The sequence below is a fragment of the Ahaetulla prasina genome, chromosome 1 (assembly GCF_028640845.1).
Source record: "Ahaetulla prasina isolate Xishuangbanna chromosome 1, ASM2864084v1, whole genome shotgun sequence".
Classification (NCBI taxonomy): domain Eukaryota; kingdom Metazoa; phylum Chordata; class Lepidosauria; order Squamata; family Colubridae; genus Ahaetulla; species Ahaetulla prasina.
In genome coordinates, this window is record NC_080539.1 from 84,578,480 (window position 1) to 84,650,366 (window position 71,887).

At 38.1% G+C, this 71,887-nt stretch overlaps 4 protein-coding genes across 5 annotated transcripts; 3 read left to right on the forward strand and 1 right to left on the reverse strand.

Annotated features, from left to right (window-relative positions):
• Positions 1 to 6,920: 6,920 nt before the first annotated feature.
• EGLN1 (egl-9 family hypoxia inducible factor 1) lies at positions 6,921 to 25,951 on the forward strand. Its single transcript, XM_058166579.1, has 5 exons — positions 6,921 to 8,337; positions 20,175 to 20,294; positions 21,007 to 21,143; positions 22,257 to 22,324; positions 23,575 to 25,951. Exons 1-5 carry the CDS (start codon positions 7,348 to 7,350, stop codon positions 23,637 to 23,639), a joined length of 1,380 nt encoding a protein of 459 aa, XP_058022562.1. The 5' UTR covers positions 6,921 to 7,347; the 3' UTR covers positions 23,640 to 25,951.
• A 1,701-nt stretch (positions 25,952 to 27,652) lies between these two features.
• On the reverse strand, positions 27,653 to 36,378 carry SPRTN (SprT-like N-terminal domain). 2 transcript variants are annotated; one of them, XM_058166555.1, is made up of 5 exons: positions 35,987 to 36,378; positions 34,651 to 34,750; positions 33,535 to 33,663; positions 31,719 to 31,977; positions 27,653 to 30,665 (listed from the first exon to the last, which is right to left on the reverse strand). In XM_058166555.1, exons 1-5 carry the CDS (start codon positions 36,223 to 36,225, stop codon positions 29,962 to 29,964), a joined length of 1,431 nt encoding a protein of 476 aa, XP_058022538.1. In that variant the 5' UTR covers positions 36,226 to 36,378; the 3' UTR covers positions 27,653 to 29,961. The 2 variants fall into 2 exon arrangements, with proteins under 2 accessions (XP_058022538.1, XP_058022548.1); XM_058166565.1 differs by having other exon boundaries at positions 36,013 to 36,246.
• Positions 36,379 to 36,398: 20 nt separating this feature from the next.
• Positions 36,399 to 44,563, forward strand: EXOC8 (exocyst complex component 8). Its single transcript, XM_058166543.1, has 2 exons — positions 36,399 to 38,129; positions 39,891 to 44,563. Exons 1-2 carry the CDS (start codon positions 36,399 to 36,401, stop codon positions 40,497 to 40,499), a joined length of 2,340 nt encoding a protein of 779 aa, XP_058022526.1. The 3' UTR covers positions 40,500 to 44,563.
• Positions 44,564 to 56,615: 12,052 nt separating this feature from the next.
• On the forward strand, positions 56,616 to 67,853 carry RHOU (ras homolog family member U). The gene is made up of 3 exons (XM_058166593.1): positions 56,616 to 57,234; positions 60,020 to 60,078; positions 65,824 to 67,853. Exons 1-3 carry the CDS (start codon positions 56,928 to 56,930, stop codon positions 66,277 to 66,279), a joined length of 822 nt encoding a protein of 273 aa, XP_058022576.1. The 5' UTR covers positions 56,616 to 56,927; the 3' UTR covers positions 66,280 to 67,853.
• Positions 67,854 to 71,887: the final 4,034 nt, after the last annotated feature.

Genomic DNA, 71,887 nt, shown 5'->3' on the forward strand with positions numbered 1-71,887 from the left:
CAGGATCCAATCTGGATCAGTCACCAGGACCAGAGGTTTTGTCTTACGATTGGATCCTGCATATTCAAACATATTAAAATGTACTTATGAATAAGTAATGCCCATATTTGTTAAAAGGAAAACAGCTTTTCCAGTTTTGTTTATAAAGGAATATATATGTAGAGTAAAATTTTGTACATTTTACACATATGCATATACACATATTATACATACATACATACATTTTACAACAAATTCTTATTAACATCAGTCCAAATCATCACTAGATGAGGGCCTCTTTGTTGAGGGTTTTGGATGGATGGATGAATTGATGGACAGACAGTCAGGCACATCTCTAGATAAAATATTAGGTTGGGCAAACTCTGAATAAAGGATAATGCCCATTATTTCCAAAGAATAGAATAGAATAGAATAGAATTTTTATTGGCCAAGTGTGATTGGACACACAAGGAATTTGTCTTGGTGCATATGCTCTCAGTGTACATAAAAGAAAAGATACGTTCAAAGTAGTATAGATAACTGATATAATGTATATGCTAATTACCTATTTGCATAATGATGTAAATATACATACAATGTTACATCAATTGTATTAAACAGACATATAATTCAAGTGAATATTCTTTCTCCCTGGTTAGTCTGTAAAATTGAGGTTTTACTCTTGTGCATAATTTGGTTTGTTTAGAAAATGCTAAGGGTATAAAATGAAAATGAGGTTATTGACAAAGATGATACATTTATTGATTTGATTTAAACTGTTTTTAATTTATGTGACAATTAGAGCTTATTACAGATTGGTGAAGGATAAGAACGATGTCTCTTCATTTTTGCCTGCTTAAAAGAAGTAGGCAGGCAGAAGGTAAAGCTGAAATCAAAAGAAACCCTCAGCAAAATGAAAGCAGCTGTATATTCTGGATTTTCTCTTTCATTGTGTCAAAAATATAAAATTCATTGATTTTCCTGAGAAACAAAAACAGAACATGGAGAAAGAACAAAGGACAGATGTATAGGGCCAGAAATAAAATCTTCCCAAAGAATATCTATAGCCTGATGCTCTGCTTCTCTTGCTTATTTTCCCTAGCTAGAACAAATATCTATCTATCTATCTATCTATCTCACATAGGATTACTCTCTCAGCTGCAACTGGAAAACCCTGTACCTGGTGTAAAATTAGACAAAAATTTAGTTCAGATAGAAATCATAAAGTATTTTTGCTATTTTTGGCTTAGCGAGATATGTGAACCCATCCATTAAAGCCAAGTGTGATGTGAATGTCAGATTATTCAAATAAGTATGTTTTTTAAAATTCCAGTTTAGCTTGATAAATTTCACATTGGTCTTTTCCCTCAAATCTAATGATCCAAACTTTTTTGAGCAAACTAGTCGATATTCTTTCACGTTTCAATAGCCCTATTCATGGTAAAATAAAGCACTCACTTCAGGTTGTGTTTCCCTGCTGTCATAGGTGAAGGGATTTCTGGGAAGAAACCAGTGAAGCAATCGATCGTCCACCAGATGGTGGGTCTTTCTGGGCCTCCTTTGACAATAGCTACATGATATGGTCTGAGCAGCTTAGTGTGTGACGATATAATTTCTGAACTACTCCTAAAAAATATAGCAGTATGATTCCCGATTGTGAAATTCTGCAAGAATTCATAATTGCATTTCTTTTATATCTAATTCTGTCATGGTCAGTAGCAAATAAAATGTGCTTATTTTGTAAAAAGAATTGTACAACGTTTTTATTTATATTTCACATTTCTACACCTTCCTCCACATACAGTGGATTTCTCCTAAAGCTCCTAATACTAATGCCACTACTGTAAAGTAGTGGAAAGTGCATAAAAATAATTTTTGTCATCTATTAGAAAATAAAACCTTATTTGCAGAAGTTAGAATATATTCTAATTGCAATTACAAGGCAGACAAATGTAGATGTTTTCTTTATGACTGCCATCTTCATGCAAAGTAAAGCGCAAGTCAAATATTCTATCTATTGTTCACGGCATAAGAACAAAGGAACTCTTGTCAAAAACAAAATGTAACAAACATCATGTGGGTTATAAAGCTGTGCTTTTATTATTGAATTATTTCATATCACAACATCCAGCTTTGTAGGAAGCACATATTGTTATGAGAGCAGTAAAGTCGTAGTGTATATATGACTGTTCTTTAGAATTAACACAATGCATAAAAAATGCTGTAAGAAGAAATGGATCGTCATAAGATAGGTTAATTATTAAACAAATTTATGCAAAAAATGCAAGAATTGGCATTTTACTGTGGTTTTCACAAGGTCCGCTCTCATGTTTCTACGCTGAGTCATGGTGATGTAACTATGTTAAGTAAACATCACAATGCAAAGTAAGGTCATGGTGAGATTGTGCCTTTCTTTAGAGACAGGGAGGGAAAGAACAGTGCTGAACAGATTTCTACTAAGCATTTGTAAATATAATATGCTATGATGCAGTTTCCAATAATTTGTTTTTAAAACCATTTTAGAATTTTGTTTGCCAATAATATCCAGTCATAAATATTCTGAAATTCACTACAGTACTCACTCAATATTTATACGTTTTCAAACTTATACAAGCTGAATATGTTTGAGATATACTGTTCCCTTACCAAATAAATGTGTGACTAAACTGTTCTGGTTATGGAAGGCACTGATTTTTTTTTTCAAGCAGCACATAAGTTATAAATTGGTAGTGCTAATGATGCATATCATTCCTGGACCACCAGAAAAATGACAACCACTGAAAGGAAATAGAGATATAGAGAACTATTTTCTATGTGCTGCCATCCAACAGTAGTCCAGATTTTTGTAGCCAAGATATGTAGATTAACCTAATACTGACAGATATTATAAACAAGGCTACTACAGTAATCAACCAGTTCTTCAGAAGACAACTTCCTAATTTTTCATAATTGGTTCTGCTGAAGTGTACTTGAACCAAAATCAATCCTTCTGGAGGCTATCAAATTGCCTGCCAAGGCTGTATAATTATTAAAAGACTCTCATTCTGAAATTACATGAGATAAATTAATAATTACACCCTACTGAATTTTGGATAGTTCCTTTGAAAGTGTTTTTTAAAAATGCTCAGTTTCTTTCAAAATACAATGTTTTCCCTGGAAAAAAGCCTCTATTTTGTTCTACTGGTGTGTAAGATTTCTTGTCTACCAGTATATTATTTGGTTTTCTAGAAGTTAATGGCTGCTGAGCAGTTTTTCCAGGATCTGTTCTAAGTTTTGCAGTAAAGAACTGTTGCTACTGTACTTGATAAACTTTCTGGAATTTGCAAGAATTATTTTCCTCAGCTGTCTTGTATCAGAATTTAGCCCTTAAGAGCAAGTTATTTTCTTGAGCAACAGGGCATACTGTGTACACCAAACCTCTCAAGTGTAGCAGCTACTTAAAAATCTCCCATACAATATATTTCAGTTTTTGATAGACAAGAGTTTAAAATAAGGACAAGGGCAATATAAGAATATATTGAAGTTTTGCAGCATTCTAATATTCAGCAGTGTTATAATTGTAGATGTGAGAACTGTGAGCCTGTTATGACTGGCTATAGAATAATTAATCCTAGGAAACAAGCTGTATCAATCCATGAAGTGATCTTTCTTTTATAGAAATACATTGAGGCCAGAATTTGCATTGTACTAACTTACAATTTGGTTTCTTTTATCTTCTTTTCTGATTCCAATTGCAGTATAATCAATAAATTACAATTAAATATTGGATTAATACAATGTGAAAATCCAAGCTCAGAATGAAGATATCACTAATTCTTGATAAAAATTCAAGACCATGTCACATTATAGTATCACAACAAAAACAATTCATTTGGCTACACTTTTCAGAAAGACGCCGTGAAGATATTATTTAGTTGAATATATGTATCCAAGATCATCAACTTTAGAAGGCTCAAAGTTGTTTACTGATAGCATCCAGACAGCAGTACAAGTAGGTACTATATATGTTACTCACCAATTATTTCTAAATTTTCCATCTATCTTAATGCATGTTTTAAATATTAATGTATTATTTTTCAGCAACGCATACTATATACATAGCTATCTTGAACAAGGAAGGGGCTATACAAATTTTTCTTCATCCTTATGTACCCATGACATAAACTGTTCAAAAGCTAGGCCACAGATAATTGGGAATATGTGATCATTAAGAGCTGACATAAACTTGACAGCCATAATCAATCAAAACCAATCAACCTGATACATGTGAATAGCAAGTTGGGGGTGGATAGACCAAATAAGCTTACTTTTCCTCTGGTATGAATAGAATTCCAAGTAGACAAAACAATGCAGCAGACTCTAGTCTTAAATAATAATGTCCATCTTTTTTAATGTAAACTTTCTAAATTTTTTACAATGTACTACATACATAACTTCTAAACTTAGGGTCACACATAGCTGGATACAGCTTGGTTGTTGGAACAAAGTGGTTTTTCAACCTTGGCAACTTTTAAGATGTGTGGAGTTCAACTCCCAGAATCCATCAATTTGCAGACCAAAATGATACATTTATAAAAAAATGATTATTAAAAATAATTGATCAAAAGTCCACACAACTTAAAAGTGAACAAGTTTGAAAAACCACTTCTTTATGGCTTCTTCTGGTGGAAGGAAACCAAGAAATGCTTCCTGTGTTTTCACATTAGCAGCTACAACGCTTCTCGGCATTGTAAATTTCCTGGTCGGGTTCAATCTTTGCGGGCGAGGGGCCAGTTGCGTTACAGCTTCGGAGAACCACAACTAGAAAATGAGTCGCGGGCACCCGAAAGGAGATTTCGCTCGCATATGCGAATCACAGTCCCCTTTCAGTCCGTTCAACTAAGCTACAACGGAGCTGGAGGGTTCAGCGGGTGGAGGAGCCGCCGCCTCGGATGTCCTCCGCCCCATAGCCACGCGGCCCCGACACTCGCGCAAGAGGGAAAGAAAGGAAAGCCCCTAAACGCGCGTGGCCACCCGGGTTCCGCCTCTCTACTGAATCTCCGGGGTGGTTCGGGAGCGTCCGCGCTCCACCCCTCGCGATAAACTTTCTGGAATTTGCAAGAATTATTTTCCTCAGCTGTCTTGTATCAGAATTTAGCCCTTAAGAGCAAGTTATTTTCTTGAGCAACAGGGCATACTGTGTACACCAAACCTCTCAAGTGTAGCAGCTACTTAAAAATCTCCCATACAATATATTTCAGTTTTTGATAGACAAGAGTTTAAAATAAGGACAAGGGCAATATAAGAATATATTGAAGTTTTGCAGCATTCTAATATTCAGCAGTGTTATAATTGTAGATGTGAGAACTGTGAGCCTGTTATGACTGGCTATAGAATAATTAATCCTAGGAAACAAGCTGTATCAATCCATGAAGTGATCTTTCTTTTATAGAAATACATTGAGGCCAGAATTTGCATTGTACTAACTTACAATTTGGTTTCTTTTATCTTCTTTTCTGATTCCAATTGCAGTATAATCAATAAATTACAATTAAATATTGGATTAATACAATGTGAAAATCCAAGCTCAGAATGAAAATATCACTAATTCTTGATAAAAATTCAAGACCATGTCACATTATAGTATCACAACAAAAACAATTCATTTGGCTACACTTTTCAGAAAGACGTGAAGATATTATTTAGTTGAATATATGTATCCAAGATCATCAACTTTAGAAGGCTCAAAGTTGTTTACTGATAGCATCCAGACAGCAGTACAAGTAGGTACTATATATGTTACTCACCAATTATTTCTAAATTTTCCATCTATCTTAATGCATGTTTTAAATATTAATGTATTATTTTTCAGCAACGCATACTATATACATAGCTATCTTGAACAAGGAAGGGGCTATACAAATTTTTCTTCATCCTTATGTACCCATGACATAAACTGTTCAAAAGCTAGGCCACAGATAATTGGGAATACGTGATCATTAAGAGCTGACATAAACTTGACAGCCATAATCAATCAAAACCAATCAACCTGATACATGTGAATAGCAAGTTGGGGGTGGATAGACCAAATAAGCTTACTTTTCCTCTGGTATGAATAGAATTCCAGGTAGACAAAACAATGCAGCAGACTCTACTCTTAAATAATAATGTCCATCTTTTTTAATGTAAACTTTCTAAATTTTTTACAATGTACTACATACATAACTTCTAAACTTAGGGTCACACATAGCTGGATACAGCTTGGTTGTTGGAACAAAGTGGTTTTTCAACCTTGGCAACTTTTAAGATGTGTGGAGTTCAACTCCCAGAATCCATCAATTTGCAGACCAAAATGATACATTTATAAAAAAATGATTATTAAAAATAATTGATCAAAAGTCCACACAACTTAAAAGTGAACAAGTTTGAAAAACCACTTCTTTATGGCTTCTTCTGGTGGAAGGAAACCAAGAAATGCTTCCTGTGTTTTCACATTAGCAGCTACAACGCTTCTCGGCATTGTAAATTTCCTGGTCGGGTTCAATCTTTGCGGGCGGGGGGCCAGTTGCGTTACAGCTTCGGAGAACCACAACTAGAAAATGAGTCGCGGGCACCCGAAAGGAGATTTCGCTCGCATATGCGAATCACAGTCCCCTTTCAGTCCGTTCAACTAAGCTACAACGGAGCTGGAGGGTTCAGCGGGTGGAGGAGCCGCCGCCTCGGATGTCCTCCGCCCCATAGCCACGCGGCCCCGACACTCGCGCAAGAGGGAAAGAAAGGAAAGCCCCTAAACGCGCGTGGCCACCCGGGTTCCGCCTCTCTACTGAATCTCCGGGGTGGTTCGGGAGCGCCGGCGCTCCACCCCCTCGCCCTTCACTTCTTCTGGAGTGCACTGACTGGAAGTGGCGTACGTGCAAAGCAGAGCCGGAGAGTGGCGGCTCAAGCCCCGCCCCGCCCCCAAAGGCCCGGCCAACGGTGAGAAGGGAGGAGGAGTCGTCAGGGCGAGTGGGGAGGATGGGGGGAGAAGACCGCGCGCCGGCAACGGACGCGCCTCTTGCTTCTCCCGCTGCCTGAAGAGGAGGTAGAGGAGGGGAGAGAAAGAAAAAAAAAAGAGCCGTGGAGTTGTAGAGAACGCCTCTCGCCCCATTTGCCAGAAGCTGCTATGAGGCGTCGGTAGGAGGGCGCCTCTGAAGCGGCAGGCGAGAAGGCGGCGGGGTTTGGTGGCGGTCCTCCGCCCATCAGGAGGAGAGAAGGAGGCGGACGAAGCAGCAGAGCCGCGGCGCAGCTCTGACGGGGCCAGGGGGGCGGCCATGATGAAGTGAGCCACTCGCCTCCTTCCCGAGGCCCCGGGAAAAAAACAGGGGCGGCCAAGGAGAGGGACGCGAGAACATGGCCAATGACAGCGGTGGGAGTGGCAGCGGCGGCGGCGGCGGGGGGGCCGGCCAAGGCGGGGGATGCGACGGCGGCAGCAGCACCAGCACCAGCACCAGCACCGCCAGCCAAGAGCGGGACCGGCAGTATTGCGAGCTGTGCGGGAAGATGGAGAACCTGCTCCGTTGCGGCCGCTGCCGCAGCTCTTTCTACTGTAGCAAAGAGCATCAGCGGCAGGACTGGAAGAAGCACAAGCTCATCTGTCGGGGAAGCGACGGCGGCGGCTCCCCGGCGGCAGAAGGGGGCGCTGCTGAGCCTCGAAAGCCAGGCGGCGGCGGCGGCAGCTGCTGCGACCAGCCCTTCCACCGGAGCTCTCGCCACGGCCGCCCGCATGTTGAAGGACGGGACGGCGAGGAGAGGGCGGCGGCGGCGGCTTCCCCAAAAGCAACGGCGCTCCCCGCCAAGCCGCAGCGGGACACCAACTCGGAGGAGAACGTGGTGGTAACGAACAACCACGTTGCCAAAGTGGCGCCAGGAGCCCGAACACAGGAAGAGGAGGATAAGGAAGCGGCGGTGGCGGCCGCGGCAGGTCCGGCCGTGGAGGCGGGGCACTTCTACCGGGATAAATCCAATTTGACTGGCGAAGCTTCCCTGCGCCCCAATGGGCAGATGAAATCGCTGGTGCCTCAGCGTCTGGCCTTGGAGTACATCGTGCCCTGCATGAACAAGCATGGCATCTGCGTGGTGGATGACTTTCTGGGCAAGGAGCTGGGTGGGCAGATCGAGCAGGAGGTTCGGGCTTTGCACCACACCGGACGCTTTACCGACGGGCAGCTGGTCAGCCAGAAGAGCGATTCCTCCAGGGACATTCGTGGCGATAAGATCACCTGGGTGGAAGGCAAAGAGCCTGGCTGCAAGACCATCGGAAAGCTTATGAACAGTATGGACGATCTTATACGCCACTGCAATGGCAAACTGGGTAACTACAAAATCAACGGCAGGACGAAAGTGAGTGGCACCCTCCTCTTTCTTGCCATCCTCTAGTGCAGGGCTCTCCAACCTTGGCAACTTTAAGCCTGGCGGACTTCAACTCCCAGCTTTGCTGGCTGGGGGATTCTGGGAGTTGAAGTCCGCCAGGCTTAAAGTTGCCAAGGTTGGAGAGCCCTGCTCCAGTGGTACTTAAGCAGCTGTCGGCAATGAGGCATTCTAGCTGTTGATTTAGGCCGCCTTCCTTTCTTTCTGTTCCCTAAGCACCTTTATTTTTAGGACGGTTTAATAGATTAATTGAAGGCCTCCAATTGTGGGTGAGTGGTAAGGGTCAGAGAAAGATTGTGAGAGAACTTCTGTAAGGGATCCCCGAGGGTTTCTTAATATGTGTATGCTTGGGGTTAATCTCAGCTGAATTTACATGCTTCTGATTGAATAATTACTTATTAAATAAGCACTTGGTTAAACCATCCAAAACATTAGGTTTTGCTCATAATTCAAGGATATTAATACTACTTTAAGGTTCCTAGAGGAGAAATGAAGACAAAACGTTGGAAAAAAGTGTTTCCCTATAACCAATTAATGCCACACACACACACACACATATATATATATATTTCATATAACCAATTGATGACACAGTAGTATTACAGAGTTATGTGTTAGAGTGATTGAAATAAGATTCATAAAGTGAGGTTCTGCTTTGTAGTTGAGCAAATATGTGGAAGAGAAACAGTAAAATAGAGTTTAGTTGTGTCAATATGTATGCTGTTTATCTTCTATCATTTTATCCATATACTTATAATAGTATATAGATGCTAAATGTTGAATTAGCTAGAACTAATCATGGTGTAATCCTGGGAAATTTGAATTTACTGCTTGACATCCTATTAAGTCTTGATTATTTTGTAATGCTAAATGCACATCAAATACATATAGCACAATACTTTTAATGCCAATATTGCACAGTTATGCTTACTGAGGTTTAGTGATTATTTCTTCTAGTAAGCTGAAAAGGCATTCTTGGATATTATGGTAGGCATAAAATTGGTTTTTAATTTTCTTTATTTAGGAACTAATACATTATTGAACTTAACATTGATAAATAGGACCAAAGTTACATAGTGTTACCAACATTACATAGTAGAACTGTATTATGATTAGAAAGTATTATAAATCTTTATTGTGGTTTTGTTTCTTTGCACATGATATAGAGGTAAACAAATGTTGGATGAGCCACAGTTCTTTTTAAACATAAATGTTTCATTAGGCTAGTTGAAGATGAAGAAATTGCCTGGGATTATATGCTGTTTTCTCAGTCTGTAACCAAGAGGATAAAGCAAATTTTGATGAGGATTAACACTTGAACATTTGTTGGAAAGAAATGAGTAGGAAAATATTAACAGGTGGAAGTGGAAGTATCCACTCATTTAAAAAAGTGTTGGGTTATGTTTATAATTATATTATAATTATATAAAAGTATAATTATATAATTATCAGTGATAGAATTAATAATATGCTTCTTAAGTCCAATATGTTAGAAAAGTTGTATCTTTGCTAACCATTAGTTAAAATATAATTGGGTAGCAGCATTGTTTAAAATGTTTCATGGTTAGGTCAATATAGTTTTAGAGAGAAGGCTTCTGTCCCCATTTTTCTATAAATCTTTGGGCTGGGAAAGCATAAGGAATCAGGTCTGTTTTTATTTTATTTATTTTTGCCCAATTAAGAGTATACTTTTGAAGCATGCAGTTAATATAGAGTCAGGAGAAGAGTTATCTACACTGCTTTGTGTCCCACATATATTAAAAATGTTCATTGTGGTTTATAAAATAGGACAAAATGATACATAATCTGAATTAAGAATTCTTTAAATCTGTTTCAATTAAACAAATCATACATTTGCTGGGGTTTGAACCTCATGGGAACAGTGCATTTGATAGTGCTAAGAAAATGATGGTGTGGAAGCCCCTTTATAGTTTTTATGGGTAATTGAAGAAAAAAAATCATTTAAGGCTTGCAGGGAATATTTTCATGAAATATGAGTGTGTGTATTGTGGCCATGTAGCAGTTTAGATTTGAAGACACAAACCCATATCTTCTCCCAGAATTATGCAGCAGTTTCAGAGGGCAAGCCTCCTAAACACAACCCCAAGAAGAGGTAACACTGCTTTTGGAGGTGCTACATTTGACCTCTGTGATCTGGACTATTTTGTGCCCTCAGATCAAAATGTATGTAATATACATAAAATAATTGTGGAAGAAAGCAGATTGAACTGTGAAGTCAAAGTAAAATGAAATATGGAAGAATTACAGATTATGTAACTATAGTACATGAGAAAAATAACAGGTTTTTTAGATTTTTCTACTCATGAACTGATTTGACACACGATATGATCAATATTTTATTCATAGGAAATAGTTACACTTCTTAGTGAATGCTGGTGAGCAGGGGTAGCTCAGATTACTACTCAAACTGTATTTGCTAAAATTTCCCTTCAGATGCTCTAGAACACTTATCTTTGTTTTCCTCATTCCATTTTTAGATTCTCGTAATATTATACATAAAATCCAATTTTCTTTACAGTATTTTTCTTATATTCAGCTGTCAAACCTGAGTGTTTTATTCCATAACATACTACCTCTACGTGTACAATGACTTCAATGTGTTAAACTAGCTATTTCTGCTTTCAAAACTCATTTTTTCCCCCTCTGATTACAGGTAGTCCTTGACATACAACCTTTTGTTAAGTGGCCGTTTGAAGTTACAACAACACTGAAATAAGTGACTTATGACCATTATTCATATTTACAGCCATTGTAGCATCCCCATAGACAGGTGAACAAAATTTGAATGCTTGGCAACTGGTTCACATTGATGATGGTTGCAGTATCCTGCTTTTATGACCTGACAAGCAAAATCAATGGGGAAGCCAGATTTACTTAACAATCATGTTACTTAACAACAGCAGTGATTCGCTTAACAACTGTAGTAAGAAAAATTGTAAAATGGGGGAAAACTCACTTAACAACTGTGTTGCTTAGCAACATAAATTTTGGGATCAATTGTCATACGTCGAGGACTACCTGTATTTCTTAAAGGAACTTGTTACTTTTCAATTTCATTTTTTTCAAATTTAATTCCGTACTGTAACTTTGTCAATTTAATATAACTTACAACTGTTTATGAAGGGACCATGATACATTTGTCTGCTGTGTAGAATTTAGCACAGTTTTAGAAAATTGCCTATTGATGTATTAATATTAACCATAAGTTGTCATCATATACCTTTGAGTAAGTCTCATAAGCTTAACTTTAATAAAACATTTGTTTTGAGGTGAACAACTATTTAAAAACTCCAGAATTGTTAAAAGGGTAATATAAAAATCTTTAATGTAATGTATTATTTAGAAACCTTTGCTTTATATAGTTTTCTTTGTAGAAAACAATTATTTGAAAAACCATATATATCACACTATCACACATATTTCATTCTTAGAATATTGTTGCCCTTAGATAGAAGTATACTCTAAATGAATTTTGCATATTTGAAATGAACAAATTATTTTGTATCATTAAAAATGAATGTGGCATAAAAGGGCAGGCTTACAAGTCACTTTTGAAAGTTGGCCATTCATCTAGTATCCCTTTCTACCTGTTCTAGTTTAATCCTATGAGACGACTCAAAACTTTAGATAGTTCGTTTTGAATAAATTTTGCAATTCTGATTTTAAAGTCATAAATGTGTTGGTCAATTTGGCATTAGATCCCAGTTTGTCCTATTAACTTACTTATTTTAAAGGTCAGTAAGCATTTACCTACCATAAAACTTTCTATAAAGTTGTTTTTATTCCATTTTGTTGCTTTTTATATATACCAGCAAAATTGATTGGAGTCATATAACTGTTTGAAATATATACAGGTACTCTTCCACTTATGAACATGATTGGGCCCAGAATTGTAGTGGTTGAGCAAAGTGATGATTAAGTGAATGCCATTTGACCATTTCAGTTTTCTGGCCAACGAGGTCAGTCATAGCTTCAGAAAGCAAGCTATTGGTGCTTTTTCCTGCTACACTTTGTGTTCTTCTCCCCCTACCTCTATCAGTCTAATTTACTTCTTTTAAAAAATATAGGCTCATAGAATTTCATATCAAATATTAGCTTGTAGCCATTACATTGATAAAAACAAAACTGATGTTATAAGGTCATTGATTTGCAAATAATAAGATGCTCATTTTTTATTATTAAAAGAATTATAAATATATTTTATCAGGGAAGAAATGCTGAAAATGATATCTGTAAAGACTTTCTGTTCACCATGGTTTAAAGCTATTAGTAGAATAGAGTTGGCACACTCTAGTTTAGTTAAACGGTATCATCTCTAGGATCCTGGAAGTGCCTCTTTTCTCTAGCAATGCTGCCCTCTGGAATGATGTTTCCCTTGATATTTGAGTGGCTCTGAAGACCTTGCTCTTTGCATAATGGCAAATGAGATTGCAGACCTTCTTTCCTCTTTTTCTTAATTCCCATCTGAGTTTGTTACTTATGCCATCTTTGTTCATTTTTGCTTTTTGGTGTTTTTTTATTTTTACATATTTTTTACAATTGCTAAACCATCCAGTATAACTGGGAGTCAGATGGCATATAAATTTAATAAATATTATGGTTGGTTGCACTGTAAACCAGCTATTTAGACTGGATTTGGCATTTTTATCCACCTATTGATTCATTCCCAACGACAGATGTTGCTTGATGATGTTAAAGGTATCAGTATCATAGGATATAAGCTTTTGCAAAGAAAATTACCTTTTGCAATTGGCTGATGGTCAGTTTGTCTATGCTGTTGGCGTTCAACTGTGCTCCAGTTGTTTTGGATTGCACTTAAGGTGCCTATTACTATCATTGTTTTCCTTTGCTATAATCACTGTACTTTTGTTTGCAAGTCTTTGCATGTTTTCTCCAGTTCTTTCTCTTCTATTCTGCTATTTCTGGGCACAACAAAATCCACTATCAAGATTTTTTTTGTCCTTATCAACAATTGTTTTGTCTGGAGTGTAATGTGGCAAGTAGTTGTCTGTTTGAATTCTGAAATCCCAGAGCACTTTAGCTTCTTCATTTTCTACTTACTTGTCTATTTTGTGGACTCACCAGTTCTTGCTTGCTGGCAAATGGTATTTCTTGCAGATCTTCCAAGGCACCATTGTTGCTACTTTGTCATGCTGTTTGTAGTCAGTCTCTGCAGTCTTCTTGCAGCAATTAACTAGGTGTTTGTTTCTTCAGCTTCTTTGCAGAAGCTTCATTTGTTCCTTGTTACAGTTTTGTCAGTTCTGACTTTGTATGCCTTTGTTCTTAAAGCTTGGTCTTGTACAGTCAAAGTTAGTCTGTCTCTTTCTTCAGCTTTCTTGCTTTTAGCCATTGCCAGGATTTGTTATCTGCTTTGCTTGCTTTTCTTAATATACTTGGCCATGTGATATTTTGCTTTGTCTCTTCTCTATTCTTCATTTGGTTTGTCTTACAGGCCAGTTTGGTCTCTTCGGTACTCAATAAGCCTTCATGGTATACTAGTTTGAGTTCATCTTCTTCACTGTTCTTATTAAAATGCTCCAGAAGATGAAGTCAAAAAAATACCTCAGCATTTCTAGGTCTATTTCAAAGTAGGATGAATACATTTTTGCATCTTAAAATTTATAAATTTATTTATTTAATTTTTCTGTTTTCTTTTTAAATTATGTATTCTTTTGTGCAAAATAATGTAAAGAACTGCACAGGTTGACTGAGCTTATTTAATAGAAAAATAATCATTTTCCAGGTTGTCTTTCTCTTGACTTAGGAATTGACACTTTTATAGGAAAAGCGTCCTTTTCTCACTTGCAGTGTTGATGTTGGTGACAAAATAAACACAATTAGCTTATTGGGATATATTGGGCTCAGTTTGTGGCATACCAATTTTTACTCTAGTCATTTTAGTTTTCCTCTCTCTTTTCTTTTTTTTCCCGTAGAAAATTGAGTTCGTCCAAGAAGAATTACTAATATTTTTAATGTTAAAAGTATTGTAACTTTGTGGGTTCCAATGTAGCTTCTGAAGTAGGCTGTGTTTGGGAATGTGATACCTATTGTATCACATTTGTGTTGTATTTGATGAAGCCCATCTGCTCACAAACGAACACAGCAGAGAAAAGAATTCCCATCAAGTCTGTCTCCCTAGATCTTCTGAGGGATTCTAGAGTAGATTGAGACATATACTGAGATAGTTTGAACAGGAAGAAAAGAAAAAATATGCTTAAGCTAGATGAATCATAATAAAGTCTATTCCTGTTTTGGTAACAAGCAGTCACCTTGATATTAAATATATTTTTATTTTCAGTCAAAACATTAAATATCAAAATAAATGGTGGAGAATAGTTGTTGCCATTTATTTGGCAATATGAGGGGGAAAAACTTGCAAACATTGAGAAATATTCAAGAGATGGAAAGAAAACAAAGTCATGTCATTATTCAAAAGAAATATTATCAGAAAATATTTACTTTTTAGGGGAAAACGTTTAGAAAAAGGAGGTCATGATTGAACCTGCGAATCCACACATTCCATGTGAAACATTTTCTAAACGGTTTCATTTTTTGAATTTCAAATGTTATCAACTGTCTCTACTATATTTGTTGACGATTAATCATTTTCCGTTACTCTCTGTCCTCCTACAATAGCTTATTTCTTTTACGTTGTATATTTTCTAATATAGGACACTTTATCAGTTAACAATTATACATACATTTAATAAGAAAATATTATGCTATAGTTTATAAACTATTTTTACATGGAGAATTCCTTCCCCATTTCCCTGAACTTTTCTATTTCTATTCAGTGGATCTTCACATCTCTAATTTTGTAAGATCTTTATTGATTTATCTCAAAACCCAGTTGACAAGCATACTACAAATGTAATCAGATCAGGCTATCGTGTACTATCTAATATGTAGGATAAAATTTATTGTGTTAAAAGCATTAATACAAGTTAATGGTGGCTTACAGTTTTGATGTTTGTGTCTTAAGCAGTTATTTTTAAAGATATAGTTTATATATGCTAGTTTATAAATCTAGTGATGATTTTGTGTGTAACCCTCTGAACGAAGTCTGACAGGTGATTGCAGTTAGTAAAAAGCATATTAAATAATCAAATATATTTGCTTCATTTCATATAATGATATAAATTAGATATCACTTAGATCAGAGTTTCTTAAAGTATAGTTTTAGATTTCCTAAGGTCCCCCAAGTCCCTCTTGGGGACCTCATAATCAAAATAATTGCCAAACTGTGTTGAAAATAATGCCATATTAAAAATCCCATCAAACAATCATGAGAAAAGATAGTGGCAGCAAATGCATCAATGTTAATTTTTAATAGAGTAAATATTGTTAAATATAGGGCAAAACATTTTCAATCAGGATACCTCAAATGAAGTAACTTTCAGAACGCATCCAAAATCCGGGATCCATGACTCCCATGGAATTGAAATTTGGCAAATTTTATAAACATTTAATACAAAATGTCATAAACATTTTCTATGGTCAATTCCTGATTGTGCCATTTCAATATGGGCTAATTTCAAGCCAAATAGATCTCTGCTTATGTCCCAGATTTTTAAAGAACTTTTATTTCCCACTCTGTTGAAGGCATTGACAAATCTGATAAGGAAATTCAATCACTGAAACAGTGACTCAAAGGGGGATGGGTTTCTAGTAATTTTTAATTAATTAAACTGAAAATGTTGTGTTTATAATACATTTGAAGGTATCTTAATCATAGTATATTATATAGTACCAGTTGAATGGGAACATAGAATCTGAAACTTATCTTAGAAACAAAGACTAATTTTAAATGCAAAAACAAAATATTGTTATGCAATATGTTTTCATATACCTGTGAAGAATGCTTTTAATATAGGATATTTATCGATCCAGTCATCTAACCATCCACTTATCAATCACATTTATATTACCACCCATCTCATATAATGACTCTGGGCAGACTACAAGTTAATCCGAATAGATTAAAAAAAAGCCAATGATGCAACAAAGATAAAATTTAAAAGATTTTTAAAAATAGTGGGAGGAGAACCCATATAGAGAATACATTCAGTTAGCCATCATGTAACCATCTGGCAGGCTGTGCTCTATTATGGGATCCAAGCCAGTTGACATAACCATGTTTTGAATATCATCTGAAGACCAATAAGACTGGAGCTAGCTTCACTTTGGGGGGAGAGGGAGGAAGGATGCGCCACAGGGCAAGCACCATGGCAGAAAAGTCTTTCCTCCTAGATCCCATTTGAAGATATTCCCTATCTGCCTATGGGACAGATAGATGTAACTGGAGAGAAGTGATCCCCCAAATTATCAAGTGCCATGATAATGATAAGTATCAATAAAATTATTACATCTTGTGATATCAAGACATTGTACCTGATACACCAGTTGAACACACTCATTTTTGTATTCCCAAGCAGACACAAAGTTAGATTAGTAGATTTGTTGTATACAATTAGAAAGTCAAGCATTTAAACAAAAGAAATTCTGTATCTTAACAGAATGCAGAATCTTGCCATATGTATTCCCAAGGCTTAAATCCTGAGTCCTTTCCTCTGACCCTTTCTAAGCAGTGACATTTTGCTGCTCATTTCCTGAGGCTAAAGATTTGTGAAGCAACTCTCTTGATAGTGAGAATCAAATCCTACTTCAGCTCTTAGCAAGTGCTATGGGAGGAAAATCTATAAGAAGCCATATACTTTTTTTCTCCTACCCAATTGTATGAAATGGAGTGACATTCATTTTCCCTACTCTCAAGACTCATCTGTAGATCTGCTGTTATAGAAATGGCCAGTTGATACTATTATGTTAAAGTAAAAAGTTGAGGTGCGATGTTATTTTTTATTTTTTTATTTTTTGTTCTACTGCACCAAAGTCAGTGCCTTCTCCTTTTTTCCTTCTTCTCTACACTTTTCTCTTCCCTTTTTCCTCCCCTATTTTTCCTATCATTTGTTTTTGTATTTTATATTATAAACTAATAAAATGACAAAGATGGGGAAAAAGAAAACTATTTTTTTTAAGGACTCATCTCTACTTTCAGGATTTGGCGTGTTTGTTTGATTTCCCGTCTTTATTGAAAGGGGTTTGCAAAGCCTAGTCAGACACACACAGACGTGTTCAGTAATATTCAAGAGCAAGACCCTGAAACAAAAAAACCCTGGGTTTATTTATTATCAAGCAACAAGGAACTACAGACATGTAAAAACATGATTGGTTACAAAGAAGCCTGAAGCAAAAATAGACACATCATGCTGCACCTGTCAAATGCGAAGCCAAAACTTTCCACTAGTTTTAATGAACAACTTCCTTTTGAAACCCTAACTGCTAATACAGAGTTGAAACTATGATGCATGCTTGCTTGATTGTTTACTAAATAATGACTACTATACTTAAAACTCTTACACTATGTTCAGGAACACTTAAATGCTTTCACAGTATGAATGTGCTAAAAGTTTCATACTTAGAACCATCAGCTTGGTGTGGTCTGTATCCAAACCAGTTATGCTTATTTTATGTTATGCAAAGCAATCCAGTATGTTGAATTTTATATATATGACCACACGCATGCACACACACACAGAGTACAGTTAAATTATATCACTTATCAAGTTGTACATGCTCTTTGATCTAATTTTAACCATGGTACTAATGACTTGCCTGAAATAGTTTAATGTAGGAGTAGTAAAAAAAAAAAACCTCTTAAGTTTTGTCTGTTAACTCATCTGTAGCTCTCATTCCTTTAATTTTTGATGTCTAGGGAAGTTCTCATCAAAGAATGAATGATTATATGGCTATAAAAGTTAAAACTATATATTATTATATTGCTTCTAGTAAAAAAAAATCCTTTAGTATTCATTGAGATCTCTAGGTAGTGTTTTTGGTAACTATTCTTTTCTTCTGGGATGTTTTTAGAGAGAAATCTAAAGGTACTTACAACAAAATAACTTATTACTGCAGATAAATGGAGAAAAAGATCATCTTTAAAAGAATACGGATATATTCCACCTGACCATACTGAGGGTAATTAGAGCTTGCTGTGGAGTATCCTAAAGGGATGGTTATGGCATAATATTTTTGTTTGATTGGTTTACTGTTTTGTTTTATAGTTGTTTCAGAGCTACTGGTTTTATTGTTGTTATGAGCCGCCCAGAGTTACTTAAGATGCTTCATACAACACACTATCCTGTTGGATAGTTTGTAATTCAATGTATTGTTGGGATTTATACCACTGTCCTAGCATTATATGAAATAGGCAGTCTTGTTTAGCTCTAGTATATTGTATTTGTTTTAATAGAGCATATTATCCAAATATAGCAGTTATGGTTTGTTAATCTATTTTAAGGTGGAGAAGGTTGTGTGGACCGAAACAGTGTGTAGAATTCCTTGCCATGTCCATTTTGAAACTTAGGTTTTAGTGTAGCATATAAAGTAACTTTCCAATTCTTTGTAGGAAAGTAATATCTGAATTCATCATGTGTCTGTTTTTAAGTGTTCTTTGAAAAATTTTTGTACTTTTTTGAAATGCCAGTGAAAAGTCAGTTTGTTTGTTTACAGGTAACTACATATAAATGTATTAATAACTTATCTTTAGACAGCAGAAAAAACACTAATCTTCTGTTTCTTACATTATTAATATAATAGAATTTATAAACAGCAGGCTAAAATTTAATAAAAAGACCTTTGTATTCTCCTCCAAATTATAATGTTCTTAATATAAATCAATGTGGATCATTCAAGTTGTATCAGTTTACTTACAGAATATATTTACAGGTAATCCTTGCATTACAACAGTTCATTTAGTAACTGTTCGAAGTCACAACAACCCTGAAAAAAGTGACTTATGAACATTTTTTACACTTATGTTTTATTGCAGCATCGCCATGGTCATATTAAAATTCAGATGCTTGGCAACTGACTCATTTATGATGGTTGCAGTGTCCCGCGATCATGTGATCCCCTTTTGTGTCCTTCCAACGAGCAAAGATGATAGGGAAGCCAAATTCACTTAACAAGTGTGTGACTAATTTAACAACTGCAGTGGTTCACTTAACAACTGTGGCAGGAAAAGTTGTAAAAGGCAGCAAAATTCAGTTAACAAATGTTCCACTTAGCAACAGAAACTCTGAGCTCAATTATGGTCCTAAGTCTATATTCCATTTGTTTAAAAAGGTAAGAAACCCTGGAGCAAGAGACAGCTGCAGAGGAAAAAAAATTGTGGAAGCATCTCTTGAATATAGATGTATTGCTGATTTGCTTGCTTGTTTATTCAGTTTATATAGCTTCCCATCTCAATGAATGACTCTGAGAAGTGAATAACAATTACAAAAATTAAAATACATGGCAGCCAAGAAAATCATTATCACAACCAAGAGATGGGACCCCTCATATCCCTGGGCCCAGAAAAAGATCTTGCAAAATAATTTTGGTTTCTTCCTGTTTTAATCTTGAAATATAAGATGGTAAACACTATTGAGCATTGACTTATGATGTTAACTTTTTTTTAATTTCTCCATATTACTGCTGGCACAATAATTATACCAGATTAAAGCTTACAAATTGTCAATATGTATAAGGCTATCATTACCCTAATGTGTTAGACAACCGTCTGAATGAAAACGCTTTTAAAAAATAGTTTCAGGGATGTTAACACATATATATTTATTAAATATTTTCACAAAATTAAATGTCAAAATGCTGAAATTTATAAATCCTTTTCTTGAGATAGAGAAGAAAAGGATTTATGCTCATGTTTTGTGCTTTCTTGTTAATTGCAGGCAATGGTAGCTTGTTACCCAGGCAATGGAACAGGATATGTGCGACATGTGGATAATCCAAATGGAGATGGAAGATGTGTTACGTGTATATATTACCTTAATAAAGACTGGGATGCCAAGGTACTTTCTATTTTTAGAGAAAGTTTTACAGTACGTATATTAAAAAATGGCATTCTTATTATATTAATTGTAATAAGTGGTTGAGTGTTATGCTAGGTTGTTTTAAATAAGTCTAAAAATAGTTAAGCTGGTTTTTCCGTAAGTTGTTAACCGGCTTCCTTGAATATCTGGCAAACACATTCTTAAGATTGCATTGAAGCCTAGGTTTCCAGGGCAAATATATTCTGTCTAGGATCTAAAATGTTATCTGGTTCTACTTTTGGAAAATATATTGGAAATTCTATTACGTAAACTGAGACCTTTAGCCTCAAGTAATTCTCCTACCCTCAGCTTATGTTTTTATCAACATCATGATTTGTGGTTGTTGGTAAAGTGATTCAGATGAAAATGTAATAAGCTTACTTATAATAAAGTACCAAATGTGTTACATCTTTAATTGTGATGCTCAGTGTATTTGTTGAAAAGGAAAAGGGGAAGGAGGAGGAAGAATTATCTTTAGGAAAGTTTGTGGAAAGACAGTCAGAACATAATTTGTATCATCTTAGTTTGATGGCTCTTTGTGTAATTTTCTGTTACTTTTGTTTCATCCTGAAGAATTTTGGAATATTAGGAAGCATTGCCATTATTGCAGTTATCTATCGTAGCAGATAATAATGTCTTACAATAAAGGATAACTACTAAAAATATAAATTCCTGTTGGATTTTTTTCAAGGTAAGTGGAGGTATTCTTCGAATATTCCCAGAAGGCAAAGCCCAGTTTGCTGATATTGAACCTAAATTTGATAGACTGCTGTTCTTCTGGTCTGATCGCCGTAATCCTCATGAAGTGCAACCTGCATTTGCTACAAGGTGAGATGAATGAATCATGCATACAGATTTTAAAGAAGCCTGGCAGGGTTTGAAATGTTAAAAACTTGCTGTTTTAGCTTTCAAAAACACATTAATTGCTTTCTAGAAAGTTACAGATGAATAAAACCCTCTTAAAATGCTTATTGCAATTTGGGGATCTACCCTGCTGCTACTATTTGTGGGCCATCAGAGTCAAAGTCTATCAGTTTAAGTACTGTATAATAAATAAAAAGTTAGTATTTTGAACTATTATTTTGCAATAATGAACCTTTAATGGATCTTGTTTTAGTGGAATTGGGTTTAGTGAAAAAAGTCTAGTGATTCTGTCTATTGAATGTAAGAAATAAAAAAATTAACTATGTTGTTCTTGGGCTGGGCCTGTATGTATCCTCTTTCAGAGATTGCAAAAAAGGTAAATAAATGTAATCTATTGTGGTGTTATTTATTTAAAGGCTAAAACAGCCTCCTATTATTTTAGCACTCTTCAGATATATAAATTTCAGTTCCCAGTATTCTCAGCAATAGCCATGTTAGCTGAGGAATACCGAGAGTTGAAATCCATATGTCAGGGAATGTACTTACAGAAATGATATTTAGATAATTTAGAGATAGTAACTTTTCATAGAAGATTAAGACATCACAATTTTAATTAATGCAAAAAGTAAACTCTTTCAATTATAAATTGAAAAATTAAGGAATCACATGTGACGTAAGTGAGGAACATCTCTCAAATGTTTTGTTTAGAATTAATAGAATGGTAAAATTATTTTATAAAGAACATTAATTAGCAAAGATACAGCATACTTTAATATTTTTTTATTTTCATATTGATTTAAAATGAATTTCCGTAAATTAGAGGTCTCAGTTCTAGAGAAATTAAGATAGTATTTTGAGCTTCACTTTAAAAAATACCTAATTCCCTGATAATTTATATAAATTATGAAAGATCATGATACTCGTGGGTACCACATAAGGGAGAAAACAGTTCTACAAAACTGACAAATTTTGTTGGAATTGTACTTTTCAAGTATAATAGAAATAATCTCAAGTAATCTTGACAGAAGCATTATTTAAATGTACCATTACTGCTTCACTTTTTTTATTCTTTTAAAGGTACGCAATAACAGTGTGGTATTTTGATGCAGATGAAAGAGCCCGGGCAAAAGTAAAATACTTAACAGGTAAGTAAGTTGCCATATTTTCTTGCTGTTTTTACAAATTTCTTATTGAATTTGGTCTAGTAGGACTATTTTAATTTATTTTTAAAGATTGTGTTTAATCAAAATTACATTAATCTAGAGTATAGAAATGGAGCTACTATCACTGTATTAAAATGTCAAGCAATATCCACTCTAGGGGTATAGTTTACTAAAACTGGCTACTTCGGCAAAAATAGAATTATATATCTCTATATTAGAAATTCCTTATTAGCTGACTTTTGCTGTGTAAGAATAAGAGGGAAGTGGAAAAAGTATATAGCCTTGGATAGGCACATTGCATAGTTTCTAAAAGATGAAGATCTATTTACTTGGTTCTCTGAAGTGTCCTGAAATTTTGCTTCTACTTGTGTGGAACTTCCCATGAAGAGCATCTGGAAACTTTGTTTGTTTGTTTAGTCAAATGAAAATTACAAATTTGAACAAAAAAAATTAAAAAATCAAAATGTGACAGGGACGGTAGACACATCAGGGAACCCCTTAAATATGGAGGTCCACAGAAGTTAAGTTAGAATTAAAACTATAAAACTGTTAACCTCAGCTGGTACAATATGCAGTGGCACATGCTATTATCTGTGTCTCTAGAACACATATTACAACACTGTTTCACAAGCTGCACCGGTTATGTCTGTTTTCAGTTTCAATTCAAAGGTGCTGTTTTTCTTACTTAAAAAGCCAGATTATTTGAGGGACCATTTCTCCCCAATTATATTTGCCTGTCCTATCAGTTCCAGCCGAAAAGGGCGGTCCTGTCAGGACTACATATGGTGGGACTCAGGAGGCAGATTTCTCCGCTGTGTCACACACTTCAACGACTAATTGTGGGCTCAATTATGGTTGTAGTGCCTATAAAGGCCCTTTTTTGTGAGATGGGTGGCCATATAAATTAGATGAATAAAAATGAAACTAAGATGCATTAATTATAAAAAAAATAATATAATAAAAATAGTTTTAATATTCAAAAGCCAAGTACAAAGATGTGCCTTGATGCTGTTTTTTTTTAATTCAGTCATTAGCTTTGTATAGTTCAGTATGTCCTGTTAGTTAATAATTATTTTAATAGTCAATATTTAACTTGGTTTCAAACAAGTATTAATTGTGAAGTTCTAAAAATATATATTTTGTTTTAAAGTTTAATAAAAGAAAAATTGTAACTTATTTCAAATCCGTGTACCAGTACTATCTTTCCATATAATATCCTCCCTCTTTTGCAGGTGAAAAAGGTGTCAGGGTTGAACTAAATAAACCTTCAGATTCAGATGGGAAAGAACATTTGTAAAGCCTTTGGTCTACAGTTCCCTCCTCTACATTCTGGCTCTTTTCACCTCACCTTCATCAAACCTTGGTGATATCTATTAACTTTTGAATGTGAATAATAAGAAAATCAGCACCAAATCAAGATTTTGAATCGGTAAACAATGGGTTTCAGTGTTGCATCAAATGGCTTTTTAACTGCTGAAGCATTGTACTCCATGATTGTGACTCCAGTCCTGTGACTGCTAATGTAAAGATAAGCATTGACAAGAAACAGTTTACACATGAAGTGCCCGACATTTGAGATTTTTCTATCATTCATCTTTTGACATTCAGTCATTCAGCTCAGTGCTGTTCATCTTCCTCTTTAAAAAAGTGATAAATGTTGAGTTTAAATAATTTTGTATAACTAGGTTTGGTGATCAAAATTGAACAAAAACATTCTCCAAAGTAGCATTTCTCTATTTTTGTAAATCTGCTATTTTCCCCATTATTCTATCATATAAAACTTAATTTAAATAAATGAAATGCCAGTAAATGATTGTCTTTTACCTAAAATCCAAAAAGGAGCACTTTAATCATCACCTGGGAACCCATTTTTTTCATATCTTATACTGATTTGATTGATTGTATTGCATTCTCTCTGAAACTTAAGCAACATGAAACAGATGCCTGTCTTTCTGTCAGTTACTTATGGCTTTACTTACTGAATCCGGAAAGTAACCATTTTTTAATCTGTAACATTTGGGTTTTCTAAGTGACTGGCTGGCCACAAAGTGAACTTGATACTATCTGTACTGTCATAGTGTTGAACGCTATGGGTGTACTCCACTGGGAACTTCATCTGTGAACCCTTTGATGGAAATGCAGTTCTTCAAAGAAAAGCTGGGCTCTCGTGCAACTTCTGCAGATGAATTACTAGGTGGATTCTGTCCACAAATATCATTCAATACTTAAACTGTAAGGGCTTTTCTAGGCTTTTAGATGAAGCAACACCCCTTCTATTACTTTGATGGGAGATCTGTCTTAACTCATTTCAAAGCGCTCTCACATTTGTGTAAGTTAAAATCAGAGATAAGTTTTCTCTCAAAGCATTACCATCCCTCATCCGTTACTGTTTGCCCCGTGATCCTCTTACATAATGTCAGGTGTATATTAAATACATTAAGACTGAAGTGCATCACTGCAGGCTTAATATGTGAAGGATTTCGAAGTATGGAGAAATTTTTACAATGGTCTAATGTTTGGGGGGGGGGAAGTGAGGAACGATAACATTCATTTACCAGCTATGTGAAATTTATTTTTAGTTTTCTGCTGAAATGTGATTCCCTGAAGGGGGAAGCTTTTAAATTCTCCCAGCCTTACCAATAGCATCACCAATCCCTTTTTGCCTCACTTAATCAAAATAAAGTAAGTGTACAGAAATGTTTCTCTGTATACAACTTAACATCTGTATAGTTTATATTCTTAAAAGTCCTTTTCTATGGAAAGCTCAGTAATTTTTATTAAAAAAAACTTACTATTCATGTAAAACATGAAAAACAACAAGGATTGTGCTTAATGACCATTGACAGAAGGGAGAAAATTCAACATTATAATAACATGCTGGGGAAAGTTACAAAAAAAATAGTTTGGGTTTTTTGTTCCCTTCTGTTCTCTTCTCCAAAAATTACTTACTAGCTGTCAAAACTTGTAATAGTTCGACTTTTCTCTTCATCCTGGTAAATCAGAAGAAAACACATCTTACTCTTAAGTGCCTCTGGAAGCCTGGCCAAGGAGTGTTAATTCTTTACTGACTGGTCTGCAGCGCAATGCACAGTTTAGGCCTAGTAAATCTAACTTTTAACTGCTTTTGTATTATGTTTAATGTGTTAAAATGCAAACCTAAGACTTTACTTTTTTGTCCCTTTATTCAAAGGTATCAATCAGCATCTCACATTTGCACTTGCTGGGGAGATATACAATCTCTTGGATATCTCTATTATTTACAAAAGTTACCAAACCGGGCCTCTGATGCCCATTTGAAAATAAGTTCACGTCAGTTAAATTTTCAGCCTGGGGCATCACCAAACAGAAACCTGTTTCAGACTATTTTTAAACTGTCTTATGGCCTGTATTTCTGTTTAGTCCTGGTTAAAGATAAAGCTTCATGATGCTATTTTTATTTCATGACATTAGCCAGCTGTAAAACAAGACTTTTATCTAGCAGGCAAAGAAATTCAGGATTCATTTGCAGATTTATTATAAAGTCATGTAACTTTTGAAAATCAGTGTTCCTTATTGAAAGAGCTCTCGAGTTGCTTGTAAAGCTAATCTGATTAAAAGATTATAAAAGTTCTTGAAACAATGTGTTTATTTTGTAATTATGTAACTCTTTTAAAGCCTATTCCACAGCAACTGATTTGTAATCTGATAAACTGTGTGTGCACGCGTGTGCCTGTTTTTAGCAGGCAGTGACACTGTAACTGTAGTCAAAAGTCTGTTAGCTTTATTTATAAACCCTGTTTTTAATTATCTAATCTAGCTGTGATTGTTTTTAAAAGTGAGGCTGCTGAGGGAAAATAAGCAGAGGAGGGAGAAAAGTGCTGTGGCCTGTTTAGTAAGTCAACACTACGATTATAAGCATTTTATCTCTACTACCTTAGTGCCTCCCTTGCTGTAAACACAGTTCTTGATTGAGAGATGTAGATAGGTATTCTGAGTATATCCACGCAAACTGAATTCAGGGATTCACAATCACTAGGTAAACAGGGCAGGATCTTCTGTCTGCCCTTGTGTCTTCTAATCCATAAAAAAGAAAATGCTATCTGGATACATTTCAAGGCTAGTCATCTCCTAGGGAAGGGACAATTACATATACTTGCAGAAGACGCTAAGAGGATTCACTTTTAACCATCTACATAAAGCACCCTGATTGCAGATGTACAAGATATTTTTTCAATTGATTACAAATCTTTAGTTGGTTCATGCAACTTTTAAATAAAAACGGTTCCCCATCAATTCAATAGTTCACATTTTTTGCACCGTTAGAACTTTGTTCTGAGAAATTTAATTTTCTGGCCATCTTTTTACTACAAATGTGTTTTTTTTAACTTAAAAAGTTTTAAATCAAAACAATAAGCAAATGTCTTTCAGCAACACATAAATGCAAGAGCCTTAGTTTATGTTTTGATGTATTATTATTTCTAATATTTAGGGAGACCCCTCTATAAAAGTACACAAGAATGTAACCAGACGTATAAAAACAACAGTAGAATACAATGCAAATTAGAAAAACTACAGTATAAAAATGTAAACTCCTAGCAGTCCTTTGGGCTATGATATAGATCCATTGCTTGGCCACAAATCGCTTCTTAAATGTAAATAAAGTGGCATTCTTGTTACGCAATGTAGTAGATCTCTGGAGATTCTTCATAAACTATGTCTACACAGTTGGTTACAATGAAAATGAATAAATTAGATCAGTTACTTGAGTAAGTCAGATTAAATCACTTAGGGGCTTGTTCTATGCTTGTTTTATATTTTTTTGTTAAATTAACAATATTGTAATTGAATTCAGATGGATACCATCTAGATTCAGTAATAATGTTCAAGCTGCATTACCCAAAAGGCATAGAATGTAATCTACAGCAGGGATGTTCAATTGTCGGCCCGCAGGCCGGATGCTTCATGTGCTGGCCCTGCCCCCATCCAGTTTAGCAAAGGGGGAAAAAGGCCCGTTATGTCACATGATACTGCCGTGACAATGCGAGCTTGACAACCCTGATCTACAGCATAATTACAATAGAACAATTATTTGCCTCACAGGTCAAGATTCAAACTCCATCCTTATATATTTGAGTCACACTAATACAAGCACATAAATTGTAGATTTTGCATCATGACACGTGACCAACCCTTTAGCCCCTTCATGGATGCCTGTGATTAGAACCATGGCTTACTTAAGATTCTTTTAAAAATTGCTTCATATTCTATTTACCTCAATATTCTAATGTGAAGTTTTAAGTCATCCTTTTCTTGCACCTGATGAATCTTTTTAACTTTTTTTTTTTTTTGCTCCTTGATCTGTTGCCATAATCCAATCAACTTTGGGGGCAAGCCTGTGTTTTTTGTATCTACATATACAATATGTCTGCTGTTAATATCATAAAGATTTGTTTCTTTGTACTTATGGTAGCTTTGATGTATTATCTGAATCCAGCCAAAATGTAGCTTATTTAACAGAGCGTAATCCATGATGTGTGAACACAATTGTCAACTTAATTTGTTTTTGCAGATTTTCTGGTTGTTTTCCATTTTTATTTTATTTTTTGAATGGAAATTTCTTTTACAGTCTATTTCACTACTCTGGTTTGATGCACTTTTCAAGTAACTGTATTTTAGTTGATCTTGTGGCTTTAAATTATTTCTATGCATCTTGGACAATTGGTTTTCGTGATTCTCCAATTTTTTTTTTAATTTCTTTTTGTCACAACAGTATACACAAACAATTGTCATAGATAAAACAACATATTTTGAACAAAATATATACATATATGTATAAAAAATATGCATCAACTATATCAATTTGATATGATGAAGGGAACAATAGGACAGGAACGGTAGGCACTTTTGTGCTCTTATGCACGCCCCTTAAATTTAAAATTTCCTGTTATCTAGTTCCTTCCTCTCATTCTATCATCTGATTCTCAAGATGAATATGATTGTGCTGAAGTTTCTTGCATCTTACATCTAAAGTTGATATTGATGGCATCAAGGTCACATTTCCCAAACAAAAATCTGCCAACATCATGTATAAATATGGGCCGTAGCATAACCACATTAGAAGTATTTTATATTGCATATTATTATATTGCATATTATTATTACTCTTATTATTTCAATGCATTCTCTGGGTGCCTTTATTTTTTATTTTTCCATCTCAAGATTGCTTTGTGCATTTTGAATCATTGTTTTGAGACTGGTTGTGTCATTATAGAGAAAGGTATACACATAAGCGAAGCAACAATTGCTTATCGATCACTTATCTATCATTCCAGGTTGTTGACAAAGATTGCCAAAACCCAACTGACCTATTAAAGACACAAGTTACATGTTAAATTTTATTTTAAAAGCAGATTATAAAATTCATGATTTATTTTTGGAAAAGAGTTCTGTTCAGATACAATTTCAGAAAAGCTATTTATTTTTAATTGTACAAATGGCTAACAGTGTTGTGTGCAAGAATATATTTCCATCTCAGAGGAAATAGGTTTCAAAAGCTATTAATAAATAGGCATACATCACTCTAATAGGCACTTTATAAATGAAATGGTAGTATAATATAGCCTTTCCTATGTGTTTTATGATTTAGAAAAACATCTACCTGATCAAAAATCAGTCTAACCCTTCTGAATTCAACAGAAAAAAGCTTTGGAACTCCAGCCAAAATCTATAAATTGGGTGACAAAAAGCGGACATCATAATTTTGAAGCAAATACTTGGTCAGCCATTTCTTCAGGTGCAAACAGAAAAGTAGCCAGTACTCTTTACTATATGACATCAGTTTTCAAGTTCAGGGGAAAACAATCCCACGTCTATGTCTTACACCAGAGTTCCTCAACCTTTCCAGGTTGATGGCTGAGTGAGGGGAGGGGGGAAAGGGGATAATTTTGTGAGAGGGGCAAGCACATGTACACGTGTATGCATAGTGCCCATGATGTTTGTGGCAACGCTCATGCGAATGGTTAAGATGGATTATATCTTTTTTGATCAGGTAGATGTTTTTCTAAATCAAACACATGCCCATGACAACACTTGGCAAGTGGGGCCAAGAGCAACCCACATCGACACTTGGCTCATGAATGAGGTCGTGCAGGTGCGCCAGCTAGCCCCTCACAGGGCCCAGTGGCAATTAGCCTGCAGCCTGGTAGTGGGCCATGGACCACAGGTTGGGTACCCGTTTTACACAATAAATGCACATATTCAAACTATATTCTTCCATTTAGCATTTAAATTTGTAACAAAACTAACCAAAAATGTAATGATAGCCAATTATTTTTCTAAAATAATGCATGTACTATAACTCTTCCAGTTTCTTACCTTACACATATGCTTTCGTTAAATATCAGATCAAATCATTATAGAACTGATGAGTCTCTTAGAAACACACTTTTCTCAAGACTGTGTTGCATTCAGTATTAACTGTTCTTAGCATATAGGTACTGAGAAAAAACTTTCAATCTCAGGAAAGTTTCATACACAATCAAATATACATTTTTCTGCATAAAACACAGAAAGTGCATCAATACATACAAACACGAAATCTTGAGCAAAGCAGCTTTATATTAAACTCACATTAAAAGATTTCAGAGGCAGAGGTCTAAGTGTTCGTTGATTTTGGTTTCCAAAACTTCAGATTGACAGACAGGGCAACATACATTTCTATTTTGGTCACTAGTGGCTGTTTCTGAGATTGCTGGTTTAGCTGTAGTATTCACAGAAGAACTAGTCTCCTTGAGTTCTCCTTTCTTTAAAAAATAGTTGACAAACATAACTGAATCTTCCATTCTGGCTCGTTTCATTGGGCCACCATTCTGGCTTTTGCTGTTTCTCTGAGATGGTGACTGGGATCTTGGAGTCATTGCAGCTGATATAGAAACTGTGTTTTCTGGAGTCCCTTTGTGAGGTATATCTCTTAGAGCCTTTGTAGAACTTGATTCTGACCTTTTTCCACCCAAAGAAGTATTTTTAACCGGTGAGCCGTTAACATTAGTATAAACCTTACGGTTAGCAACTGAAAATCTAGGAAATGTGATACTAGAAGCAGAACTATTTTCAGGACCACTTGGAGAAAACGGAGAGGAAACATTTTGCTCAAATTTGATTTCATTTTTAGGATTTGACCTAGATGAACCAGTAGTTGAATGATATTGTGACTGGAGCAGTTCTCTGCCCTTAATGCTTGGACTTACAGCTCCCTCTAATGATGATTCACTTCTTTTTCCTCCAAGGATATATCCTTTCCCACTAAAAGGTATTATGCTCTGTATGCTGCTTCCATGAGCTTTTCCTGAAATTACACCAGAAGTTCTTTTAGTTCAAATAAACATCAGCTACCCTAATTATATGCCTAATCAGGCTTTTGAGTGCATGCGCTAAAATAAGCCTCCCCCCGAAAATAAACCCTCCCCGAAAATATTTAAATGCAGAGCTGGAAATCAGGCAAGACAGCAAGAGGAGCCCCATCTTGCTCCATGCGGCCCAAAATAATAAGACCTCCCCGAAAATAAGGGGTTCAAAAAAATGTAAGACAGGGTCTTATTTTTCGGGGAAACACAGTATTATAAATGCTTTTTACTCAATATATTTACATGTACTGAGGAACGCCCATTGCAAAATGAACCTATTATATTTATTTTCAGGGAGGGAGGAAAAAAAACAGATCTTGAAATGTTTCCAGAATATTTTGATGTAGCAATCATCAAATTGCATTTGTAGAGTGAGAATTCTGCAAAACCAATATGGAATATGTGCACAACAGGCTAAATTTTAATTTATGTGGAATTCATTTTTTTCTATTTTTATTTTAGAGTACCAGTCTGATATACTGGTTAAGTTACAAGGCTAGACACCACAAATCCCACCTTAGGCATGAAGCCAGCTGGGTGACTTTAGGCCTAGTTCTCTCTTGGACCTAGGAAGAAAACAATCGCAAAGCATTTCTGAAAATAATGCCAAGAAAACTACAAGGACTTGTCCAGGGAGTTACCAGGAATCAAGATTGATTTTAAGGCTTACATGCACACAAAATTCACTATAAACCTATTTAAGGATTCTGGGATGGGAAACCTTTTTACTAGTGGAGTCGAGGAATTGAGAAAGTCTCTTATGGAAAACTTCATTCTGTTCCAATTGCTTTTAGGATCCAAATCACTAGTTCAAGTTAATCTCAAATCACCCTCATCTAGAAAATTGATATTCAGTGCTTTTTGCTTTTATACTGGACACAATTCTATATACTTGAAAATATGAATCAGCACTATTGAGTAGCTTTCTAATTAATCTTTTCATTTAGCCTTACAGAATTTAGTTACATAGCTGGTAAATAACAAAAGGTACATACGTGAACCATCATCTAGGATTTTTGCTTGATCATCTTTCTTCTTGCATTTCTTGGAGCTGTTGTCGGGCTCTCTGACCTTGGTATATGTTCCCCCACAGCTCTTTTGGTGCTCTGCCCACCAATAGTCATTGGCAGATGGTGCCCTATTCATTACACGTTTTACATAGCCATAATAAGGCTTCCTATTTCGACATGGCCCATTACAACGCCACCAGTGCTGACGATAGAAATCCACCTCATCATGAAATTCATGATAGATCTGAAATTAATCCAAAGAGAGGGAAAGTGTACAGTACAACTTTCATTTTCATGTTATATAAATGCATACACATTTATCAGGCTACTATATTCCCTTTCAGGGTAAGCAGTGATTGAATTCAGAGTGCAGAAAAGGAGTGAGAAGCAGCAAATCAAACAAATTAAAGGTATAAGAGGGTCTGAACACTCCATCCAATCTTCCACTTTCTCTATGTGTATTCACTCTTCCTTCATATATTTGTTTTCCAAACTGATTAACATGCATTTTTTTTACATAAGGAAACTATTTCAATATACCAGTACTTCTTTTGTACCACTGACGCAATGTCCAGTCCATATAAATTAATCATACATTCATTCTTGACCTTAATCTATTGTCCAGAAAACTAAGTTTCCCATTCTCACTACTTTTTATGTTTCTCCTGTAAACCCAAATCCTTACTTTCACATGGCTAACATGAGCAAAAGTACATTCTTAAATACAGCTATTTTTCACTTCTTCAACAAACATTCATTTCTTTTTACAGAATACATGTGTTTCTACAGACATTTGCATGTATTACATGTCTATCCATTTTCCCATTTTCAGTAAACATTTACGAAGGTACACATCCTTCTACTTGCTCTAGTTTTTCAGCATTTATATACAGTATAACTAGATACTGTTTCAACTATTTCACCTGTCCAACAAAGATGTCTTCATCTTTGATTTTCAGCTCTACACCCCTTGCTGCCACATACAATCTGTTTAACATTAACATACATCATTCAAGTTCTCATACAATAAAGATATCATTTCCGTGCTATTTTCATAGGACCAATCAACAACTAACTTTCCTTTTGTATATGGAATAATAATCATATTCTTCCAATTGTTAGGCATAATCAGTTTTCACACTTATTTGAAACAACTTACATAATCAATCAATTAACCAAGCTACATTTAGAGATTTTTTTCCAATTACTCCACCTATGTATGTTATGTTACCCTTTCTTTTTCACTTTTTTTCCCTTGGGCACTAATCCAAAGAGAAAAAAAATCAAGTGTAAATTTTCATTTTTTGTATTTTATAGCATTTGTTTCAATTTATCTCTTCAACATGTTGCTAATATATCCAGACTTTTCACGTTTTTACATACTATAATACCACATTGCTATTATACCCAACAAATATGTGAAATATTTTACATTCATTCTCTCCGAGAGCTTTATTGATCTAATACTTTTTTATATAAGCGTCATGCTTTTTTTTCTCTACAGTTCTGTTTTCACTCATTTTTTCAATTCTTTTTATTTACATACACTCAGATTGATCTGTAGTAACTCAGAGCATATTTTCTGATCAGTATAGGTTAGTGCTTTCACTTCAATGAGTTGCCCTCAACCCAAAACATGAAACTATATCTGCTAATAATAGAACTCTGAGGATTGACTGAAAATATCAACTCTGCTAGAGTATACGATCCCATCATGAATTGGCTTGCCATCTCATCATGCAGTCTCTTATTCTGTGCTTGAAGAATGAAAATGAGTCTATATATCACAAAAAGTTTTTACCGTAATATTAGCTCCTGTTAAGCGATTTATCCGGTGCATATGTTTGCAGAACTCTGGGCCATGGGACTCACGATCCTTATCATTATTAGTAACAAACAACAGAGCATGAATCATTTCATGCAGGAGAGTCTGAAATGAATAAGAATACTTAAGTATCCATTTTCTAACAAAAGACAATTGCATATCCATATTTTGGAAAGAAATTCATCAATTTCAATTTATCTCCCATATGGCAAGAAAAATATGAAGTGAATTTTGAAATGTGGTGCTTACAATTCAGGTTTGTACAAATGTACTTGATTTACGATGAAAATTCATAAAACTGTTGTTACTTTGCATTTATTCCACAGCTATGTAAAACTGCCTGTAGTTACCAAGCAAATAGATCTATCGAACTTTTTTTCTCCCATTAATGAGCTAAGCCAAAGAAATTAAGAAAGGTAGTTTGCTTCTCTCACACAAAACAATCACGGAGGAGAGAACAGATCTCATGAAAACCAAGACAGATGTCTTAGCTAACTGGCCGTGGACCAGAGAGTCTCTATCCTCATAATAACAGAATTTCATATCTCTTTGTTTGGAATCCAATAACTAAGAGAAGCCCTTGGCCAAAATAACTATTATGCTATAATGAGGAAGAAAAAGAGTCTGAGAAGTAGAGCTTGGATTTATGTTTTCAATATATGACATTTTTCATACCATTATATAACAAAGTAAAATATTGTTATAGATCAGAAATAAAGCACCTACTGCTACCCTGGAGTTCCCTGGTTTTTTACAATACAGGACTCATTGTTTCTTCTATCTTTGTAGAATTAAAACACTGACTTTAAAGCAAATAAGAGCTAATTCCTAGGAAAAAGTATTACATGTATATAGTACTGAACTTCTGCGACCACAGAGCACTAAGGCATCAATCAAAGTGCTCTATTCATAGAGAAGATCTGGTTATTCATATGATTACTTGCTACATTTAGATCTCTTACTATTATCTTTATATATTAAGCATATTTCAAGATCTGATTTGTAACTGACAAAATATATTCCACAGTTTGTATATGCATTCATCACTTTAGGCTGCAAGAAATTTGTAGAAAGAATTCCATCTTGCAATACCTCCACGAGATCCTTCCTTGGCCGTAATTTTAAAAGTGGTTCACTTAGTCGGATGGAGCACATTCCACCATGACCTTCATAGCAGCAAACGCCAGCACACCTAGAAGGCAAAGCAGAAGCTATCCATTTTTGTTTTCCAAGAACAAAAATCTACCAAAATAGAATGTGACTGAAACAGTTATCCATTACAATCTACTAGTTTTCTATGGTAATAAGAGGACAATTTTTCAAGGAAGAGAAGTCAAAGAATATTTAAAAGCAGCCCACTTCTCAATCTGAATTAGCATAGTTCACAATGCTACCTCATCCTGCTGGTTAGTGGTAGCTCAAAATCCCAATATTCAAATACAAAAATTTTACAGCTATCATTGATCTTGACCAGTATATGTGTCTGATTATGCCTAACCTGCTTGGTTGTTGGGTAAAAAAACCCCAGTACCTGCTTGCAATCAGGTAGTCCAATCTTCGCTGACTAGGAAAGCTTACCGCAGTGGCGCAGTGGCTAGAGTGCAGTACTGCAGGCTACTTCTGCTGCCTGCCAGCTGACTGCAATTGGGCAATTCAAATCTCACCAGGATCAAAGTTGACTCAGCCTTCCATCCTTCCAAGGTGGGTAAAATGGGGGCAATATGCCAACTCTGTAAACCGCTTAGAGAGGGCTGTAAAAGCACTCTAGAGCGGTATATAAGTCTAAGTGCTATTGCTATTACCAGGATCAGTTCTGACAGTCAGAATGAAATATCAGGGTTGTAACATAAGTCATCAAATCGTCATCAGTCTACATTTTAACAAAACTTTAGTGGATAGATGTGCTCTAAACAATGGGCAATGGGAGCAGCTCTAAAGGCACCTTTCTTGACACGCTAAGCTCAGTCTTTCCTCCCGGTATTCTTTACAACAGAGGTCTTCAAACTTGGCCGCTTTAAGACTTGTGGACTTCAACTCCCAGAATTCTCCAGCCAGCTATGCTGCTATGCTGGCTGGAGAATTCTGGGAGTTGAAGTCCACAAGTCTTAAAGCGGCCAAGTTTGGGATCCTGTTTAGACCAGGGTCTCCAACCTTGGCAACTTTAAGCCTGGAGGACTTCAACTCCCAGAATTCCCCAGCCAGCTTTGTTTTGCTTTCCCCAGTTTTGCTGGCTGGGGTATTCTGGGAGTTGAAGTCCTCCAGGCTTAAAGTTGCCAAGGTTGGAGACCCCTGCTCTAGACTACCATTCCCAGGAAAGCAAGCAGCAGGGAATTCTGGGAGGGGTAGTCCCACCACCCCTGGAGGGCGTCCGTTTATAGATGCCTCTCTCTCCTTCCTCCCTCCCATCCCGGCGCTTCCTTCGGCGTACAGGGTCATGCGCGGACTCCACTTTACTTCCACCGCCGCCAGGCGCCCCCAGAAGAGGGTCTCGTTGAACTGCAGAAAGAGGCCTCGCACGTCGGGATTGGGGTCCAGCAACTCCCAGGCATCGTCCATCAGCGAGAGTGGCCGCGGAGGATCCGAGGGGATCGTTTCAACCCGCACCTCCCCGTCCTCCGCTTCCCATTCCTCCTGCAACTGCAGGGCCAGCAGAAAGTCCTCGTCCATCGTGCCTCCAAGAAGCGACACCCCGAACTACCAACAGCCGCCATTCACCGGCCGGAAAGCGACTTTGCAAACCTGGCGCATGCGCTAAGTGCTTCGACGTTGCAAAGCGCTTGCGCACCTCTCCAAACATCCTGAGCGAAAGCCTGCTCTACTACAGGGTAAGATTTGTGGTCATGCGCGAAAGGCAGAGCGACGTGTCGCGGTTCCGTGACGTCTCACGTTCCCCGCAGGCTCTTCTCTCTCTCCTGAAGATCCTCGGGAGCGGCTCTTTTTCCGGCGCAGACGCTCCTCCGTTTCCGCTCTTTTGGGTCTCTCGCTGCTCCGGCTCAGAAATGGCGGTGTCTCTCGGGGAGATGGCCGCGGTCGGCGGCGCCAGCCGTTTGCGACGGCAGCTGGAATCCGGGAGTTACGCGGCGGAGGAGTACGTGAAGCAACTGTCCCAACAGTCGGATGGGGACCGGGACCTGCAAGAGCACCGGCAGCGCATCCAGGCGCTGAGCGAGGAGACGGCGCAGAGCCTCAAGCGCAACGTCTACCAGAACTACCGGCAGTTCATCGAGACGGCCCGCGAGATCAGCTACCTGGAGAGCGAGATGTACCAGCTCAGCCACATCCTCACCGAGCAGAAAGGCATCATGGAAACCGTCACTCAGGCCCTGTTGCTGCAGGCCAATGTCGGCGAGAGGGAAGACCCGGCTGTCGCGGGAGCCCGGCGAGCTGCAGCTGCCGCCGCCGACCCTCACGCCAACCCTTTCCTGCCTCTCTCCGGCAAGGACGCCTCGGCCAACGAGGAAGGCCGACAGCGGACTCTCACCACCCTCCTGGAGAAAGTGGAGGGCTGCCGGGACCTGCTCCCGGAGAGCCCTGGCAAGTACCTAGTGTACAACGGGGACCTTGTGGAGTACGATGCTGACCACATGGTGCAGATCCAGAAAGTCCACGCTTTCCTTATGAACGACTGCCTGCTGGTGGCAGCGTGGCTGCCCAACCGGCGGGGCATGTACCGTTACGATGCCCTCTACCCACTGGATGGGCTGGCGGTGGTTAATGTCAAGGACAACCCCCCCATGAAGGATATGTTCAAGCTGCTGATGTTCCCCGAGAGTCGCATCTTCCAAGCTGAGAATGCCAAGATCAAGAAAGAGTGGTTGGAAGTGCTGGAGGAGGCAAAAAGAAACCGAGTTCTCAGTGAGAAACGGAGGCTGGAGCAGGAGGTCCCAACGCGGGCTCTTCCAATGCCTGCAGAGACTACTAATCCGTTTGAAGTAGACGAGGAGGAAGAGGAGGTGGAGGAGGAAGAGAAGGCAACGCCGGAAGAAGAGATGGTGGATCTGTCTTTAGAATGGATTCAGGAGCTGCCAGAAGACTTGGATGTCTGCATTGCTCAGAGAGACTTTGAAGGGGCGGTTGATTTGTTAGATAAGCTGAAGGAATATCTGAGTGACAAACCTGTGACCCAGATGGTTAGAGAATTGCGAGCTAAGGTGGATGAAAGAGTCCGACAGCTCACTGAGGTCCTTGTGTTTGAATTGTCTCCGGATAGGTCTCTCCGAGGAGGACCCAGAGCTACCCGGCGAGCTGTTTCTCAGCTCATTCGCTTGGGCCAGTCAACTAAGGCATGTGAACTTTTCTTGAAAAATAGGGAAGCTGCTGTTCACACAGCCATCCGACAGTTGCGCATTGAGGGCGCCACGTTGCTGTATATTCACAAACTTTGTCATGTCTTCTTTACCAGCCTGTTAGAGACTGCAAGAGAGTTTGAGACAGACTTTGCTGGAAACAGTGGGTGTTACTCAGCTTTTGTGGTCTGGGCCCGGTCTACCATGCGGATGTTTGTAGATGCATTTAGCAAACAGGTGTTTGATAGTAAGGAGAGTTTATCTACTGCGGCTGAGTGTGTAAAGGTAAGTAAAGGGAGAACGAAGTAAAAACCTTTAAAAAGTCTGCCAGTGCATCCCTATGGGAGAGGTATTTGGGCAGTGTTTTGGAATGTAGTGGCTGCTCAGCTCTAAACCCTTCTCCCATCTTGTCATATCAAAGGCATGGAATTTATGCTGGGGACTCCCTAATGCAGATACGGACATATATGTACCACAGGCGAGCAGAAATGCACATACAGCATCTTGTTTGTTACACAAAACAAAATGCCTGTGACCAATTGGTAAAAAGTCTGAAAGACAACAACATTTTCATTTCCAGTTCTGCTAGCGGTAAACGCCCTCTCATATTTGGAAAATTCAGGTTAGTCATATGCACTGCCTCTGCAGTGCAGCTGGATCTTAACCACAGATCCTGTCTTACCTGAAAAAGTACCTTTTGCTTTATAGAACAAAGGATGTGCTTCTGTGTAATCTAATGTTGCTTTTTTACTGTCCAAAACAAGATACAGGCACATACCATCTGCTGTCAGTTTTTATTTATCTCGTATCTTGAAAAGACTGAAATGGAATACAGACTACTCTTTTCTGTTAACCTGAATGGTGGGAGTAATAGAAACAAAACTTGTCTTTTATCCAGTTTTATTTCATATGGCATTAACGTTAAAGGTAAAGGTTCCCTTTGCACATAAGTGCTAGTCGTTTCTGACTCTAGGGGGCGGTGCTCATCTCCGTTTCAAAGCCAAAGAGTCAGCGCTGTCTGCAGGCGTCTCCGTGGTCATGTGGCCGGTATGACTAAACACCAAAGGCACATGGAAGGCTGTTACCTTCTCACCAAAGGTGGTCCCTATTTGTCTACTTGCATTTTTTACGTACTTTCAAACTGCTAGGTTGGCAGAAGCTGGGACAAGTAACGGGAGCTTACCCCGTTATGCGGCACTAGGGATTCAAACCGCTGAGCTGCCAACCTTTTGATTGACAAGTTCAGCATCTTAGCCACCACGTCCCTAGCATTAACATTCGGGATATTTAAATTACTGGATAATACATTTCTTTTAAAATAAGTTTGAAATAACTTATGAAATAAGTTTCAGTTATATGTTTTAAATTAAGATGGTTACTGCAAACTTGTTATTTTTACTTAAATTTCAGCACAAGTAGTATTACATGGATTAGATCTGCACTATCTTTAACATTAGGTGAGACAATAAAAACTAATAAACATTAGGTGGGACAATAAAAGGGCTTAACCTGTTTATAGATTCCATTCTTCCTCTATCACATGTTAAATAAGAAACTTAAATTTGTAAGAAATAATGCATCTTGAGGTGGACGCTCCAATTATGAGGCAATGTCTAGTCTATTGAATGGCACAAAGCCTCTTTTGACCTTTATACAAACTTTGAGGTATTTGTGTCTTCTTCCAGGGCCATTATTAAGGCCCTGGAAGAAGAGAACTGCCTTCTGAATTCAAATCATATTTGGTATTCGTAACTTTCCTTCCATCATTCCCTTCATCTTTCTGCCTATTATGTATGTAATAGGTATTAAAATCTCTCATTGACTTTTGGCAACAAAGTTTTCCAAGAAATTTGGCTGTCAGCTGATTAAAATGTTGTCCATCCCTGGATTAGATAATTATCTATTAATGATCCTGTAATATTATGCAGAGATTCGATTTAAAACTATGTTTCAGTGTTCTCTAATGTTTCCAACAGGAAGATTATTTTACCATCTCTGTGTTGTGCAACATCTGAATTAAATTAATAATGTCATTTGTTGTTGAAGGTGGCAAAGGAACATTGTAAGCAACTTGGCGATATTGGTCTGGATTTGACCTTCATTATTCATGCCCTATTAGTAAAGGATATCAAAGGGGCTCTGCAGAGCTACAAAGACATCATAATTGAGGCCACAAAACATCGCAACTCTGAAGAGATGTGGAGGAGAATGAACCTTATGACCCCTGAAGCCTTAGGAAAGCTTAGAGAGGAAATGAGGAGCTGTGGTGTGACCAATTTTGACCAGTACACTGGAGATGACTGCTGGGTGAATCTTAGCTACACTGTTGTGGCTTTCACGAAACAGACCATGGCTTTCTTGGAGGACGCTCTCAAGTTGTATTTCCCTGAGCTGCATATGGTTCTGCTAGAAAGTCTTATGGAGATAATCCTTGTGGCCATCCAACATGTTGATTACAGTTTACGGTGTGAACAGGATCCCGAGAAGAAAGCATTCATCAGACAAAATGCATCTTTCCTTTATGAAACTGTCCTTCCTGTTGTGGAAAAAAGATTTGAGGAAGGTGTTGGAAAGCCTGCTAAGCAGTTGCAAGATCTGAGGAATGTTTCACGACTAATGCGTATTAATCCTGAAAGTACTACCTCAGTGGTGTGAAATGTGATGCCTCAGTAGTTTTCATATAGAGATTGTATATACTTGTGTACATACATGCATAAAGATATGTATGTACATACATACATAAACTCCTGATGATTATCAAACATGGCAAAGCTCTCATTAGTTAATTATGTTCTGCAAATACAAGAGACAGCAAGTAAAAAAAGGAAAAGAAAGCAAACACGGTAGTTAGAAAGCTCAAGTAACATCTTTTTTTGAAGGTCTGAAAGTGACTGTTTAGATTTCAAAACATAATGACATCTGTTTATGTTAATAAATAATGTTATTTAAATGTATGTAATTAGGTGCTCCAGGAAAAAAAATTCTGACCTTTTTAGGAATGTAAATTATGAGATGTGTCTTGATTTCTCCATATTAGGTAGGGGTGTACATGAAATAGAAATAATGTTCTAAACATTCTTCCCAATGTCCTGTTGAGCTGTTCCATATCAGCCACAGTTTAGCAGAACCCAAATCCAGAATGCTTTGGTTATTCTGGGTTTCAAATGGAACAAAATCTAAGTGGGCCAAATAGGGTTAGATAGCATGCACTACACCTCTTTCCCTTTCTCTCCCTCAATACTTGCCAGTAAGCCATATCTCATTATACTGGGTGCAGCCAAAGGGAGAAAGAGAAAGAGGGGAGACCTGCGCTACCCCTTTCTCCAGTGCTTTTCCTTTAAGCCACATCCAGTGTTCTAGTAGTGCATATACCAGTGGCCCTTGCCCCCGTTTTCCTGGCACCTTCCTTCTCCTTTGCCAGAATGGCATGTAACACTGACTTGCCTTTCTCACTGATTGGCCCAGGATTTGCCTTCCTTTCAGATGCCAGAGTTCCTGTCATGTTTCCCCCCCCTCCCCCAATCACTTCTGCCTGAAACAAAACAACTCTTGTTTGCTATTCACAGTCCATCATGCCAAAACATGCATATCAGTTTGGGCATTAGCCGCCTAAAGCTGGCTATATCATGCATGAAACGTTTTATGCATCTTTAGTATTAGACAATTTCCCATTGTTTCTAGGGTAGCAGAAATTGTGTAGGAAACAAAGCAGTCTTGCATGAATCCCTCTGGGATGATGAGGAAATACTACAAAAAGCTGCAGTCAACAGTTCAGTTCAAAAAGATCCAGCTTAAAATTTCTTTGAAATCTATCATTCAGCATGGGGCCTGCACTCTTAATGGCAGCATTTCTATTACACACACATTTTTGGCAATAATAAATGCTACTTTAAGTATAAAATTTGCTTTTTGATTTTCAGCAGGTGAAACATGAATAATTTCATGTTTCATCTAATAATATAATAATTGTCTCAAAAAAGTAAGCCTGGCACTATTTGTGAATTTTGTTGCTGTTTTGCTGATTTCACTGAAGCCAAATCTACTTTAAAAAATGAAACTTCTTAGTTAGAAATGGAAAGTGCTATAACTAACTAAAGAACAAGTTGTACTTGATCTAGTTTTCATGGACCCATCTACACATTTCCTTTCAATTGCAAACAGTGATGTTAATTTGAGAGAAGATACGTAATTTATTCAGTTCATTATGTCCTTATGTGGTCATCAGTGATCCACTGAACAGTGAAAACCGGAAAGAAATGGAGAACAATTTTACAATGTTAATAAATCTGATTCCCTGAAAATTCCATGATATGAAAAATCACCCACATACAACTAAATAGTGAAGGGTGGAATAAGGGTGGAGGTTTACCCGAGTTAAAAAAGTAAAAATTTACCCAGGCAAATATTCAAGGCGTAAAACTAGTAGTAGTTCTTTCCATAGTTTTGCCCACAGTGATTATGTATTAATATGGGTAGAGGGTTAGATTTGTTTCTCTTTTTTAATAATAAATATACTGTACAAGGTAAATGCCTATTGAAGGAATCCCTATCAAAAATATACTGGTGGTGTATAATTATCTAATGAGTACTAAGCCAGAATTAATAACTCCAGGGAAGTGCTCCAATTTGTTGGAAAAAACATGTTCAGTAGAATGTAAAATGAAATGCTACATTGAAAATATTAAAGACTTGCTACTACCATGTTGTGGCCTTTAAAATTGTGTAATGGAGATTGGGTGAATTGACTTTGCCATTTAAACAAATATTCCAGAAAGAAGAGGCAAGAGGAAAAGTTATTGTTACCTCACATTTCAGTAAAGTTTGAGTCAAACTATATGAAGGTGGGATTGTCATACATGTTCTGTTCTAGCCGAAACAGTCATGAAGCAGTCATGAAAAAACATTTCTTAACAGGATATCTGCATCTTTTTCCAGAGGAAAGTGGGTATAAAAATGTTTTGAACATAAACAATCTAATATGCGCTGGAGGTGTATATATGCCTGTATTTCAAAGGACACAATTAAATTCTGCCACTTTATATGCCACAAGAAAAGAAAGGCCCTAATGCTGAGGGTTATACCAGTTTCATGCCTCTTGTATAGATAAGACAACATTATTTCTCAGGACTGTGCTTGTATCAGCCTGAGCAGACCAAAGAAGCTACCCTTTAATTTGTGGGAAGTTTATAGGGTAGATCTAAGTATCTGAACAATACTAAATAGTTGAAATTTAGGAATGTATTCAATTTATGGCAGGCCCTAAAATTGCATGCAGACTTAATGAAGGGAAACACTGCCCAATGTCCAGGTTGTTTTTTTTTAAATTTAATACAAACAAGTAAGTTGGCATACTTAGAACCCTTTCTATTTCCCCCCACAATAACAACCCTGTTAAGTAAGCTGGGCTGAGACAGATTGACCCAAGGTCACCTAAGAAACTTCTCTGGCATATAATAAGTGGCAGTGTGTGGCAGAATTGGTCGCAAAGCACCAATTTTCAGTATTATTTTGTTTCCAAGTGTTAAAAAAAAATCAGACCTAAGACGTTTAGGAGAAAAGGGTTGCCTGCCACCCATGTTTTATGTAAGGAACCACGATTACCTATCCAACCACACAAAAAGGTAAAATTGATGGGTAGGGATCCTAAAGGCAGCAAGAGATAGCAACCTTATTAGCCTGTTTTTTTTTAAAAAAAAATTTTTTGTAATTGTCCATGATGGCAGCTGTTTTCTGTGAAAGACCAACCTGCCAGTTGGTGAAATGCCTATTACATGCCCACAGAATTTCAATTCAAATGATACGAGAGACCCTTTTTAAAGGCAGCTTTATGAAAGGAATAGATCCCTTTATGGAGAGAAAGCTTATCCATAGCTATTAGCCAGGATGGTGGGCTGGAGAAGAGACTTGATGCTGTGGATCTTGGATTGATGTGCGGGAAGCATTCTTAAATATGCATGAATTTGTGAGATGCAGGGATTAACAGTGCTGAATACACATTATCACTGACGCAGTGCAACACAAATTATTATCCCAATGCTCAGCTGCTAATCAGATCAGGCACAAGCCTTGTCTATTTATTTTTTGCACTGAAGCCTGAAATGACACATTAAATGCTTATAGGGATAGTGCTATATAACCTCCAGATGAATGAAATTAGCTGTGTTCAGTCATTTATACTAAATGTCTACCAGTTACCTATTTATTTGATCAGCATAACTGCTTAGGGAGACAATTAACTGGAAAATGATACATATTTGTCATATGCAGTATTTTGCTGTAGGGAACAGCTTTAATTCTAATGGTTTTGAATCTCTGAAATAATTGCTCTGATTTTTTGGTTAGACATTTATTTATTTGGTCAGTCAGTAACCATTCAAGGAAACATTTGAATATCACTTTAGAAACTCTGATTTTCAAAACATAGTTTCTTCTCTAAACTTTATCCTCATATTCAACATACAAAAAAACCCAGTTCTGTTGTTACCTATATATTGGTATCTCTGAGAATACGGGAGTATTCATTCTTGTTTGTTTCATAATCTGCTTCTAATTTAGCTCAGGATACTGTAATCTGAGGGGACACGGTGGCTCAGGGGCTAGGATGTTGAGCTTGTCGATCGAAAGGTTGGCAACTCAGCGGTTCAAACCCCTAGTGCTGCCGTGTAACGGGGTGAGCTCCCGTTACTTGTCCCAGCTTCTGCCAACCTAGCAGTTTCGAAAGCACATAAAAATGCAAGTAGAAAAAATAGGGACCACCTTTGGTGGGAAGGTAACAGCGTTCCGTGCGCCTTTGGTGTTGAGTCATGCCGGCCACATGACCACAGAGACGTCTTTGGACAGCGCTGGCTCTTCGGCTTTGAAACGGAGATGAGCACCGCCCCCTAGAGTCGGCAACGACTAGCATGTATGTGCGAGGAGAACCTTTACCTTTACTTACTGTAATCTGGGAAATGTGTGGATATCATATTCAGAAATGCTGGCACAAAACCACCATATTAGTGTACTTTTTCCACAGATTACAAATCAGGATATTTCCTTCATGGCAAACTTCAATGTGTAATCGGATAACTTGTGGTTGGTTAGTTTTTAATTATTCCTGTGGTTGTATAATACATTACAATACTGGATAAACCATTATGTATTGTGATATAAATATTATGAAATGATCAAAATTAAGGCATTTTACCTTGCTATAATTAAAGTGTGATATTTGCAATTAAAAAAAAAACAGGAGAAGATAGGGAGCAGTGCTTATTTTAAATCTTTTAGCATGTTAATTTAAGATAACTTCAGGTAACGTTTGGTTGCATATGACCACATTTAGGGTTACCATGGAGATCATACTAAATTGCATCAAGATATTTTGCATGTTTTCCTGGATTTTTTCGAAAAGTTTGGAGGCCTATCAATATTCTCTATCATGAGAGCATATGCACCAAGACAAATTCCTTGTGTGTCCAATCACACTTGGCCAATAAATTCTATTCTAATTCTAATTCTAATGTTAAGTTTCCCTCATAATGGCAGAAAACCTTTTTGCCAATTTTCAGCAATCACAGTCAGAGAAGGCTTCAAATTACCCATCCTTGTTTTAGAAGAACATATATCTAAAATACTTAGATATCCACAGTTGCTCAGTATAGATTACTTATTGATCTACATAATTATATTGGTGATTAATAATAAAATAAATTATCAAAAGCTACATGCAAGAAAACTAGGCAGCCCGCTTCACATCAGATATTGCTGAACTAAACTCCCAGCAATCCTTTCTTGATTATAGTGCCTAAGAATTGTAAGGCCACAACAACTAGCAACCTCTGATAATTATGCTTAGCCAGACACCCTTGAGTATCAGCTGTGGAGAATCTTGACATCCACTGAGCTAGTCTGACTTTTCTCTCATCATCTTAGAGTTTTCAGGGTAGTTGTTTGGAAATCCCTGGTCTGTCCAATCAGACACCTGTGGTTTAAGACATTGGGTGCATCATGCTGGGATAAAACATTGGCTAATCTCTGGCTTAGCATGTTTTGCAAATTCAACCAGCATTACAGGTTACAGTTCAAGCAATTGGGTTAATTCAGTAAACAATTATTCTCTTTAACTATGGATTAGCATGTATGAACACTGGTCATTGGCAGTGGCTGAATCAAATATAAGCAATAGATGGATTTGGGCAGCAGGTGGCAGTCTTCTCCCTCTAAAATAAAGCGGTGGAATAAGTAAAATGTGCCAAAAATAAGTGGACACAGTTTAAATCTAGCTTGCAACGCAGAGGGCATCATGATGCAATCATTTTTATATATTAGAAGTAGAATATTATTGTAACAGAGATAGCTATAATGCAATGATAATTTATCAGGTCAATTTTCATAAGGCAAAACCTTCAATCTGTTACTGTCTGACAGAATAGGATAAAGGTGATGAAATGTAATTGTTAATTAAATACTTTGATAAACTAAACTTTGAAAATTATAGAGAGTGGATATGTAAAATTTATGTCACTGAACCTTGAGTAGTACCTAATTTCTTTAATACTTCTGCAGTTGATGGATCCTTTCTGTCTAGTTTTTTTTTTTTAAGGCCAGAATGATCAGTTTCTGATTGCTCTGGCCTCATACCCAGAAACACGGGACTTACACATGAAAACACATGCTATAAACCAGGGGTCTCCAACCTTGGCAACTTTTAAGCCTGGTGGACTTCAACTCCCAGAATTCTGGAAATTGAAATCCTCCAGGCTTAAAGTTGCCAAGGTTGGAGAACCCTGCTATAAACTATGTAGACCTGCATATGACAAAGATTTGATGAAGACTTTCTTTTAAAAACAATTGGGCTAAGTCTCTTGATAATAAAAGAGGAACTTATTTATTAAGAAAGAGGAGAAAAACGAAGAGGGCAGCCACCCAGCCAGAATTCCAAATAAAATAAATTGTAACCATTTATTTACATATTGGGATACTGAACCAAATTCGGGGCATATTCAGAATTCAAGTATTGTGCAAAAAGAGGTCGCTTCAGACCTCCCAACATGTAATGAGGGGACACTGTGTGGTTATATCAAAATGTAGGGCTTTTCCCATTGGATGTGAATTGAATTCATAGTCTTGAATAAATAGAATGTCTGCTACTTGCCCAGAGTAAATTGCATGCATTGCTATTGGCTGCCAAGCACTTAACAATCTTCTCCCCCCCCACCCCGCGCACCCTTTTTTTTAAAAAAAAAACTGTTTCCTTTCCTCATGATTTTAATCTGTATGGCCTACTACTTCATTCCCCTTTCCTGTGCTTTGCCTAACACTATTTACCTTGAAAGGGAATAATGTGATCAGTATCTATGTGGCTTTCCGGACAACATCCTTACCATTCTGAGCTATCTTTATGGTCTCTTCCTTGGTGACCTGGTATTCTTCCATGTTTTTGTGTCTTTTTTTTTTTAACCTTTGGATCCTCACTCAGCTTTTTGTGTACTCAAGATGAAACCTGCCCACTTTCTAGCTTGAGGAGGATTGAAGTAAATAAAGGAGAGTAACATAATTGGTAGGTGGCCAATAATCAAATAAATGCAGTAAAGATAGACATCCCTTCCATCGGCCATTACATCTCTGATAGGTATTGAAAGTTTTATAATGAGGCTTTCTGCCAATATTTAAAATATTTGGGTCACATATGTACAACCTTTTGGCTTGCCGGGGCCACATTGAGTGAAGAGGAATTGTCTTGGGTCACATATAAAATATATAATTAATGTATATAAATAACAAACTTTCCTTTTTAGTATTTTTTTATTATAACATGGGGCTGAATTATTAGTTTTCCAGGACTGAATGCAGGCAGAGGTCACAGGTTGGACATGCCTGGTTTATGTTAAGACTGCATTTGGAGCACTGCCCAGCCTTTTATGTGATTAAAATTATTTTATGTAATATTTTTATTTATTCTTGTATATGTGAAGGCATCATAGCCACTAAGTGGTTTTTCGGGAAAACACACACACACACACACACACCAACCAGAAGATTAGTATAAAATGATTCCACCCTTTAGCAGTTTTTTATAAGTTCACATGGTAGTTTCTATTTTATGAAAGTCTTTCGGAAGGGAATGGGGGTGAAATAGTTCTCTCCTTAGATCTGAAATCTTACATGCTTTTATAAAGTAAGAAAGAGAAAAGAAAAAGAAAAGTAAAAGCCAAAGTGCAAGAAAAGAAAAACTAAAGAAAAACAGAAAACACAAAGAAAAAAGATACAAAGAAATAGTTCCCAATATTCTTCACAGCAGTTATATTTTAACTTCTGCCTCTAAATTACATTGTGCTACTCTTTCTATAATCATCAAAGCCATAAATCACAAGTTCATTTTTTAATGCAAAAAGTGCATAAGACATTTCCAGTCACCCAAAATGTAAATATCTTTTCTCTCATCAAAGAAGTTAATGTATCTCAGAACTGGTTAATTTCTTCAACCATTCCTCCATAATGGGTAGTATCAAACCATATCATCTCTGTGATATGATTATTGAAATATTGTCCCATGGCTTTTTTCTAATTGTTGATCAGTCAGTCCTTAAAAAAAATGTTCTGGCTTCTATTGAAGCTACTTCTTTGTGTTTTATCTTCCTTGTTTTATATTACTTTGTATTAATTTTTTACCTTTCTTTTTAAAAGTTCTAATAAAAAGTTATATGTGAAATCTTATATGCTAAAAGTTATATACGAAATCTTACATGCCATTATTTTGCAGTTTATTCCCACCCATCTCACAAATATATTTACTCAGAAGAAGCTAGGGGAATTTCCTTCTTAGTAAACATGGCTAGGATTACAATTTAAGCCATTTTTGCCTTGTATTGTGTCCTCTAGAGGAATTGGATAATAATTGCCAATCAGGATGACTAGAAGGCTCTTGGTTGGCAGCCTTGATTTAATAGACATTCATTAGCCACTAACATCAACCATTTTAAATCTGGGCTTGGGTCATTCAGCTGTCTATTATTTCAGCAAACGTTTTAAATTAGAAAAGCAAGCTTCAGCTAAAAAGGTAAAGTTTCCCCTGTCCAGTCGTGTTCAACTATAGGGGACAGTGTTCATCTCCGTTTCCTAGCCACTGGAGCCAGCATTGCTCAAAGACAGTTCAATCACTATGTACTAGTGATTTGGTCTAATACATAGTTAAGGCACCAGGCTGCAATCCAGGAGATTGAGTTCTAGTCCCACTTTAGGCATGATAGCCAGCTGGGTGACTTTGGGCCAGTCATTCTTTCTCTCTCAGCCCTCTATGTCAGGCTGAGACAACAAACTGGTTGTTGGTCTCCGGTTGGTCAACTTCTGTCACAACAATGAATTAATACTCAATTGATTAACAAAAAACCCTCAAGTGAATCCTGCATTTGCAGGAAAATGCTAGGAGGGGGGAAAATGGTAACTAGAGATAACCAGAAAATTTCTCATAATTTAACACTTAAATGGGAACTAATAAAACTGCTTGCCTGACAGAATGGAAACGAAAACCATTTGGGCAATTTTAGCTGTCAGTCCACTAAGCATCACTCACTGGATTCAAGTGATGTCTTTGCCCATGACCCCAAGAAAAAGACAGTGGATTAAATCTTGAATATAGTGATTACTTAATCGAGATAAAACTGTACATTGGGGCAATATTCTTAAATTCCCTTATATCGTGGTTTATATTTTAATTGCTCAATTGCAAAAATTATCTGTTCACAATAAAGAAGTGCTTGAACTGCTTTATGGAATAACCTTATCGAATTGAGTTTTGGTGGGTTTACATTTCTAGTTTAATTCCAATTTAGTGTAAAGATAAAATTGCTATGAGTAGCCAAGGATTGTTATCTTGATCTCCCTATCAGTACTGTAATAAATTCTTGCAACTTTTTACATATCAGGATAAGATTTAATATGGATTTTGAAAAGCTGCTTTGAGGTGCATTCAATATTAGTCTTCTTGCTTTTGTTTCAAAAATGAGTATACTTTTAAGATTATTGCTGTGAATATAATGGAATAATTTCAAAAAACAGACACTCCTAAATGTTTGAAATGCTTAGTCTAAAAAGAAGAGGAGAGCTATGGTCTTCCCCTATTGAATAAATTGATACTAATAAGTCACTAGACACAAGGCTGACTCAGCCTTCCATCCTTCTAAAGTCGGTAAAATGAGGACCCAGATTGTTGGGAGCAGTATGCTGATTGTAAACCACTTAGAAAGGGCTGTAAAGCACTGTGAAGCGGTATATAAGTCTAAGTGCTATTGCTATTGAGATCTGGCCTTTTATTTTAGGTGCACATTATTTTTCGTTGTTTTCTTCTTGACCTGAAACTTGTCTGTCTTGTTCTTCTAGAACATGGGTTCATAGTATTTTGTTACAAAATTAACCAGAAGTGCTTAGAAGATCTCACTGCTTTTATCAGAATGTCAAAAGCAGAGTCACTCAGTCTGCAATCTCCACCTCTTTGGGATGATATCATAACAGAAAGAGAAAAGGGGTGGGGCTTGCACTGAGATGTTATGATCTTGCTTTCTTCATTCTGATCTCCTTTGCCCATCACCACTGATACCAGTGATAGCAATACTGTGGATGGCCTTTTCCAGAGCTGCAATGTCCTGTAACGGATCAGAGTTTTAAAGAACGTGGAACTCACATTCTATGATCTATAAATGCCATTCGTTCAACAAAATATTATTTCCCATATTTATTGGACCTTAAGAGGATTTTCAATAAATGGTCAGGTTTCAACATCTGTATGCTGGAAGTGTAGTACTTCCACTAACACTACACTAACACATATTTTGGATTAATGTTCATATGATTTACATACAGATTCGGGAATAGAAATAAGGTTTAGATATAACATTGAATTGCATCCTGAATTGCCTAGATAAAAGTACATCTCAAGAGTTTCTGACATGCCAGTTTGACTTCTGTGAGAAAATAAAGGTGAGATGTTGACAACAACAAAAATATGATCAACTCATTTGCATTTTGCCACTTTCTTTTCACCTCAAAGAAATGTTCATAAAGGCTACTTTAACTATGGACCTGTTTCATGTAAGTGGATGATAAAAATTCAAGGCGTTGATGACACATTCAGTGAAATAGCCAGACAAATAGGGCTTAAGACACCATGGTATCTTACTGGGAGGAAAAAAACAGCTGGCCATTTGGAAATTTTTATTACTACTTCTATAAATAGCAGATGAAATGCAGGAGACATGAAGGAAGCAGAAAATCAAAAGCTTCTGTTGTGATCAGTATCTCCACACAAACTGATTGTTTAAGCTGAAATGTAAACAAATAAATAAAAGTGCTGATTGCTTAAATTGAACCAAAAATCAAAACCATTTTTATTTTATGTACAGAGTTGCAGCAAGAGTAACCCTGGTTCACTGTATGATACTACTAACAAAAAAATATATAGACAGTTCAGAATGCAGAGAAGAGCTTCTATGTAGAAGCTGATGGATGGAAGTAATTGTCACTGTCAACCTCACTGCTGTAAATAAGGAGGAATTTCCTGACAGTGAGAACAATTAATTAACAGAACCCTCCTGGCATCGTGGATGCTCCATCGCTGGAGATTTTAAAGGAGATTAGAAAAGGATTTGTCCAGGATAGTATAAGGGTTCCTTCTTTGGGCAGGGAGTTGAATTAGAAGACCTATAGCAGTGATGGCTAACCTTTTTGCCATTGCGTGCCAGGAGCGGGGGCAGGGGGGGTCATGCATGTGAGTGCCCACACCCATAATTCTATGCACCCTGCCCCCACATATGCGCACACACACACCCCTCTCCGGGCATGCAATGGCCCGATAGGCCCATTTTTCTCTCTCACCTGGTTCTAGAGCCTTTCTAGGAGTCGGGGGGGGGGGGCAAAAACAGCCTTCCCACCCTCCGGAGGATCTCCAAAAACGGCCCATTTGCCAACTTCCGGTGGGACCAGAAGGCCCATTTTTTGCTGTCCCCAGCCTCCAGGGCCTCTCTAGGAGTCTGGGGAGGGCGAAAACAGCCTTCCCCACCCCACATCCCCGGAGGTCCTCCGAATGCCAGAAATGGCCATTTGCCAACTTCTGGTGGGACCTTGCGTGTCTGCTTGCTCCAGCTTGGCAGCTGAGGTGATCTTCACACATAGTTGGAACTATACATTCTTGGTGTACACTCTCAGTATTCTTTGCTCCACCCTCTTAAAAGTAGGCAACACAAGACTTGAAAGGGAACATATCTCAGTATTGTGTTCCTAGGAATTCTTGTGGATGCAAAGTCAAGAATATAATGGTAAAACTTTGATTCAAGCAAGCATATTTGACTGAATTGTATAAACCCCAGAAGTCTGTTTGATTATGAATCAATAAACCAAATACTGAACAGCATATAATCCATAAATTCCATGACAACATTTCTAAAATTCAGAAGTTAATTTTGAGACGCACCGCCCATAATATATATATGGTCTACTTTTTTATCTAGTATTGATTTTATTACATTGGACAAACTGCAACTTGATTTCACCAAAGATGGAGACAAGCCAACACAAGCTACTTTTGGAAATTTGACCTGTTCATTATAAATGGATGGAGGTTGCTAGTTTTGAAAGAAAAAATATTATTCTGCTTTTGTGTTGGTCATTATAGTGAATAGTTAATAATTAAATAAATAAGTATAAATATATTAAGATTTCTAATTCAGATTCTTAAATGTAAAAGCTACAGGCTCTCCCTACAATATGTCCTGAAAAGGGAAAAAACTCAGACACAGGGATTCTGACAAGTATTAAAACTTTGTGATACAATCTTATGGAAAAATATGGGGAAGGGATCTCTGCTAGCAGCTTACAAGAGCACTAGAAACAATACAGAGAAAGCAAGAGGCAGGCTATTCTGATCCTATTACAAATTAGGATGTGAATAAGGAGTTCTATTTTGACTGCACCTCATATCTAATTTGTGCTTGCCACATAAGCAGTGGAACAATCCATAACCAGTGTAGTCATACCTAACATTAGAAGTGAGATCAAATATAAATCCTAGTCTATGACTATAACTGAATCTAAAAAACTCCTTTGATGCTACCTGTACACTTGGACCTGATCCTAGGATTTGAACTTTTGTTTGCTGGCTTCCGTCCCTAAATTTGAATCCCATTTCTTTCTTTTTATGTATTGTTCATACCAAAGGTTCAAGTACAGTATTCAGAAATCTTCAGAAAGAAATCTACAGATCTTACACATAAACAGGCCTTTCGTTGTACAGTATAGAAATGTCACGTCGCCAACAAAGTCTCTTTAATTCTGCCATCACAAGAAAATGGTTTAACTTGATACTGTACTGGGGGAAAGGGTGGGGGTGTTGCACAACAGCTAGTTGATCATCCTGTTAAACAAAAGGCTAGTGTACTCTGAAAGATACATTACAGTTCAATACTGGCCACAGAGGAATAAAGCAACTCTGAACATTTAAGAACAAGTGGAATGTTCGTGTTTTGTAAACTGAAGTTGTACTACATGTTGAAAAATGAACACAGCGTTTTGCCTATAGCCCGCAATCATTTCATTAAGTATTTTTTTTTATCCCTGCAGTTATTTTTGCTTCTACACAATGGGATTCTCAAAATCATTTATTTGACTAAAAGTTCAGTTAACCTTTTCTATATGAATGATCTTTCTCTATAATGGTGGATTTTTCCGCATTGACAAAGATAGTGTAATGGGAATAATGAGGGAGTTCTAAATCTGTCTTTTGTCACTAAATGCTACGTACTTTACGTAGTTCGTGCTATTTCCATAATTCCCAGTATGAATACCAAAATTTCTGGCATCGGAACTCATGGCAGATGAAACAGTCACTAAAAGTGTAACCAAAATAAGCATGTAGAGGTCCAAAATGATGAGTTTGCAATAGCAGCAACATAGAATACTATTTGTTTATTTTCTTGAGACAGTAAGTTTACATTAGCCAGTCTTAGAGAAGAGATAACATCATCTGAGACACACCTGCTAATCATAAAATGGGTAGACTACAGCAGCCCCAATGTCCAAAATTTGCAAACAATTCTATTGCAACCTTTGTGTCAATTTCCTATAATCTATCCGGAGAAAAACTGAAGATAATCACATCCACTTATTCCATTAATTCTTTATTCAAGACTTGGACATTGACAGCAAACAGCGGGGATTGTAGCCTCATACATTTGGAACAGCTTTTTATGTGGAAATCCCATTAAACTTAATGGCTTAATTAAAGCACGCACTAAACTATGGTATGATCAGTGAGATTTTGGTTTAATAAATTAAGTAAATACAACCTCTGGATGTATTATGATTGGATGAATCCAACCCATTTTTGTTTATTCAGCAATTCAATATTAAATAATCAATGGTTTAATACAATATATCAATACTGCTAGACTGCTTCAGCATCCAAGAGAACTGCATTTTCAGTAAGTTTATATTTAATTATAGGAGAGTTCTTCCGATTTGATTAAATAGTCCAAATAGAAGTAGGGTTACTCCAAACAAAGAGTAAATTGAAACTGGAGCCTCCCAAAACTGATTGATTTTATTAGAACTTTCCAGTCAATGGGAGAAAATGCTGAAGGACTGTTAAAACTGTTCTATAGTTCAGCCCTGTTTTCTCTTCCTCAGAAAGATGCTAAGAGAGTTTGGTTGATCTACAGGATTTTGTTTTATTTTTGAATCAAATGCTTGCTTGGCAAATTCTCAACTTCTGAAAGTTCATTTCCTTCTGCATTTACTTCTGTGACTTTGATGTCAAGGGAGCAGAAAACGTTTTTAATTTTGAAAATGTTATTCATAAATATTTCTAATATAATTCAGTAATCCATGCACTTTTGAAAGTTCACAGGTCTCCATTTTTATGACATTTTTATTTAAAAATGTGTGTACAGACAGACGAGAGACGGAACTTGAACCCTGGTCAATACCTGTACATAATCATTTAGTTTTATTGACACAGAAAATTAAAATCACTACTGAAGTGGTTTTCCATTGCCTTTTCAGATATCCCCCCCAATTTGGATTTCCCAAATGGCCTCCCTTCTGGTATTAACCAAGACTGGTTTTGCTTAACTTTTGTAATGAACATAAGCCAAGATTGGCTGTCTTAGCATGGGACCTGGATGATAAGATCAGCATTTTGATGGAAGACTACCACAGCAAAGATTTAGGCAAGACTAATAACATGAAAAATATACTGGAAGAAGGAAATGGCAAATGAGCTTGGCATTATTGCTAAGAAATCTGCATGGTGGTATCCCTATAGTCATCAAAGTTGATCTCCAATCAATATCCATTTATATCTTTAATTTTAAAAATGCAAAGTCTTAAAAAAACTGGAAACAGGTGAGAAAGAAGCACTGATATTCGGACACATTTGCTCTTGGATTATTTATTATTTATTTATTTGTCAATCATATATAAGATAACAGGTAAAAGTATAAACATAATTTGGATACATGAAAAGAGTAAGTAAAAAAGGAATATTAGGACAGGGACAGTAGGCACACAGGTGCACTTATGAACGCCCCTTACAGACCTCTTAGGAATAGGGTGAGGTCAACATTAGACAGTTTAAGATTAAAGTTTTGGGGGTATGGGGAAGAAACTACAGAGTCAAGTAGTGAATTCCAGGCATTGACCAGTCTGTTACTGAAGTCGTATTTTCTGCAGTCGAGTTTGGATCGGTTTACCATGAGTTTGTATCTATTATTTGCTCGTTTATTGTTGTGGTTGAAGTTGAAGTAGTCATTGACAGATAGGACATTGTGGTAAATAATTTTATGAACTATGCTTAGGTCAGACTGAAGTTGGCGTAGTTCTAAGTTGTCTATGCCCAAAATTTGGAGTCTGGTGGCATAAGATATTTAACATATATCAGAACAACTAGGGTTGCCAGTTGCCTATTGCTGTAAGACACACCAACCCATACATATTACACTTCTTTATACTACTACAGTGTATCCTGGAATATCTCAGTTCTCAATACCATTATATAGCAGGTGTTCCGGATAATGTAGCCAAAAGGGTAACCTCAATGAGATTTATACTAGTTCTTAGAAAATATGCTTGAGCTACTAGTTCAAAAAACTCCAAAATACATTTTATTATGTTAGAAAGTTTAGGGTATTTGAGTCCTAATCCCATAATAAGCGTTACTCCTCAACGTGTTGTAAGTTTTAATTTGTTGTAGCAACGATCTTAAACCGATTACCTCTTCGAAAATAACGCAATTGTTCTGGATGAAGAAAGGGAAGACACGTGCAAAAAGAACTACGGGAAAAACGGCAAAGAAAAACAAAGGGGCCCCGACGAGATCGAAGAAAGGACTGCGGAAAGAAAATTATATAAAGTTTTAAGAAACGTAGGAAAGAGCAGTAAAAAAAAAAAAAAGACTGGAACCAGCAGATCGCGCGACGCCTCCGCGGGCGGCGTGGCTTACGTGGCCTTGTTCAAATGTCCAGCCAAATGAGATAAGCCATTGTCGTCAACGTTCGAAAAGAAGCAGATTGGCCAATGGGAAGCGCCAGATCGCAGCCGAGCTTGAGCGAGTCCACGCCGGCCAGAAATCGCGCACATCGCCTCCTCTTTCGCGCTTCCCCCCCCCCCCCGCTTTCCCCACCACCATCACCACGGTCGAGCGGCGCTGTGGTTTGGAGCGCCGCCTGCCGGCAAGTCCCTTCTCCATCAAGCCCCGCCCGTCCCAGGCTGCCCCGCCCTCTTTGGCTCGTTTTTCTCGGTCTTCTTCGGGATTATGTCATCCGGCGGCAGATCGAGCCCTTGGCTGCTTGTATAGTCTTCCCGCGAGCAAAGGCTGCTGCTGCTGAAGGAGCGAGGTCGCACGTCTGAAGTGCCGAAGCCGCAGAGATCGGGAAGAAGGAAGCTCGGCGCTCGGAACCTGGAAAAGCTCTTTCTCCTGCAGGCGCGCCACCCACCCACCCACCTACCCGGACTCCGAACCCGACCGCTTCCCGGCGCCTCTCGCCACTGCCTTCCGCGGCTGTGGCTCGGCGGATCTCGTTGTCTTTAGGGGTCTCCCGCACCGGAGCTGGGCGGATGCCGCCGCAGCAAGAAGGAGAAACCGGCTACATCAGCAAGCCGCTGCCGGGCGGCTGCGAAGTGCCTCCGGTGCCTCCGCGTCGGGTCCGCAGCAGCCGAGCGGCGGCGTTGGGGGCTGCCTTGGGGAGCCGCTGCCGGGCTGGAGCTGGCGGAGGGGCCGGCGCGATCGGAGCGGAGCCCCGGCGCAGCATCAAGTGTGTGCTGGTGGGAGACGGCGCGGTGGGTAAAACCAGCCTGGTGGTGAGTTACACCACCAACGGCTACCCTACGGAATACATCCCGACCGCCTTCGACAATTTCTCAGGTAAATCGGTCGGGTTGGGACGGGGCGGGTTCTCCGGTGGGTTTCCAAGGAAGCATCTCTTGCGCCTTTCTCGGCTCTCTGTTCCTCTTCTGGGAGAGCCCCCCCCATCTCCCCCCATGCGCTCGCTTCGGATCTCAGCGCTGCCTGGGATCGAGCCGAGGGTCCGGTTATTTCTCGCCCTATTTGCTCGGCGGCGTCTCCTCCTGGTTGATTTTGAATCTTCCAACTCGGGGAAGGGGCGGTGCCCGCGGACTGAAGTAAGTAAGGTAGGCTTGGAAGCGAAGGTTGGCCTGGCCTGATCGCTTGTTTCACGTCGGGGGTGGGGGGAGAGTGCTGAGAAGAAGGGCTCGCTGGCCAACATAATGGATCGATCCCTAATTGCGAGTGGGGCGGGGTTCATTACCTCGTAAATCCCTGCCCGGGGGGAAGAAGGAAAAAACCACACACACCCATCTCTGTGCCTCGAGAAGACCTCGGCGTGCAAAGCCGCTCGGAGAATCGTTTGTTCAACCTGTTTGTGAGATGGAAGGACGTGCAGGCGATGCCTTCTTCTCTCCCTTAAGGCGGGCAAGCCCATTTCTGACCTTTACTCTGGTTGATCCTTAAGTTAAAAAAAAAAAAGAGTGGAACATATGCGGCTGGTTTTGCATACCCGAGTTCTTGTTATTCATATAAAATAATAGGTTAAAATCCTGGGCATCTGTTATTTGTTGCCAGGTGTATGTGCCTCTTGTAGTTGTTAAAAACTATAAGGGTAGCACCATGCTTCCTATGTGTATTTGCAAGTTTCAGTGTATTTAGGGGAATTTATTGTTCCCATAAATTAAAAAAAAATCCCTTTAGTTTAGTTCATTTTGGAATATGTGATCGATAGCTGCTGTATTTTTCTACTAGTGATGAGAACTAGTAACTTGTTCACTGCACTAAAATCAGACTCTTTAGGAATGTTGTTAATCCTTGCTGGAGGGAGTGCTGGTGTGATACCGCATATAGAGCTGAGTAATTTTGGGGTGTTGGCATAGTTCAGTTTATCTAATTTATATAGCAGGGAGTTGGATTAGACCTTCCAACTGTGTTATTCTGTTATCTCAGGGTCAGGGAAGTTACACTCTGTTCTCTAGCCTTGGATTTCTTATTCCTTATTTTCTCGAATATTGCACTTCTCTCTTGCTTTGGAAATCCTTTGGGCTAACTCGTTCTAATCCTTATCCCTTAAGACAGGGGGTAACTCCTACTCGCCATTCTTCTCACCAGGTTACTTTAGACTTCCTTTTATTTTTCTTGAAAACCACAGTGGAGAGAGCTTTCTGCTGGGCGCTTTGTGAATGTTTGCAATTACATTCCCCCTGACAACTTCCCTAATTTTTTTAAATTTTTTAATTAAAAAGGGGATGGTGCTCTGAATTGAGAAAACACTGGCTCACCATGCTTGTCTTTGGAAGTAGATATTCATTGTTACTTGACTCCGCCGCCCCTCCAAAGGTGGTTCCTCCAGGGCAGTATCTGTATTTGTTGAATCTTTTCAGTAAGGTCTGAAGAGCTTTTATGTGCTTGAAAGCAAACACTGAACAGTAAACACAGGGCTCCAATTGTGGGAGTTTCGTGTGTATTTCATTCCGTGCAGGAACATGTTTTTCCAGCCAGTGTTAAACTCTTGCGTTGACCTGATGTCAAAATGCAAGGAATTTTGTTGTAATATAAAATGCGAGTTGATAATCTGTACTCTAAATTGCCTTATTTTCTGCAAGACCTGTAAGCCACTCTTAAGTTTACCTGACAAAAATCCCTTGAATTTAGTGAAATTGACTCCCAAATAATAAGCTTTGTAGACTTGTGGTTGTACAATGGAAGATTTACCTTTGGTATTCATTTTTTAAAAATGTTTATTTTAATCACTGTAGTATATATTTGTTTTTGTTTTTTTTAAAAAACATTGTACATATTTAAATCAGTGCATATATTTTGCTATTGTTGTGGTTTGTTATAACTCACCAGTTAAAAAACCCCAATGAAATATTTGACTTTTGTACAATTTTGTACAATTTTTGAGATTTCACATTTATTGCCTTATGCTTATAGTATAATAAAGTGCTGTTCTAAATACCTGAAGGGCACAATTTTGCTGTCCATGTTGCAGATTGATGGAGTAATGGTTGGCCAAAAGCAATATTTATTTATTTATTTATTTATTTATTATCAATCAGTCCATCATATTTCTTAACTGCCCATCTCCCCCAGAGAGGGTCTTTAGCCTTGTATAATGTGGGGGGGGGGAGAGGCAGACTTCAACCTAATCCACAAAGAAGAAACAGCAGAATAAGAGGAGAAGATTTCTCCACAGGAGAAATATGTAAATAATTGTATTGTCCCCTTTGTGATTTAAAGCACTGGGGAAGGGGTTACCTAGTCTGTATGCTTTTAAAACAGAATCTGACCCTCATTCCCCCCCCCAAAAAATCAATCTTCAAGCATGTTTAGAGAGTGTTTGCGAAGCAAAATCCTCCTTTGTGTTTCGGACAGCTCTCTTTTTGTATGGGGCCAATGTCTTTAGGTCACAATTTTCTGCTTTGTAACGAAAACCGGAAACCCTGAAGGGCTTGTGTAAACCCAGGAATTGTTGGGAATAGGGAGGGAGGTTGGGGAGAAGAAGCTGACTTGGGACTCTGCAGGCTGTTAAACTGGACTCAAACGGGTCCAAAGGTAAATGGTTCATGTGATGAGGGCAGATGTAATTCTTCATTCATGGGTAAAAGTTTTTCTGACTTTCCCCTTTCTTCCATTTCAGCTGTAGTGTCTGTAGATGGCCGACCAGTGAGACTCCAACTCTGTGACACAGCCGGGCAGGTCAGTAAAGCTGCTTATGTAATTGATACAGCGGTTTTCAGTGATACGGTGTGTGTATGTGGGAATATGTGTGTCACATATGTATATCAGCACACGTCTGTGAATCTGTGATGGGAAAAAAAATCAACCTACGAATCCTTTTAGAAGATTCCACCTTCCTAGATCTCCAGAAGTCCTTAATCTTGGAGGAAGGGGCTTCCCTGAGGCATGTTGGTTTCCCATGTCAGATTTGCCCGAAGACCCTTTGCCACCTTTTTACAGCTGCCATTAAGGAACTGGCTCCCTTTTGCCCACCTCTTGGCCTGCTTTTCTGGACCTTCCCCTGCAGCCTTTGGCTGGACACTTGGGTTGCCGTGGTGATAGCCTGGGAGCAGTGCCACTCTGTCCCAGACGGTTTCCCAGGGTGACATGAGGAGCCCAGGAGCCCACATCCCCCCTTGAGCCGTGGCTGGGAAGTGGCTCTTTTGTTACCCTGAGGGCCCAAGGTTATAATGGCTTCTTTGTCACCAGGACAGTGACAGTTCCTGAACAGGATATGGCCACAGTGGGAAGAGAAGAGTTGTTTCATTGGTTTGCAAGAGTGTCATGGGTGAAAGAAAGCATGCAGTATGTGGAGATGTATATGTGCGGTGGAGAGAGAGAGAGAGAGAGAGTGCAAGAGAATGAGCTTGTACCTGTGGGCACATATATATTTGTATCTGACAGCCTATTTACCATTCAGAATCCACAGAAAAAGCCTTTCTGTTTCTTGCGGAGGTCTGTCCATTGGTGCGCTGGAGTTGCATAACATTTTCTAGGCTGAAGGCTACATTAGCTTTCAAATCCAAAAAGTGGACAGGAACAAGACAGGAACCTTAAGCTGGGGTCGTTTCAATTACATCCAGTTAGAATTAAAAGTGATTGTGATATCCCTCTGGTCATGTATTAAAACATTTTCCTCTTCTGGTACATGACATATTAGAGTTCAGTAACAAATTTTGGAGGTCTCTTAGGTCCAGTCAAGCCCTGAGGGCTAGATTGTGCTCCTCTGTCTTGGAAACTTATGTCCATCAACAGTAATGGAGATCTCTCTGTCTCCTCTCTCTCTCTCTCTCTCTCCATCCATTCTTAAAGGAAGGTTTTTAATTCCTGGCAACTGCCTCAACAAGTTCCTGCGGTTTTCTTGGCAACGTTTTCAGAATTGGGTTGTCACTGCTTTCTTTCTCAAGCTGAAAGAGAGTGACTGACCCAGAGTCACCCTGCTAGGGGGCCAGAAAACACTCTCCCAATATCTAGTCTAGTGCCTTAACCACTACATCATATATGACTTTAAGTACTTCAAAGAATAGAACCTTGGGTTTTGTCCCTAAATCTTGCCTGCTGTATGTGCTTCCTATTTTCTTATCAAACTACTCCTGTGCTTTTAATGGAAGAAGTTTGCAGGGATCAGGGGCTCAAGACACTTACTTCAAGATTGGATTAGTGCAAAGTGCTTTACCCAGAACTCCCTTTCAGGATTATTTGGAAACTGTTGCTGCACACCTGGTGACACATAAGAACCACTTGAGCACAATAATAAGACTCTTGCAGGTGCTGCATTCATTTCCAATTTATTTCCCATTTATTTATTTATTAAATATATGTGCTACCCATCTCACACCGCAAAGCGACTCTGGGCAGCCAAGTACATTTCTGAGTAGAGTTCAAAGAGAGGGGTGAGAGAGACAGCATCCCCAAAACAGGTTTTCTCAGGGACTGTCCCTGCCTGGGGGAACACCTTTCCTTGAGGCTACCCGCCCCGCCCCACTGAAGGTATAAAGAAAGGCAATTACAATGCTGCAGTTCTGTAAGGTTTGGAGTCTAGTGCTAGTCGTTGTGTTAGTTTTTTAAAGTTGTGGAGACTGGGTTGTATTATGGTTTTTATTAAGTTTTCAGGGGTGATTCAGATTGGAGATTTCGCTGCCTTTTAATGACTGAAAATCACCCGGAGTCTTATGATGAGCATGGGGGGTGGGGGCAGGAACATGCATTGTAAGAAATAACACTTATTTTACTACTTCTGATTGACGTGGGATAATCAAGTCAGAGGAAGCATCAGCTGTAGGCCCTGGTAACCTTTCCCCCCTGGGTTTTAGAAAGCCTCTTAGAACTATGGATGCTAATGCCATTTTTTTTTGTCAAGCAAGACTGTTTCTGTAATGTGTTTGGTGGTGATAAGGGATGAGACAAGAGCCTTTGATTATCTAGGGGCTTTCACATTTTTTACCTTGCCCTGACCTCTCCATTTATTCCTCGGTTGTGTAAATTTACAATTGTTCCCCTGAGCTGCAAGACGCATAACATGATTTCAAATTATGCAGTTATTTAGAACTGGCAAACCTTATACGTACACATGACTGCCATAGGACACCCCACACGCATGATTCCTTCTTCACCAAGAGCTGACTGTTTTGTTTTATTCTTTGTTTTCTTGAAGGGAGTTACATCTGCCAAATAAGTAAGTTAATGAAATCTTGCCTCCTAGATCTCAATTTTCTTTTGCAAGTACCCCTGCAGATGAATTCAAGTGAAAAGGGGGCTGCACATCTGTATTTTTTTCCAAATACGAATCTCAAACCACCACTACCACCACCCAAAAAAAAAAAAACCTTTGCAAATTGATAAACAAGTTCTACCTTGGCAGCAAAATGTTGGCACAAGAAGGATATTTCAGAGGATGTTTGTTTGCTCTTTGCATGTGTTAATTTAAGGCCCTCTGACAAACATTGCTGGATTTTAATTAAAATACCAGCAGAAGAGACAAATCCTACCTCTTCAGGAGGAGGCCATTGTTGCCATGTTAATATTTTCCTCTGTTTACTTTCCTTGACTTTAGCTCTTGGAACTTGTATAATTATCAGGCTGTTTGAGATCTCTCTTTTTCCAAGAAAAAAGTTGAGTTCAGATCTAACAATAAAAGCCAAGTTTTTCAAACAAAAATATTGTGTAAAGTGTTCCAAAATGGATCATAGGACAACGTTCATTGTATTGAACCAGGAAGTTGGGGAAGGAGTTATTTTTAGTGCAGATCATTGCAATAGAAGGCAATGTGAATATTTACCTAAAGCAGGCTTTTGCGTTATCAGCATCCTTTTTGGATGCTGTATTCTTTCCTTGGTGTGTCAAATTTGCCAGAAGTTAGTTTCAAATTTCCAGAAAGTTTGTCTTCAGTAGTAAAACCTTTCATGATTCAATAAGAGTGAATGAACAAATTTCCCCAAATCAGAGAAGTGAAAGTTATGTAAAGGTAGACTGGTAATAAGAGTGTTGTTCTTGGGAAGCAAAAGATGCTTCAAATTAACTTTGGGCATGCATGTTTTGTCTGTTGGTGCCTCTTTAAAGAACCAACGAGAGACTCCTGGGGTGGGGTGGGGGAACATTTGGTCTAAGGAGAAAATGATGACCAGCAGCAAGATAGACAAACCCAGTTACAGGCAATAAGTTCACCATTGTGACAGTAAAACTAAAGTCATCCAAGGTTTGGATCACTAATTTTAAGCCAAAACTTTACCAAAAGCAAAATTCATTTTGAATGAATTCAAATTCTGGATTCAAATTCTAAGTGAAACTGTAATTTTGTCAGAGTCTGGATAAGTCCCATGGTTTTAAACCACAGTTTTTGGCTTGGCATTACTGTATAAAAGAAGTAGTCCTTTATGGTTCGTGTCCACCTCCCCCACCCAAAAAAAAAAGCATTAATACAATGGCTCTGTGTGAAATGCAATCCTAGCAGTTGTATTTCAAGGAAGATGTTTTTAGAGTCAACTTAAATTCCAGAATTTTGATTTATTCAATATTTTATTTGATTTATATATGCAGGCATTTAGTTTGCTACCTCCAAAGCTCTAAAGGAAGGATGATGGAAAGGACACTACTGATTAAATCCCATGCCAATGGACCATAATAGCATGCTATTCTCTATAAATTAACTAATAAATTAAAATCTAATTAATTTATAAATGTTATGATATAGTTTAAGGTAACAGATTTAAGCTGAAACAAAATTTGTCTGGTGTTTATGTATTTATTCATTCTCTGTCACCACGACCCCTTATCAAAGTGGTTCTGAAGTGGTGTAAACAGCTAAAATAGTCCATTAATAAGTAACTGCATCAAAGCAGCTATTAAAAGGACAGCAAACAGTAGCATAGACATGACCCATTCACAAAATCTGTGCTACAGTATTAAATGTATGTGTATGTGTACACTAAATGTATTTGTCTGTGCAGTTTGTGTGTATGTATAAGTATACACACACATACACACTCTCTAATTCTCTTTGCTAAAATGCTAGAATGCTAGTAGCTAGTATGTTAGATTTGATCTAGCCTTGAATTGAATTTCCTTATTTGCATAGGCAGTTTATTATGCATTTTATGATTGTGATCCCTGAGATATATTAGGCAAGCTTTATTCAATTGAAGATGACTGCATATAGCAGTGCTTCTTTCCAATTGAAATATTTTTAATACTTTAATATTTTCTGAATAACTTCATGAAGGTCTCCAGTTCTTTCATTTTCTCTAATTCACATAGGTATTCAAGCCACGTTGTACACAGGTTACCCTTGCGGTCTGGGAGGGGAGTTCCGTACCCACCTCATGACCATGGATAACAAGACCTATAAATACTTTATGCAGGTGTCAAAACCTGACACACACACACACCCATTTTGCATGTGCACAAAGTAGCAAAAAACAAGGCAAAACGACAACTAGGCAAAATGTATACCTAACAACCGTAGATATGCAAATCATGGGTATATGGCAGAAGTGGGTTTCAGCAGGTTCTGACCAGTTCTGGAGAACCGGTAGCGGAAATTTTGAGAAGTTCGGAGAACCGGTAGTAAAAATTCTGACTGGCCCCGCCCCCATCTATTCTCTGCCTCCCAAGTCCCAGCTGATAGGGAGGAAATGGGGATTTTGCAATATCCTTCCCCTGGAGTGGGGAGGGAATGAAGATTTTACAGTATCCTTCCCCTAGAGTGGGGTGGGAATGGAGATTTTACAGTATCCTTCCCCTGCCACGCTCACCAAGCCACACCCACAGAACCTGTAGTAAAAATTTTTGAAACCCACCACTGGTATATGGTCCAACATATAATGAGAAATACCTGTAATTTCTGTTCTTCCAACATCAACACTACTTCCTGCCTTCTGTTAAAGGCAGCATTTTTCACCAGAGATGCATCGCAGCAAAGCCAATCCCTTAAATCAATTCTGTTTTCCAAATATGGTTGCCAGCTAATGGTGATGCTGAATGCTGTACTTGGTTGGGCGCTCGCTTTTGTATTGTGGAACCAGTCGGGACAGCCTCTTTGAGGTTTTGCCAAGTATTGTGCCACAGTGCGCATCTAAATAATTTTCCATATAAAACAACAAAAATAAAATTGTGCCATGGAGTTCTAATTTCCTCTAGAGTTATTAGTTTTGTCTCTTCAAGGACCTTTGCTTTTCATGTCCTCTTTCCTTCTCTCTAAGTAGCATTCAGACAACTGATTCTTTGCTACATGCCACCTTGGTATAATGGATGGGAATGAGTTCTCTTGCAAAACAATTATGGCTGTTATTTTTATAGAACATGTTTTGTGCTCATTTAGTAGCCGATAAGAATGATTTTTGCTATATATCAGTAAAGAAAACCACCACTTTATATCCTGCACATTGCTTTTAGGGAGCATTGTTACTCTAAAGTTACGTATTCACCTTACTTTTTATTTTTGCACAGGATGAATTTGACAAGCTCCGCCCACTGTGCTACACCAACACAGACATCTTTTTGCTCTGCTTCAGTGTAGTGAGCCCTTCATCTTTCCAGAATGTGACCGAGAAATGGGTCCCTGAAATCCGATGTCACTGCCCCAAGGCCCCTATTATTCTTGTCGGGACCCAATCGGACCTCCGAGAAGACGTCAAAGTACTCATTGAGCTTGACAAATGCAAAGAGAAGCCTGTGGCGGAGGAGGCCGCAAGGCTCTGTGCCGAGGAAATAAAAGCCGCCTCTTACATCGAATGCTCCGCTTTGACTCAGAAAAACCTCAAAGAAGTCTTTGATGCAGCCATTGTGGCTGGCATTCACTACTCGGATACTCAGCAACAGCCAAAGAAATCCAAAAACAGGACTCCAGACAAGATGAAAAACCTCTCCAAGTCCTGGTGGAAAAAATATTGTTGTTTTGTATAGGATGTTTTTTTCCTTTTTTACAAAGGCCTTGGAAATGGTGGTTTAATCACCGAGGTTGGTTTGAGGTGACTTTGGCTGAGAATCTCTTTCTATTCCAAAGTGCACAGTTAAGATCCACCCCTGAACATGCTGCTAAAATTATCTCTTTCCGACGGAGATGGGGAAGAGCGTGAGTTGAGAAGCTGAGGTTGACCAAACTGAGAGTTTTCCCACTAGCGGTAGTTTCTTTGATGGGGACTGCTGGCCTACACTTTGGTGGAACTGAAAGTTGAACCATGAATTCACTGTATGCAGGTGTAGGAAGGGCTAGAACCAAGGGTTCTCTTAAGAAGTCTACACAACGACTGTGAGGGCTACTACATAGTCAAATTATTTTTCCCCCCAAGTGGATATCTAAAACTGTGCCTCTTAGGACATTTGGTTCAAAACGGAGCATTTCCCTGCCTGTGTTTTTAGTCTTGTAGGCTTCAGGAATACTACAGTCCATTTCTGAAATGTACATTGTGTTGCTAAATTAGCAGAAACGGCACGTGAATCTGATATATTTTTCTTAAAATGATATGCCTACTTCATGCACAGTGTAGGGACCTCATAACAAATAGAGCAGCTGTGCAAAATTGTATCTTCCTTGTATACCCTGATTGATGGATCCCTTTTACACCATGAAATGTGCATGCTTGTTGACTTGGAAAAAAGGGGAAATCATATTTTGAATAGCAATGGGCTTCTTTTCTATTTATAGAGGATATATGACAGCTCAATCAAAAATGTATCAATATCTGCAGAAATATGGTGCAAATCAGCACTATCCTGATTTACCGTTGGTCAGTTGTAATCTATAACATGAAAGGTTCTAAGTTGGGGAAATCTTGTCTAAATTCACATGGAAACTTTTTTCCATAAAATAATCTCAACTTTTTAGTCTTTTTTTGCTGAGTCTTGGGTATCGCAATACTGTGTCATTGAAACAATATTCGCTCATGTAAGATAAACTGGAATGAAGAAAAAAAACTTATTATCTGTTCAAAATTCCAGAAAGTTTATTTTTTTTAAGTCTGGAAATTTACCCTGAGTAAATATGCATAGTTGTTGGGAAATGACTTTCATTCAAAAGATGCCAAATCTTTTACCGGCAATGTTCGTGTAGCAATAAATGATGGCAAATGCTGATTTACCAATGCTCATAACTATTTGGAGGACGTGCTTTTGTACAAGTTTTATTTGGTCTTCCATATTTGAATAAACCGAACATTGGCTAAATGCCACTTATTTTGGTGGCTTGAGTGAGTTTTTAGGACCATGCAAAGAAAAACAAAAGCAAGACAGCCTTTCTTTGCAATGAATTAAACTATGTCTGAACTGTTGTAGATTTATTATGTAATTGCACATCTGTTTTGGGGATTCCTGTTCTAATTAAGTAATGCAATACAGAGATTAATTTAACTATAATTGGGCTACTTTAGTAGCTTGTTTTTTCTGTCTAATTTTCCTCCCTTGCTTTCGATGTAGCCCTATGCATTTATAATATGATCAACCTATGTTTGAACTTAAGAAATAATTCTTTATCATTCCTGGATGAGCCTTGGTTTCAAGTGTTCTTTCTCCACACGGCTCTCTTTTTTATATAGATAGATATATTCATGTGCTAGGATAAAATAACCCAAGTATTAACTTCTGTTTTTAAACTGACTACATTTCACTATAACATCTAATTTTTAAAAGCAGATTTTTTAAATGCCAGGAACAAAACATGTTGGAATAGATTTTTGTCTAAAAAAAATCACACTACAGGATCATTAGCACACCATGGCTGGTGCTAACCATAGCTTAGCATTGAATGAGTCATTGACTTCTCTCCCTTCTACAAACCACCAGCAATTCAATTTGCATCACCTGTATTGTGCAAAATTAATATGATGGCTACCTCATATCAGATGCCAGAGAGACAACCAAGACTAAACCAGGATCATAGATGCTGGATCATGTAACTGCACTCCAGCAAGAATTTCTGCATCACTGTGAACAACTGTTTTATGAATAGCAAGATAGCAATTTGTCATCCATTATCTTCCACACTTATTTTACCGCTATACAGATTCTTTTCTGCTGCGATTTAGCTTTGTTTATTTTGGACTTCTATATGATACATGACGAGTCATTTGGGTTGAGAGTTTTGTATGAATTAGGCCATTGGGACTTGTTCAACAGGCCATGTTAAAAGGTGTTTAACAAACCATATTTCGATTTAGCACGTTGCCTGAATTGCAGCTTTGCAATCAGAGGCCCATATCAAATGAATATTCTATGCATCTGATGAAGTGGAGGTAATTGACCAAATAATCAAATAATTTTTTAATCCCTGAATATCTTTGTGATTGTGCTGCAGCAAACTCATATGGCTACCCTACATGTAGGAATGCTGGTTTCTTTCCACTAAGTGTACTTGCATTGGTATCAGAGGAACTGTAGATAACTGAAGATACAAAAGCTTTGATTTCCTCCTGATAGATAAATGTTGGTGTTGGTACTTCCACAATACTATTGTGTCTGAATTGATCTCACTGGAGTCCATAGTTACCACCTGGGAATGAATAAAACTGACATGAATGCCCTGTAGATGACTACCAAATTTGTCTTAAGTTTTGTATAGGATGCCAAGTTGGAAAATTCCCAGTTAGCATATTTTTCGGACTATAAGATGCACCTGATTATAAGACACACCTAAATTTAGAAGAGGAAAACAATGACAAAAGTTTCCGGCCTCCACACACCCCATTTTGGGGCCTTTTGGGGGGGCTTTTCCAGCCTTTTTTCCAGCCCATTTTCGGGGGCTTTTTTGGCCTGTTTTTGAGGCTTTCCCAGCCCATTTTCAAGGCTGGAAAAAGCCCTGAAACTGGGCCGAAAAAAGGCCTGAAAAAGAGCCAAAAACAGGGTGTGTGGAGGCCAAAAAACGGCTGGCAGGTGGGCAGAGCTTTGGCAATATTCGGTCTATAAGACGCACAGACATTTCACCCCCTTTTGGGAGACAAAAAGGCGTTTTATAGTCCAAAAAATACGGTACCTAATGGCCGAGCTGCTGAAAGCTTTTGCTATCTAGGAATCCATTTTATCTCCAACTTTGGGATGAATGTTTTTCTGTCCTTTAAGCTGCCTTGAGTCACCATGTGCGAGTAGGTGGCAATATAAATTTTCTAAATAAATAAATAAATACATGCGTAGTTGCCTAAGAAGTTGATTAAAGATCTTGAGGTTTAAAAAACAGATTGATCAGGATGTGACTCTTATTGTAAAGTCATGATCTCTTAACCTTTTTAACAGAGAAAATAATTTAAGATCATATAGAAATCGCATGTACAAATGTGTAAATTAGAAAAAAAAAAGCAGGGCAAAGAATTCCTTTTGGGTGGTTCTTCACTGCTCATATCACTTAGACTTTGAATCTTTTCTCCTCCACCTGTGCTATGCAATAGCCTGTCCAACCTTTTACCTGCCAGCTGTCTTGGACTATAACCATCAATATCCACAGTGGCTGGGAAGGCTCTGAGTCATAGTCTAATGTAACTTGAAGGGCACAGACTGAGCAGACTGCTTCACGGTATCCTCTCTTCATCCATTCACATACATGCAGTAGAAATAAAAATATATATGTGATCATCTTTATGGATAAATAAGTGAAAGAGTATGTGGATACCTAATGGTATGACCAAGTGTGGCTAAAGAGCAGTTCTCTGGACCCACCAGGTTCCCTGTCCTGTCTCACATCAATTGTGCTTTTTTCAAGAGGCACCTGTTATTAATAATAGCTGTTCTCCCTCCTCCGCAAAAACGATCCTAAATGAGCCTAGGTCCATGAAACAATTGAGATTGATGAAAGAAGCCAGGGTTTCTTGGATTGCCCGGATAAATTGTGTCATTTCAAAACTTTAAATGTCAATGTTACTTAGTACATTATAATGTCTTATTTCTTTGGGAAGTAAGAAATGGCCAGGTTTTTTTTAACCGTAGCAGCTTAAAGATACTGGAGCTTTTAAACTGTTAAGGTTGAGAAATATTATCCAGGACAGTATATAGCAGTGATGGCGAACCTTTTAGAGACCCGAGTGCCCAAACTGCAACCTAAAACCCACTTATTTATCGCAAAGTGCCAAGACAACAGCAATGTAACCTGAATAATGAGGTTATACTACCTAAAATAATGATAAACAACGCAGAGTTCAGCTAATTGTTCTAAGGAAAATGTGATAAATGCACTTTTATGCCCCTTCATTATTTTCTGCTTTTGAAATATTACGTTTAGCAACATTAAAAAAGAAAAACTTTTGTAATATCATTTCTCTTTCCCTCCCCCTCTCTCTTTCCCTCTCTTTCCCCCCTCTGTCTTTCTCTGTTTCTCTTTCCTTCCCCCTCTCTCTTTCCCTCTCTTTCCCCCCTCTGTCTTTCTCTGTTTCTCTTTCCCTCCCTCTCTTTATCTCTCTCTGTGTCTCACCTCTCTCTCTCTCTATCTCTCTATCTATCTATCCGTGCTCTGCCCTCCAGCTTCACTGTTGTGTGAATCAAACCACTTGGGCTGTGGAGGCTGACAGACAAAGTCAAGCATTAGAGATCCACACAAAATAAGGCAACTCCAACCTGGATCCTGTCAAGGAGACACCCCCCCTTCCCTCTCCCTTTCTCCCCCAATGGCAGGGGTCCAGGCAGCTTGAGCACAGCTCCATCCTTGGAGGCAACCAGCAAGCAAACAAATGGTTGGGAGGCGGCGGTGTGGAGCCCCACCTCTGGCCAGCGGGAGCGGAGCAGGGAGGGCTCGCACCTTCCCCGCTGTGGCATTGGCACTGGCCAGAAGGGATGTGCGAGCTGAACATTTGGAGCCGTGCTGAATGGAGTTTTCAAGCGGGCTTGGCAGGGCCACTTAGTGGAGAAACCCTGGCCTGTTTGGTTCGCTTCAGCGCAGGGTGGGAACACAGAAGACAGAGGAAATCCATGCCACTTGGCATTCAGCCGTCACAGACTCCTTTGGGGCAGCTTTTTCTGCTTTTGAAACATTACGTTTAGCAACAATAAAAAAGGAAAACTTTTGTAATATTTCTCTTTCCCTCCCTCCCTCCCTCTCTTTCTTTCTCTCTCTCTGTCTCTCTCTGTCTCTCCCTCCCTCTCTCTCTGTTTCTCTCCCCCCACATGAGGGTGGGGGGTGGGGAAGAAACCCCTGAACTGGTGCTGGGTGGTGGGAATGATGTCCAAAGGCTGATGAGGCCAGGAGCAGTGCACCCACGCTCAGCGGGCTGGCGGGGAGGCAGGGCATCCCAACCCAGGCGGCTCTGCAGGAAAAGAAACTGCTTTTCTTTGCCAAACCGAGCTGACACAGGGTCACATTGTGACTTTGCGTCTTAATGGGCTTCAGGAGGAGGATGGGACCCCGCCTCCCCCATTGTGAAGCATGCGAGTGAAAAAGTTCACTCAATCAATTCCAACTTCGCGAGATCTTTTTTTCCCTGTGAGAAGTTAGAATTGATTGAGTGAAGCGTGATGGAGAAACGTGATTGGAGCTGGGCTGGGATGACTCTGTGGGCACATGTGACTCTGTGGGCACATGTGACTCTGCCCACAGCGA

Bases quoted from the DNA above. Each gene is read 5' to 3' on its own strand.
- EGLN1 (XM_058166579.1), top strand. From the start codon at position 7,348: ATGGCCAATGACAGCGGTGGGAGTGGCAGCGGCGGCGGCGGCGGGGGG. The intron at 20,295-21,006 runs GTACTTTCTATT...ATTTTTTTCAAG, and splicing joins ATAAAGACTGGGATGCCAAG to GTAAGTGGAGGTATTCTTCG. The intron at 21,144-22,256 runs GTGAGATGAATG...ATTCTTTTAAAG, and splicing joins CAACCTGCATTTGCTACAAG to GTACGCAATAACAGTGTGGT.
- SPRTN (XM_058166555.1), bottom strand. From the start codon at position 36,225: ATGGACGAGGACTTTCTGCTGGCCCTGCAGTTGCAGGAGGAATGGGAA. The intron at 34,751-35,986 runs GTACGCCGAAGG...TTTGCCTTCTAG, and splicing joins TGGAGTCCGCGCATGACCCT to GTGTGCTGGCGTTTGCTGCT. The intron at 31,978-33,534 runs GTAAAAACTTTT...GATTAATTTCAG, and splicing joins TAACAGGAGCTAATATTACG to ATCTATCATGAATTTCATGA.
- EXOC8 (XM_058166543.1), top strand. From the start codon at position 36,399: ATGCGCGAAAGGCAGAGCGACGTGTCGCGGTTCCGTGACGTCTCACGT. The intron at 38,130-39,890 runs GTAAGTAAAGGG...TTGTTGTTGAAG, and splicing joins CTGCGGCTGAGTGTGTAAAG to GTGGCAAAGGAACATTGTAA.
- RHOU (XM_058166593.1), top strand. From the start codon at position 56,928: ATGCCGCCGCAGCAAGAAGGAGAAACCGGCTACATCAGCAAGCCGCTG. The intron at 57,235-60,019 runs GTAAATCGGTCG...CTTCCATTTCAG, and splicing joins CGCCTTCGACAATTTCTCAG to CTGTAGTGTCTGTAGATGGC. The intron at 60,079-65,823 runs GTCAGTAAAGCT...ATTTTTGCACAG, and splicing joins TCTGTGACACAGCCGGGCAG to GATGAATTTGACAAGCTCCG.